The following is a 72,089-nucleotide window of genomic DNA, read 5'->3' on the forward strand; positions in this document are numbered from 1 at the left end:
GCACATAATTTGAGATGCAGAGACAAACCGAGAGTGATCTCTGAATATATACCCCATATTCAGCTGGACAATACAGCTCCAACTTGTTGAGATATGAAAGGATTTGAACGATTTAGTAAAAGAAAGCAAGATTTTAGTGCTATAGTATGTTGAAGTTGCCTGTCATCCATATGTGGTGACTCATTTCTATATTCTTAACAGTTTGGAGGCTAAGACAGGAGTATTCTCAATAATTTGAAGCCTGCCTATGATATATAGTAATTTCCAGGCTAGCATAGATTTGAATAGGAAATCCTACCTCAAAAAAGTATGTTAGTCATGACACATCTGTGTAAATATGGTAAGTAGTTGAGTCTATGCATCTGAAGTTTATAGGAACATAAAGATGAGAAATTTGAATTTGATAGTCATAAACATAAAGATGACACTTAGATACATGAGAGTGAAATATACTACCATACTAGTTTCTAATACCAAAAACATAAGATTCAACTTTGAAAGCTCTTCTATCAAAACTATGAAGAGAAGTGAATGACCTAACGTAGCAGATAGGAAAAAAATATGATGTGAATTCAAGTCAAAATATACTGAAATCAAAGTTAAAATAGTGTGTTAAAGAAGGAGGCAATTATAAATTGAGTCAAGTGATGCTGATGGAAAATGCAAGGTGAAAACAGATGTTTTCCAAAGTGGCTGTACAAGTTTATACTCCCACCAACAGTGTAGGAGTGTTCCCCTTGCTCTATATCCTCTCCAACATAAGCTGTCTTCAGTGTTTTAGATCTTAGCCATTCTGCCAAGTATAAGATGGTGTCTCAGAGTCATTTTGATTTGCATTTCCCTGATGACTAAGGATGTTGAGCAATTCCTTAAACGTCTTTCAGCCATTTGAGATTCTTCTGTTGAGAATTCTCTGTTTAGCTCTGTAGCTCATTTTTTAATCGGACTGTTCAGTATTTTGAAGTCTAAATTCTTGAATTCTTTAGGTATTTTGGAGATCAGCCCTCTGTCCGATGTGGGATTGGTGAAGATTGTAGACAAGTTTCAAAACAGTCTTATTAAATAAGAAACATAGAGCCAAATACAGGGGTGAAAGCCATAGAGATCAATGCAATAGCACCAACTAACCTTACCTCACTACATCGCCTTAGCTTCCCAAGAGAGCCTCTTCCTGTCTAACCTGTGACTTTATTGCCTTGCCATTCTGCCTCCTCATTGGCTCTTAACCCAGTCACCTCACTTCCTCATCACTGCCTGTTTATATAGATCTCCAGGTCTCTATGGTTGGTACTGGGATTAAAGGCATGTATCACCACGCTTGGCTATGTCCTTGAACACACAGAGACTCTGCCTGCCATGTGATCAGATTAAGGGTGTGTACTACCACTGCCTGACTTCAGTTTATAGCTGACTATGACTTCTGATCTCCAGGCAAAATTTATTCATTAACATACAAATCAAATATCACATTTCAGCACAAATAAAATATCACCACAGATCTTTTCCCATTCTGTAGGCTGTTATTTTGTCTTATTTACCATATCCTTTGCCTTACAAAAGCTTCTGTTTCAGGAGGTCCCATTTATTGATTTTTGATCTCAGTGTCTGTGCTACTGGTGCTATATTTAGGAAATGGTCTCCTGTGCCAATGTGTTCAAGACTACTTCCTACTTTCACTTCTATCAGGTTCAGTGTAATTGGATTTATGTTGAAGTCTTTGTACGACAGTTTCTCAGAAAATTGGGAATCCATCTTCCTCAAGACCCAGCTGTACCACTCTTGGGCATGTACCCAAGGAATGTTCAATCATCCCACAAGGACACATGCTCAACTATGTTCATAACAGCATTATTTGTAATAGCCAGAACCTGGAAAAAACTTAGATGTCCCTCAACCAAAGAATGGATAAAAAAAATGTGGTACATATAAACAATGGAGTACTACTTAGCAGGAAAAAAATCAATGACATTATGAAATTTGCAGGCAAATGGATGGAACTAGAAAATACCATCCTTAGTGAGGTAACCCAGACTCAGAAGGACAAACATGCAATGTATTCACTCATAAATGAAGACTAGATATAAAGCAAAGGATAACCAGACTACAGCCACAACTCCAGAGAAGCTAGCTAGCAAGGAGGACCGTAAGAGGGTTGCATGGATTTCCCTGGGAAGATGAAATCACCATGAGTAAACTGGGCATGAGGGTGGGCAATGGAGGGTAAGCGATGGGGAATGAGAATATAAGGGAATGGGATGGTCAAGCTGGAACATGGACAGAGTGGGAGAGCAATGGGGATAGCTAGAAACTAGGTAATAGGAAGTCCCCAGGGATTCTCAAGAATGAGCCCATCTTAGACTACTAGCAATAGTGGAGAGGATGCCTAAACTGGCTTACCCCAGTCATCAGATCAGTGACTACCTTAACTGTTATCACAGAACCTTCATCCAGTACCTGATGGAAGCAGATGCAGAGATCCACAGCCAAGCACGGAGTGAACCCTGGGAGTCAAGTTGAAGAAAGTGAGGAGGGATTATATAAGAAAGGGCTAGGGATAAGATCATGATGGGGAAACCCACAAAGACAGCTGCCCACATTCAGATTCTCATTTAACATATATAAGAATGTTTTCTCACACTGTACATTCTGTTTTTTTTTCTTTCTTCTTTTTCGGAGACAGGGTTTCTCTGTGCAGCATTGCACCTGTCCTGGAACTCACTCTATACCCTAAGCTAGCCTCAAACTCACAGGGATCTGCCTGCCTCTGCCTCCAGATGCTGGGATTAAAGGTGCGTGTCACCACCTCTTGGCTTGTTTTTTCTCATACATATTTAATCTTGAAAACAGGCCTATAAAATATCTGTTAATTTTCCCCCTTTACCAGCTTTCAAAGTTCTATCTAGTAAAATAATTAGGTCTTATCTCCTATTTTTTCAATCTAATTTTTTCTCAATTGGTTCGCAGTCATTTTCTCCTTACTGTAACCATTCAGTGAGCATACTGTACAATGTCACATCTCAGTTTTTATTCATGTTCATTCTGCTTGAAATGTTCAAAGGATGGTTTTAGTTGGGTATGTTAAGACCCACAAATGTGACTGTCATTAAAGGAAAAAAATTTTTACTAACGTTTTCCTAGAAATAGGAAGCATGTTGCATCGTGCAGGGCATGTGAGTAACATGCCAGTGTCAGTCAAAAGGCAGAGGTGACAAGGTTTCTTAGTGATGGGTAATGTCTTTCTGTATACTGTGAATATGTGTTGCTTTCATTGGTTGATAAATAAAGCTGTTTGGCCAATGGTGAGGCAGAATAAGGTTAGGCGAGACATTCTAACTAGAGAGACAGGAAGGAAAAAGACAGAGAGAGGAGATGCTGCTAGCTGCTTCCAGGAGAAGAAAGATGTAAAGTACTGGAAAGCCACAAGCCATGTGGGAAAGTATAGATTTATAGAAATACGTTAATTTAAGATGTAAGAGTTAGCTAGCGAGAAGCCTGAGCCATTAGGGCTTACAGTTTGTAGTTAATATAAGCTTCTGTGTGTTTATTTGGGACCAAGTGGCAGCAAGACATGGGTGAGAAAGATTCCGCAGGACCAGGGAAAACTTCTGGCTCCATCTTAGTTACTGTTCTGTTGCTATGAAGAGACATCATGACCAAGATGAGTTAAAGAAAGTATTTAATTGGGGCTTGCTTAAAGTTATAGAGAGTTAGTCTATGATCATCATGGCATGAAGCATGGTAACAGACAGACATGCAGACATGGTACTGAGAACTTACATCCTGTTCCATATGCAGTCAGTTAGGCAGATCAAGACTGTGCCTGGCATAAGCTTTTGAAACTTCATAGTCCACCCAAACTTTCTCCCTCTGTGACAAACCTCTTCCAACAAGGCCACATCTCCTCCATCAAGGCCACACTTCCTAATCTTCCCCAAACAGTTCTAATAACTAGGGAACATGCATTCAAATATATGAGCCTATGGGGACCATTCTCATTCAAATCACCTTAGAGAAAAAAATGTAGGTAAAAATCTTTTTTATTCCTTATTCAGGAAAGAAGAAAATGGGGTAAGCATGCTTAGAAAGAGTAAGAGGAATAATTTTACTTTGTCTGTGAGGTACAAAGTCTGTTCTAGCTGTCAGGTAACTGACCCTGGCATGAGTAAAGTAGATGATTAATGGAGATGCTAAAAGTACAAAAGATGAGTGACAAAGTATTTGCTGAGTATGATCCCAGATTGCACTATACAGAAGAAACCAATACGAAATTATAATTAATACAATTTCTTCAGACATTCTTTCTTTACTATGAATGAACTGAGTCATGATGTAAAATTCAGTTCAAATGTGTCTTTTGTCAAGTACTCTGTAATTAGTATATCAAGATTAATCACACTTTCCTCTTCACTGACAAAATCTTTTGTTTAATGTCTTCCTTAATTACATACCATGATCATGACCTAATAATTAATGTCTGTGTGAGTTACTAACCACATTATTTAAAAAAAAATAGAAAAGCTATCTTTGGTAACAAATATTTCTGGTTGGGACTTAAGTGACATAATGTGATATCATAAGGACCATAGAAAGTATTATTAAAATAACCTTGGAATAAGAATTTCTGACATTTTCTTATTAATGAAACAGGATACAGGGAATACATACAGAGAAATAATATCAATTTCTTTGTATCTCAGTTTAAATTGAAAATTTTAAGCAAATGCTGATATGGCCAAACAAATATCTTAACAAAAACACAATTATTGGGACTAAGAAGATTGCTCAGTCAGTAAAACACTTGCTGTATATGCATGAAGACCTGAGATTTATCTCAAAAAAACATGTAAAAATCTGAATGTTGTGGGGTACATGTGTGTAGGGGATGTTGAGCCATCATTTTAGTTTAAGTGGTGATCTTTCAGTATAGAAAGAGATGCTGTCTGAAAATAAGTTGGACATCTGGCATTGACATCTTGTCTCTATTTACACACTCTCACACACATACACTCACAACACATGCATGTTCTCACAGACATGAACATGTTTACACTCATGCATACACACAAAAATAGAATTCCTAGTAAGAAACAACACTTTAGCTATACAAGTTTTTTCATAAACTACCTCAAGTTACTACCTAGAATTTTCTACTTGTTTTTTGTTTGTAAGTTACTGCCTAAATAGTTTTGGCAATATTTACATACATTCTTACCTGGTGGTCACATTACACTTTAGATTGAACCAATATTTATAATAATGAATTGAAAATGCCTAGTAAACTTTTGACTTGAATGACAACTATTTGTTAGTTAAGAATTACAGCTATTTTTGTACTCTTAATTAAGGAATATTTGATAGTCTTGTGGCACTGTTGAGCTCTGTGATAGTATAGTTTTGGAAGGGGTGAACACAATGCATTGCTAACAAGTGCTACAAATGGGAACTTACCTCCGTTACCAGGATTTTGCTAATATTGTTTATATGGATTCCATGATGATAATAATAAAAACAACAATAACAAACATCAAGTATAATGTGTCCTATACATCAATCTGGTAATTTTTAAAAATTTCTGTAAATACTGAGAAAGTATTGGCTGTCTCAGAAATACTTATATTTGATCAGAAAATTATTGCTACAAGTATTCACTGGTTTTATAATGCAACATGTAATTCTAGATTCATTTCTGTCTTCTATGCTTGTTACTTTCAGTTGCTTTTGAGCAACAGTTTATAATTTATACCAGTTAGCTGTGGTCTGCATGGGGGTCTTTATGTGTCATGTTTCTGAGCAGATAAGGATCATGTATGACATACCTCCTAGATTACTGCAAAACCTTTAATAATAAATATCTTATGCAAGTGTGATAATGTTATCTTCTTGGTAAAGATATAACTGCTTTTATTTTGGTTTCTTAATAAAATGTAGTACAGAGAATACTGCCAAAAGACAGACAGCATAAAAAGTGTTCTAAAAGAAGATAGAATCTATATGATTTTCCTCTGATTAGGAGAGAAAACACAAGTGAGTCTTGGCCTGAAGGTAAGTTACAGATGGGCAAGCCTTGGCTGGCACATGGGGATACAGAATTGAATAAGATTCCCCAGTGAGAAATCAGTGCATCTTGCCAAAAAAAAAGCAAGAAATTGTCCCCTGTATGTAGGGTCACTACACAAAATCTTTGCCTACTCCTCCATCTGGTTTCTATGTCAAATAATATTAATTCAGCTTTTATTGATCTGATTCTCAACCAGTTTAAACACAGCAAATGTTTCAAACATATATTGACATCTATATATACATGTTTTCATAAGTATATAATAATTCGTGAGTAGTGAGGGCACAATGGCACATCAACAAATGAATAAATATGTTATAGAAAAAGTCATATCTCAATAATGACAATTTACTAAGTACAACATAAAAAGGAACCTAATCCTTTAGGAACATTTTCTTATTTATCTTGAATATTGAAGTCTTGTCATGCAAAGAATCGCCAACCTTAGAGAAAAAAAATGCCTGGATAAAAAGTAAAATTAAGAAGATATTCACTGTTAACTGGAAGTGATTGGCTGATTTATCACTTCTTTAAAAAATATACCTTACTTTTCTCAAAATGAAAAACCATCTATAACTTAATAGTGGGAATATGTTCTGTTATTTAGATTGTCTAACAATTCACAACCATTGGAACCAGTCAATATTATCAGAATCATGTTACCATATTCTTCCAGCATCAATAAAAAAACATTCAAGAAATTAACTAAAATAATATATTTTATTGAATTGCTGTCAGACTCTGCTTATTTTTGTGCTCTATTGATGAATCAATTTTTTTTTTTGGTTTTTCGAGACAGGGTTTCTCTTTGTAGCTTTGCACCTTTCCTGGAACTCACTTTGGAGACCAGGCTGGCCTTGAACTCACAGAGATACACCTGTCTCTGCCACCCGAGTGCTGGGATTAAAGGCATGCACCACCACCGCCCGACTGATGAATTAATTTTAAATGAAGCCCAAATCCACTGAACTTATTTTTCAACAGAGGATACTTTCAAATTAAGATAGTAGGTGCTTTGCAGATGGCTTTGCATATTCATCAACCTAAAGAATAAAATCAGCCAGAAAGTCTTTGCATGCTATAATTTTAATTTTTAAATTCTGAAGACAATCTAATGATTATATAATTATGAACATGTCAATTAGTTCCTACTAGAAAAATTGTTTTTCAATAATATCTCAGTGACCTAAGGAAAATATTCCACAGTACAACTATAGTAGTTGGAGACTACATATATTTTGGGAAAATTGTCTGGTAGGATGCATTATTTTTCAATATACTGTGATTGATCAATTGTACAAGACTGAGAACCAGTATTCACTAAACTACATTGCATATCTTACCTTGCACTATATAGTTTGAAGAGGCATGTGAATGAAATGTGTTTTTTAAATTTTTTTCACTGGAGAGAGAGAGAGAGAGAGAGAGAGAGAGAGAGAGAGAGAGAGAGAGAGAGAGAGAGAGAGAATTAGACTCTAAAGTTAGTATCAAGCAAAATATTCTTTAAAAGTATATTTCACAGTGCAAACAGGACGTTAGAGATAAAAAGTAAGGAGTGATGAAGGGTGGCTCACATTTCATGAGTCTTTGTTAACGTTCTGAATACAAAAAATGCAAAAACAGAAGATAGAATAGTCTCATCAATATTTTTGATCTAAAGGGAAGGAACACCAGAATGCTGTACTGGCAATTCTTCAAATGAAAATATGCTCACTGATGACATGGTCCACCTCATATCTAATGTGAACAGATTGTGGAAGGTCAGACAGGAAAAAATGGCAAATAACATAGGGATGAATCCAGCTAGAGATCTTAATTAATACAATTGCATTTGGTTTTCTGCAAAAAACAAACTGGAAAATAAAACACAAAAGGGGAGGGAAATTTTGTTCTACAATTATTGAATGATTTCTTTAAATATAACAACTTTACCAAGAATGTAACCTAAAATTATGTTAAAGTTCTATGCTATTGCATAGAATTTTGTTATACATCAGTATATCTGTAACAGTAGTTTTATTGAGAGACATGCAAATTTTGTGCTAGCCAAATACAAATATATATAAGCTTAATGTTCTTCTGTAGTGGGTACTGTGTTGAATAAATAGACTTGGTCACTCATTTTTCTTTGTTAGTGTCATTATCTGAATGTAAACAATTGAGAGTGGATGTGATTACAAACTACTTAAACTGATTAGCTCCAAATGATTATTTTAAGCAGTTTTATTTCAAACAATAGTGCAGAAAAAATTATGATAGAAATATTTTATATTCTGACTCATTTACATATTTGTATCAGTTTTCTGATTCCAGCTAATATACTACAGTTATCTATGAAAACCATATGGTGCAAAAATAAAGCACAGAGACCAGTTAAACATTAAAACTATATCATTTGCATGTTTAGAAACACTGTCAGGAAAACTATCATTCAAAGAATAATAGAAAGTGTTATCTTCATATTTTGAATCTATATGTACTGAACAAATGATTGTCTCTGGTATGTGTTAATGCTGTACAAACTTAATGCAAAGAAAATAAAAACTGAGTGATAAAATAGCAGAATTCAGACTATTTTTAAAAGCTTGTGAAAATTGTTTCTTATAGGCAAATCAATGACAGCATGACTTTTTAACATTTTATTAGAATTTCTAATTTAAATATTTTTAGAAGAGCACAACCATCACTAAACACATTTTCTTATAACATTTGTCTTTGTAAAACTTTCTTTACTTGTGAAAACCATGTTTGTAAGATACACATCATCAACAATAAAGTCATCTAGATCTTACAGGCACACAAAGATGTATATACCCCGACACTCAGAACCTATGAACATGGGTATTTTCACAATAAAATAACTTGACTGTTATAATTAAGACTACTGAGTTGAGTAGACTATTCTATTCTTGTAGTTGAAATATAGTAGCAAGGATACTCAGAATAGAGTATGTGTCTCATAGTGAGAATAGAGAAAAGGGTGGTAGAAGTGTGTGTGTGTGTGTGTGTGTGTGTGTGTGTGTGTATTAATTAGTTTTAGTTATTAACTTGACACAATCTAAAATAGTTTGGGAAGACATTTTCAATGAGATATTGCTTCAATTATGTCGGTATAGAGGCATGTTTTTGGGGAATTTTCTTAATTAGGATAACTGAATTGGGAAAACCCTGAGTGAACAAGGCACCATTTTAAGGATGTCCTAATTATTTTTATATTGTTGTGATAAGACACCTGCTGTGGGATGATTTGTATGTCAAATTGCTCTGATTTGTCAATAAATAAAACACTGATTGGCCAGTGGCTAGGCAGGAAGTATAGGCAGGACTAACAGAGAGGAGAAAAGAAAGAACAGGAAGGCAGAAGGAAACACTGCCAGCCACCACCATGACAAGAAGCATGTGAAGATGCTGGTAAGCCATGAGCCACATGGCAAGGTATAGATTTATAGAAATGAATTAATTTAAGCTAGCAGAACAGTTAGCAAGAAGCCTGCCATGGCCATACAATTTGTAAGCAACATAAGTCTCTGTGTTTACTTGGTTGGATCTGAGTGGCTGTGGAACTGGCAGTAGACAGAGATTTGTCCTGACTGTGGGTAAGGCAGGAAAACTCTAGCTACAAATGATGCCCAATGTGTTGGCAAGAGTTTCCACTTAAAACCTGAGTAAAAAGATTCTAAAATGGAGCTAAAAGCAGTTCCTAGTTGTCTCTTTCAAGCTAGCAGCAGCCTGTGTATTTGAGCTACTATGGCGGGTTCCTGGCATGTGGGCTTGATTGTAGTATTGCAGGAATGAGGCCTCTGCAAATGGCACGTTAAGCTGAGCCTCTGCAAGTAGCACATTAAGTTTCCTCATGGATTTAGCCTTTCCTCATACAAAACAAAAAAAAAAGAGAGGTTTCTTTCTGGGCTACATGCTGCTTTGATAAAAGCATAGACCCACATTGGCTCCCAGAGCTGGCGGAAAATGTACCACTGCCATGTTGGGAAGCTAAAGTGGGCGGAGCCAGCAGCCACAGTGCTGTTTCAGTCTTAGAATGCTGCAGTTGAAAGCAATAGGCTCAAGGTAATATAAAAAATAAGCCACATAAAGATGGCTACCACACAGAGAATCTGGATTGTGTTCTCTTTGATATTCATAATTGAAGAAAAACATTTGATTGCAAAAGTTGTTGAGCTATGCCAAAATGTATATTTTAAAGGTACCTTGACTTCAAAATTTGGATGTAAGGATATGTTGCTTTGGAAAGGAGGCTCTGCTTTTGTTTCCACAGAAAGCCAGAGGCTATGGATTTGTTCTAGATTAAGATACATCAGGTTTGACCAGCCAAGACCCCCTGAAAGATCTCCAATGACACCATAGCCCAGATAATCCAACATCCAGACCAGATTTAAGGCAACTGGCTCAGACAATACACCCTCACGGATTACAACATAATCCTAAAATTTTCTTTGTGTCCCCATAAGATACAGCGCCCCCTTGCAGAAGGAAGTAGTAAGAGAAGATAGGCTCAAATTCCCAAATATACCAAGCTGGCTTTGGAGATGTGTAAAAGTTAAAACCTTCCCTTTTAAAAAAGAAAAGGGAGTGAGATTCAAGATTGTGGAGACAAGCAGACGCAGGTAGGCCTGTGGCGGAGGCCCGCGGAGGTAGATGGGCCCTGCGGCAGTGGCCAACAGGGACATTTAGGCCCGGCAGAAGCTGGTGGAGGCATTCAGGCCCAGTGACGGCCCACAGAGGTGGACAGGCCCTGCAGCGGAGATAAGCAAACAGAGGTGGACAGGCCCGGAGGCGGCCGCCGACAGAGATATTCAGGCCCCCCGGCGGTGGCCCACAGAAGTAGACAGGCCACGCTGCGGAGACAGGCGGATGCAGGTCAGCGACCTGCGGAGGTGGACAGGCCCTGTGGTGGCAGCCGACAGGGACATGCAGGCCCAGCGGCAACCGGCAGAGACATACAGGCCTGGTGGCGGCCCGCAGAGGCAGACAGACCCAGAGGCAGCTGACAGGGACATACAGGCCCGGCGGCAGAGACAAGCAGATGCAGGTGGGCATGTGGTGGCGGGCCACAGGGGTGGACAGGCAGGGGGAAGGAGAGAGGCAGACGCAGCTTGGAACGGGGACACCCCTAGCCCCAACACCTGGGGCGAGTCTGGGCACTCTGTCTGGGGACAACCCAGGGCCCAACTGCTGATCCTGTGAAACCCAACAACTTGGAGGTGTTGGTGAGACTACCCTGCTCAGCTGAAACCCATCTGGGAGAGGATTCAGATGCCTACAGTTTGAAGTCTGAAGAAACAAGATCAGCTGAGGAGTTGAAAAATAAACAAAACGTGACCTGGGAACACAGAAGAAGGCGCTACCCAGTCACCAAACCAGATCACCAGAATCATAAGTATATACTTCACCGACTGAAATCAGCTGTCCCTGAAGAAACAGCCCAATAGCACCAATTTAACCAAGAACCCCTACTAAACCAAGACTAAAAATTAGAACAAGAGAGGCACTCTCAGACACAGACACCACCTGCACCGCACAGAGGAAAAGATGAGTAGATGCCAGCGCAAAAATACAGGCAACAACATAAAGACCTATATGGCAACATCAGAACCTAGTGATTCCACACCTGCAAGACCTAAACATACCATGACAGAAGAAACAGAAGAAATCAACCCTAAAAATGACTTTAAGAAGATGATAGAGGCCCTTAAAGAAGAAGTAAAACATTCCCTCAATGAGGAAATAAAAACTTTCCTTAAAGAGGAAATGAAAAACTACCTTAAAGAGGAAATAAAAACTTTCCTTAAAGAGGAAATGAAAAACTCTATTAAAGAGGAAATAAAAACTTCCCTTAAAGAGGAAATGAAAAACTCCATTAAAGAGGAAATAAAAAACTCCCTTAAAGAAATGGAAGAAAAAACCAACAAAAAATGGGAAGAAATAAAATCAAGCCAAGAAAAAGCAATTAAACAGATGAAAGAAACATTCCAAGATCTGAAAAATGAATTTGAGACAATAAAGAAAACACATGCTGAGGGAATGCTGGAAATAGAAATCCTGACAAAACGAACAGGAACTACAGAAACAAGCATAACCAACTGATTGCAAGAGATGGAACAGAGAATCTCTGACACTGAAGACACGACAGAGAAAATAGATTCGTCAGTCAAAGAAAACACTAAAGACAAAAAAGTCGTAGCACAAAATGTCCAGGAAATTTGGGACACCATGAAAAGACCAAACCTAAGAATAATAGGGATAGAAGAAGGAGAAGAATACCAACTCAAAGGCACAGAAAATATATTCAACAAAATCATAGAAGAAAACTTTCCTAACCTAAAGAAAGAAATACCTATGAAGATACAAGAAGCTTACAGAACACCAAATAGACTGGATCAAAAAAAAAAGTCCCCTCACCACATAATAATCAAAACACGAAACACACAGAACAAAGAAAAAATATTAAGAGCCGCAAAGGAAAAAGACCAAGTAACATATAAAGGTAAACCCATCAGAATAACACCAGACTACTCAATAGAGGCTATGAAAGCTAGAAGATCATAGACAAACCTCATGCAGACACTAAGAGACCACGGATGCCAACCCAGACTATTATACCCAGCAAAACTCTTAATCACTATAGGCGGAGTAAACAAAATATTCCAGGATAAAACCAGATTTAATCAATACCTGTCTACAAACCCAGGCCTACAGAAAGCACTAGAAGGGAAAATTCAACCCAAAGAAGCTAAACACATCCATGAAAAATCAAGCAATAGATAATCCCACACCAACATACACCACAGAAGGACAACACAACACAACCACAAAAAATAACAGGAATTAACAATCACTGGTCATTAATATCCATCAATATCAATAGTCTCAACTCACCTATAAAAACACATAGGCTAACAGAATGGATAAGAAAACAGAACCCATCCATCTGCTGCATACAAGAAACACACCTTAACTTCAAAGATAGACACTACCTCCCAGTAAAGGGCTGGGAAAAGGCTTTCCAAGCAAATGGACCTAAGAAACAAGCTGGTGTAGCTATCCTAATATCTAGAGAAAAAGGATGTTTCAAAAGAGAAGAAGTCTTGTGGCAATGCCTCAGTGGTTCAGGTAACTACCAGAACTCGGAAATCCGAGATGGAGACTAAGGCAGCAGAGATCTAGAGTGGAGTGCTGAATTCTGGCAAACAGCTGCATCTTTCTTCCAGTAAGTACCTGAACAGGGCTGATGTGAATTATGTACAGTCCAGATTTTAAGAATCATACTCTCTCAGGGATCTCCACAAACTAGTGGGTGTCCTCCCTCACTGCCCCTGTGAGACAGTCTCTGTACGGGAGAGGCCTCACGTGACTTTGTCTCTGGTGTTCCTCTGGGGACACCTGTGTGAGAAACTGTATGCTCCAGAACCAGCTCTCGTGTCCTTTGGCCAATGCCGGAGTGTGAAATAGTCCAACGTGGGAAACAAAAGATGATCCCAATTGGGAATCGTGACATTTTTTTTTTTTTTGGATGATGGTCATGTTCTGTTTTGAAATAACCTCTGTGTATTTCATTTATTTTCTTTTACCTGGCGATCTCTGAGTAGGCTTCAGATTTTGACAGTTGATGAAAGATACGACAAGCATTAATGTGTGGGTGAAAAGCTTGGTGAAATTCTGAGTGAAGTTTTAGTTAAAGTTGGTTGAACTTGGGATTGACTGGGAGGCCAAAGGTTTAAAAAGCAGAAGATTCTCTCAAGACACAAGTTGTGTGATAATAGTGTGTTTTGTGTGTGTAAATGAGAATTTGTAAATGTTGAATTCTAGGCTTCCACAATCATTGTCAGTGCAGATCAAGCTGCAAGTATTTATGTTTTAAAACTTAAATTATAAAGCTAGTTACGTCTTTCTAACAACTAGTTTTAATGCTTATGAGCACATTTTACCTATATTACCTTTTCAGGATGTTGAGAAAGATGCATCACAAGCACAGGCTGGAGGCTAGGGGCTAGATGGTTTTGAGGAAGAGGTCTTGGTGGACTGTTTCATAGATCCAAGGGAAGCAATGCCTTCTGGGAAATGAGCTAAGTTTTAATCTAGTCTTTAAGATTAGAAGTCAAAAACAAAAATATTACGGAAAGGAAAACCTAATTGATCTTTGAAGTATTGTTATGTGGAATTGAGTGGGACTATTGAGGCCTGTCTTCCAGAAAACAAGGACTTGGTTGTCAGGCCTATATTAGGCCTAAACCTTGGTGCCATGTAGTTGTACTTAAATCATTTCAATGGAAAGTGTCTTAGTGATTGGAACTTCTAGTGCAGTTTGGAGTTCTTCCATTTGAAAAATGTGATATTTGCATGGGATTGTTTGAATCTTGTTTTCTAGTCCCTCCCCATCACCACCCTCTTAGTCTGAAGGTAGATTTTTCTCTTGATAAAGGAACAAAAAAGTGAACACCTTGTTTGTAAATAGGTATCTAGTAACTAGTGGTAAACTTGAAATGGTAGAATTCTTTAAATCCTAATTCTAGGTAGCCTTAAGAAAATGTATCTTAATTATTTTTGAACCTGTATTCACCTTGTTTTTTTCAAATATCTTAAGTTATATTTTCTTTTTCAGAGCTGCTTCTTATTTGGGGCTACTTTTTTTTTTTTAATTGAGGCGTAATTCATAAAAGGGCATATTGTTTTGATGAGACCTTTTACAACTGTGGCTGGATGTCTTTCTTTAGTCTTCCAAGAAGGGCCATTTTACTTTTTTAGAGTTACTTTTTAAAGTCATGGGGTCAACAACTTGGACTACTATGCATGTAAGTGCTAATGCAAATTGAAGCCCAAGTTGACCTCCAGCAGCAGTTCATTCTATGTTGACAGTGAGAGAACACTTTGCCTGTTAGGATACTGTTACTCATGGACTGAAATGCTGAAGAAACTCCTCCCCCTATTTTGTTTTTTGCAAAAATCAAGGTATATTCTAGGGTTTCTTGGTTGACCTCAACAGATAAACTGAGCTGATAGTCTTAGTTCAGAAATGATCTGAATGTAGATTTACAGTCTACGTGTACAGCTGGCTAAGTGATATCGTTTTCACAGTTCTGCATATATCCCATCGGCTCCCCATTAGTTACTGAACTCTTAAAACTGGTATTGTAACATTATCACAATGTTTTGCACCAATTTTATAAACTTTACAGTGCAATATGTGTTCCTTTTCTGAGACAAACCAAAGGTATATTTCTCAAGGTTCTGCTGCTAACAGCAGCGTTGATGGAGGATTTTTTTATACATTTGTAATAGATAGAAATAAACCAGAAAAAAAGAAGAAAAAAGAAAGTGGTGGAGGAAAAGGTGAACACTGCAAAAATACTCAAAAGGGCTGAGAGTTGCAAACACCAAGAATGGCTTTGCATAGTAAATGGAATAGAACAGCTCTGAACTATAGCTTACTTTTCCTGGTTTGGTCTGACAGAATGATTGAATGCTTTTGTACAAAAATCAGAGCCTTAAAAACAAGGATTTGGTGAGATTGTAAAATGGTGTGCCACTTTGGCAAAACAGTTTGGTGGTTGGTCAAAATGCAAAACATTGTTACTCTGTTACTCAACAATTCTACCCTTAGGAATATATCCTCAAACTACTGAAAATGTGCACCTATGAAACATGTACATGAAAGTTTACAGCAGTGTGTTGCTAATAGTAAAAAAGTTAAAACAACTCAAATAGCCATCAAATACTGGAGAGAAATAAAATGGGGCTTAGTCATACAATAGAATATTATTAAAACATAAAAATGAATGAGAAGCTGACAGATTAAATGACTTTGGTGAACCTTCAAAAAAAAAGAAAAAGAAAAAAAGAAAAAGAAAAAAATAATAAAAAAGAAAAGGGGAAGTGCTGTGGGATGGTCTGTATGTCAAATTGCTCTGATTCATCAATAAATAAAACACTGATTGGCCAGTGGCTAGGCAGGAATTATAGGCGCAACTAACAGGAGAAAAGAAAGTACAGGAAGGCAGGAGAAACTGCCAGTCTCCACCATTACAAGCAGTATGTGAAGAAGCTGGTAAGACACAAGCCACGTGGCAAGATATAGATTTATAGAAATGGATTAATTTAAGCTTTAAGAACAGTTAGCAAGAAGCCTGCCATGGCCATACAGTTTGTAAGCATTATGTCTTTGTGTTTACTTGGTTGGGTCTGAGCGGCTGTGGGACTGCTGGTAGACGGAGACTTGTCCTGACTGTGGGCAAGGCAGGAAAACTCTAGCTACAGACACCATGACCAAGTCAACTTGTAGAAGAAAAAGATTATTTGGGGTTTGCATTTATATAGCTAGAGTGTATAACCATCATGTCAGGGAGCATGACAGTAGGCCAGCAGACATCGCAATGGAGCCACAGCTAAAAGCTTATATCTTGATCCAGAAGAACAGGGTAAGAAGCATTAATTGGGAATGGCCTGGGCTTTATAAACCTCAGCTCAAAGTCTGCCCCCAGTGGCTTAACTCCTTAAACATGCCTTCTAATACTTCTAAAACAATTCTACCAACTTGGATGAAGTTTTCAAATATATGAATCTATAGGGGGTATTCTCATTCAAACCACTATAATGGAGTAAGCATGAAGTATCTACGTGTGCAAAAAATGATCTGAGCAAACATGCATGCATCCATTTTTCTCTGTTCTTTTCTGTAGTTGATGTGATGTGACTAGCTACTTGAAGTTCTTAATAATTTTCCCTTATATGAGGAAATTTAATCTGAAATTGTTAGCTAAAAAAAAAATCTCCCCTAAGTTGCTTTCCATCATGAAATTTTATTGCAGCAACAGAAATAAAACTAGAAGTGTATGGGTGTGCAAGATATTAAAAAATAAAGGAGAGAGGAAGCATAATTAAGAGACAGAGTGATTTGAGATATTCATACAGACTTTGAAGAATCCAGACCCAATTTTCTCATAGAGGAAGAATTTGGGAACCAAGGGGCATGATTATGGCCATGTTGCTGCTAGAAAAGCCGAGGAATTAGATTCTCACTTAAAGCCTTTTTTTCTAAAGATTTTCTTTTTTCTTTCTTTCTTTCTTTCTTTCTTTCTTTCTTTCTTTCTTTCTTTCTTTCTTTCTTTCTTTCTTTCTTTCTTTCTTTCTTTCTTTTCTCTCTCTCTCTTTCTTTCTTTCTTTCTTTTTTCTCTTTCTTTCTTTCTTTCTTTCTTTCTTTCTTTCTTTCTTTCTCTTTCTTCTCTCTCTCCTTTTTTCCTTCCTTCTTTCTTTCCTTATTCCCCACTCTCTCTTTCTTCCTTTCTATTTCTCCCTTTTTCTTTCTTTCCTCATCTTAATCCTCCTCCTCTTCTCCTCTAATAAGTTTCCATCATATAAATTAATACAGAGACCCTACCCATAAAGTCTATTAATATTCCACTTATAACTTCTTGCCCCTTTAAATTATGCCCATAGTTTCCCATCATGGAGAAAATTGTTTACTTCAGCAGAACTTTTGTATTGGGGTTTCTAATATATCTGTATGTCATCTTGTGGCAAGAGACCATGGCATGGAAAAAGAGGCATAACAGTTGACATAAAAGAAGCCAATGGAAATAGCCACTACCAACAACAAAATAACCAAAATAAATGTTAAAGCTGTACGGTCCTTTACCTAGATTCATGAAAACAAAACAACTAAATAAATACTACTTATGAATAACTGATGAAATAACCTTAGCCACAAAAACTGCAGGATTTTACAATTGATATATTGCTTCATTAGAAATATCTGGTAATCAAAATGTGGGTAAAATATAAATGGTACACACAATATTCAACACCTGTAATATTAACATTGATCATGATAATTTATTTGCAACAATTTATTTCCTTCTTTCCAAACTTAGGCAAACTTTAAATCCCCAGTATTGTACTATTATAAATCATACTACCTTTCTTGATTGCTTTGGGATTAGGGATTGAATTCTGTTCTTATAAGGATGATTAGGTTATAAGTTATTCCAATATTGTTATGGATATCTGATGCCTTGGGGAGGGGGGAGAAACAAAATTAGTGACTGTCATCCCTAAGAGAACTGAAGAAAATCAATGTGCCAACCACTCTGAAAGAACAACTTCTGAATTAGAATGGTGACTAAATTAGTAATGACCTCTAAGGTTTCATTTTTCTTGAAGAGTCTGTGACTATACATAGACCATAATACAGTGGGCTCAGATGGATTTTTTTTTCTACTCATCATCATGGCAGAACATTTGCTGCTCTGTCTTTTCAGAGTAGTCACATAGGTGACCTTGCAGGAGAAGTATTCTTATCATTTACATTCAATACAGAACAGATTTACTACCATTTGTTCCGCAGCTTTTGTAAGGCAAAATTCCTTATGTGCCAACAACAGAATGAAGAAAATGTGAGATCATTGCTTTATAGTAGGAGCTTACAAAAAGCTACAGAGTATGTACATTGGTCTGTCATTTCCCTCTAACCTTTCTTCTTGCTTTAAAGTATGTTTCTCATTGAACATGTCATTCACAGAAAACATATCATTCTAAAATCATAGAACCAGGAAAGACTGCTGGACTTAATCTTGGGACAAAAATTCAGTATCCTCCTTTTTATTTAGTGATAGGAAATCCCAACATAGAAATGATTCACAAAATGCAGATAATCAGAATTTATAAGAAAGGTTTACAACATATTTAAATTTCTGTTCAATCTAGAAATAGGACATGACTTAAGGTGGTTTGTCTCAATCTAAAAGTTTTGATATGACCTTCATGGTTTACATTCTTTCTATGACAATTTTCTTTAGAATATATCATCTCTCTCTCTCTCTCTCTCTCTCTCTCTCTCTCTCTCTCTCTCTCTCTGTGTGTGTGTGTGTGTGTGTGTGTGTGTGTGTGTGTGTTTGTGTGTGTATTTGTACTGGTTTCCATGAGAAATGTCCATCACAGGTTCATGTGTTTGAATACCAGTTCCTGGTTAGTGGTGCTGTTTGGGGAGGTTATGGAACTTTTAAGACATAAAACCTTCAAGAAAGTAAGTTACTGGAGGCAGATTTTGAGCATTTATAACCACATCCCATTTTCTTGCTTGCAGTTAAGAGGTAATCTCTGAACTTCCTACTCTCGATGATTGCTGTCATGCCCTCCCCACCCCAACCATGATTGACTGCTATCCTCCTGAAACTATAAACCAAATACATGCTTTCATTTTTAAATTGTTTTTGTTCATGGTATGTGTCACAGCATCAGAAAAGTAACATAAAATATCTCTGTGAATACATGTGTTTGACAGCATGAGCAGAAATTCAAGAAACTAAAGCAGAATTCAAGGGGTCTCAAAAACAGGCTGACAAAGAACCTATATTAATAAGATAAGGAACCACAGAAGTTATGGGAAGGAGATGCTCTGGACTCATAGTTTGGTGGTTCAGATACAAAGTGAAAGATGAAGTGAGGTCCCAGAGCAAGAAATGGCAGGTTTGTGTCTAGGATCAGATGGGCAAACAGGCAAAAAGGAAGGTAGTTGTGTAGACCATGTTCACTTTGAGGCAATAAAGCCAAGCTGAAGTTTCAGGGATAGTCAAGGAGTCCTTTGTTTGTTGAACCTGAACACAGCAGTTATCAGATGACAGTTTGGTTTGGAGCTGTGCGATTATAGTGTTAGCTGTCCATAACTTTATAGAGTTCAGGCAAGGGAGCTACACTGTTTCCTCAGTCTGATCTGGCCTGCAAGTTCTTGTGTCTGTTTTCCCTGATAAGATTTTATTGCATCTGTATGTCCCTACATTATAAATTCATACCAATAAATTTATATTCTAGCTCTCATTCTATTTCAAAGAATAAGTTATTTATCCATTTGTCTTAAATATGTGACATCTGGCAGATGAAGCAGTTTCTACATCCAGTCAGTGACTGAAGTCATCTATCTCCAACAAAATGGAGTCAAAATCTTAGTCTCTTAGAGAAATATGTAACCTGAAATCTTGTGGTTTTATGCAGTCTGGACAAACACAGTAGGGTGGAGCCTGATCTCAACAATTACTTAAGTGGACAAACTAAGAGTACAACTATTAAAATCCTGAAATACCCTCTCTTCTAAGTTTTCTAAATTTATTCTCATGAAAAGTTAAGTTTGTGATTTGAATTCAACCAAAACTACATTGAAAATAAGGGGAGAAAAACCTAAAACACTCAGCAGATTATTTGAGCACTGAGAGTGTAGTTAAGTGGGAAATACTTTCTGTCAAAAATGAGGCCATGGATTCAATCCCAAGAACCAGTAAAAAATGAATTTAAACATGTTATTTGAGCATAAGAGTAGGCAAAGTCATTTAGGTAACTTTGTTTTGTGGAGAAATTGACAACAAACACATGATTTATTTTATAGGTATTTATATATGCTACATCATATCAGGCTTAATGTTATATAATTATTATAATTATCAGGGTGTCAAGAAATTTGTTTTGTATTGTTAGCTTAGTATTACTTATCATTTCATTATGAACAGTAGCTAAGATTCTATATGTAAAACTACATGCCAATGTTAAACTTAGGGTTTTCTGTTTTTCATTTTGTTTTAGTTTCTGATTTTTTGAGAACAGGTCTCATTGTGTAGCCCTGGTTACCCTGGACCTGGTTATATAGACCAAGCTGGCCTCAGACTCACAAAGATTTGCCTGCCTCTGCCTCTGTATCCCAAGTACTATAATTGCAAAAGCAAAGGCCTGTGTCACCAAGCATGGCAATTAGGTTTTTGATATAGACTTTTATTTCACAAATTTAGATGAAAAGTCTCTCAGAGAAGTAGGAATTCATTAAATTTTTATTCTACTAGTCATATCCTTCACAGACTGAAGAGTATCTGAAAAAAATATTTTCTTATAATTACTATATAACTGTCAGAGATGGAAGCTACTAGGCTTGGCCAAATACCATCAGGGAAATTTGTGTATCCAAAAAATACTTGCTTCCCAATCTATGCCGGTGAGATATTCTCTCTCTCTCTCTCTCTCTCTCTCTCTCTCTCTCTCTCTCTCTCTCTCCATCTCTCCTTTTCAGATTAAGGTAGGGAAGAAAAAGAGAAAATAGAGGGAAAGAAGAAAAATTATATTCTGAAAAAATATAAGCATTCTTATGCAAATAAGTACAGAATTAGAATGTGAGGTTCCAGATACCAAAGCTGATGAATAGTAGAACTAATGGATTATAAAATTCAGACAAATAGGAGAAAGAGGCATAAGGTAGACATGAAATTTCACTTAAACATTTAAGATAGTGAACTCTGGGTTCTTCCTCTTCTCCAAGACAAAGACTTGGATGGCTTTTTTTTCTACCAGTGGTAACTTTCCAAGGGACTTTCAAATCTCTTAAGCAGGCTCCTTTAGTGGGAAGCAATCAATTTTTGTCCAAATTATCTAGTCCTCAGCAATATTCCAAGACAGCCAATTTGGAGGAAGAAAGAGGATTCATCTCATGTTCTAAACACATCAAAATCTGTGGGAGGCCAGTTCCCACCTTTTTCAGGGTTCCTATGAAGAGGATAGAGGGATAAGAAATTTGTAGGTAGAAAGATAGCAGAGATGAGACAGACAGAAACACAGGATGGCTTTGGGAGTACCTGGATGAATATCCACTGTCCCTTTCTGTTTCCTCAAAACGGCTTTTTATAACAATGCCAAGGAGTGGGGCAAAAGACCTCCCTCTTACTAGATCAAAGCATACCACATAGCTAAGTGCAGACCCTTCCAAACACCTGGTAACCACGCACATGGTCAAGCCATCGGCTCATGCAACCCTGCTGAGTAAGCAAGCTGAGATCTCACTAGGAAACCTCGGCGGGCTTCCACAAAAATCTAAACCCATTCTCGTTCTTCTAAATGACACTATCAGTATGCCATCATAACTAAATTTTTACCTATAATTCAACAACATAAAACCTTATGTCATATTAAAAATAGCATCACATCTAGAGATAATTGCAAATTATTATGATTTATTTTCTAATTCACATATAACAAAATTTACTCTATATGGATAATGAATTTTAACAAATGCATACAACCATGTAAATATAACTAGAACCAATATAGAAAACAGTTTTTGCTACTCTCTAAACTTAACTTCTGATGCTTGAATTATAAATATATATTTTTCTACATATAAATATTGGCAATAAGAAAGAAAGAAAAAGGGATCATTTTCAACTCCCTATCTCTCTGATGGGCTTCTTTCTCTCAGTTCTCAGGCCAAAATAAACAAATGTCTACAGAAGTATGTAGTGGGTAGCCATTCAAGATATATCAGGTTTCACCAGCCAAGACCCCCTAAAAGGTCTCCGATGACACCATGGCCCAGATGATCCAACATCCAGAGCGGTTTCAAGGCAACTGGTTCACACAATACAGCCTCACGGACTACCCCATAGGCCTAAAATTTTCTTTGTGTCCCCATAAGATACAGCGCCCCCCTCCAGCAGGAAGTAGTAAGAGATGCTACGCCCAAATTCCCAAAAATACCAAGCTGGCTTTAGAGGTGTAATTGGCTCACTCTCCCTCTAAACCCAGACATATTGCTTTAAAAAAAAATGGTTAAGAGATTCTTGTGTCCCAAATCAGAAGAGCCCTCTGGTGTGGGACAGAGAAAAACCAATATTTTTATTTAAAATAGGTTGATTATAAATGTGATCTCTTTCTAAAAAAGAAAAGGGGATATGATATAGATATATAGGGGGATATGGAGATGATAAGATAAAAGGGTAGATTAATGAACCTACTTTTAAAGAAAAACTTGTTTAAAATGTTTTACATTGGTATAGATTTTAGTTTATGTTTAAAATGTTTTACATTGGTATAAATTTTAGTTTATTGATACAAACTTGAAGTTAATTTTGGTATACTGTATATATATATATATATATATATATATATATATATATATATATATATATCCATTCCTGTTTGAGGTATTATGTTTAACTCATTTAAAATTGAAATGGATAATTGAAAAATAGATTAATAATTAGTCATCTATGATAATCATATTTGTAGCCATGTTAGGTAAGTCTTCTAGATATACATAGATATATTTCAGTTAGATAGGTAATCTTCAAACACTTCATAGACCTAGAGAATATGGCATTTAAATAACTTAGAATTCTGTTGACATGAGACACAATTGCTCCTGGCTTCACCAATTTGATCCCAAGAGAATGTTGGGCTTCTAAGACATTTCCATTTGGAAGTTTGTCTTCTTGGCACAAAATGGCCTACTGGGCAAAGAACTGCCCTTGCCTTGATGGCTGACAGTACAAATACAATGCTCTCCTTTCTGGACAAGCGGGACACAAGGAAAGCGACCACTGTACTCTGCCAAGACAGGGTAAGATGGTCTTTCAGAAATCCTGCTTCTGAAAATGGTCTGTCAGATACTCTAGGCCTGTAGCCAATTTGAATGCACCAACAATGCTGAGATACATTAGGTGACTGTCCAGGCTGCCAGCTGTCTTGGTCTACTCTTGCAAGATTCCCGAAAGTTGCTTGCATCCATCTACCATTTCTCAGGTACCATTATGTTCCTTCTCAGGTCTTTGATGGGATTGAAGACTAGCAGTTCTAGTTACAACTTAGTATATATAATATCTTAGATAGAACATATTAAGTATTAGATTCAGGTTCTTTAGGATAGACACCTTTGAATGATCTTTATAACATGCTGTTTACCTATGCTCTATACTTCTCTGGATTTTAGTATGTGTTTCTTGCTTGATATTGTTTGCATTGGTTGTAGTTACATCTTATCTAGGTCATTATCTCTCATTATTTCTGGACAATATTTGATAACCATTAATTTGTATATAGTCTTGTATTAGTTTAGAACCTTCTTTTTTAGACAAAAAGGGGGAGATGTAGTGGGTAGCCATTCCAGCTTGGTTCTGGAAGTTCCAACCCCCATTGAGACTCTGGCAACTGTCACGCCTACGAGGCGGGGCGAGGGGAGGTGCCTGGGGACCCGAGAGCTGGATGGGCCAGCGCTCTCTCTGGGCGCTTGCTCGGTGCCAGGACGCTGACTGGTGGAGATTGATTGTGCAGAGCTCCGGAGAACACCACTGGACTGCATTACACCTTCCCCAGACCCTGCGACCTACCCAGTACTTAATTTGTGAGTTACGCCATTAAATAAATATCCTTTTAACTACGTGGAGTGGCCAAAATAATTTCTCCAATAGAAGTATTTGTTTATTGGCGAATTTATTAAGGCCACTCCACGTAGTTAAAAGGAAGATTTATTTAGTGGATTACTTACAAATGAAGGAATAGATAGGTTGTGGAGGTCTGGGGAAGGTGTTTTGCAGTCCAGTGGTGTTCTCTGGAGCTCTGCTCAGTCAACCTCCACCGTCTAGGGTCCAGGAACAGAGAGTGCTTCCCATCCAGGTCTCAGGTCTCCAGACATCTCCCTTGGCCCTGCCTCGTAGGCATGACAGTTGCCAGAGTCTCAATGGGGGTTGGAACTTCGAGAGCCAAGCTGGAATAGCTACCCACTACATTTGTTCTCTGTGTATTTTAGTGATTGAGTGAAAGCTGTAGATAACTATGGTGGTATTTTATTTGTACTGAAATGTGATTTTAATTGTATGTTAATAAATAAAGTGGCCTGGGGGTCAGAGCTATTAGAGCCATAGCAAGAGCATGGTGGTGGTGGCGGCGGCGGCGGCGGCGGCGGCGGCGGCGCATGCCTTTAATCCCAGCACTTGGTAGAAGATCTAGGTAGATCTCTGTGTGTTCAGGTATACAGCCAGCATTGGAGACATATGCTTTTAAGACCTGGGGGACTGTACATACAGACAGTGACGAGGCAGTCACGTGTTTGGGTTTACAAACAATGAAAAGGGAGAACAAAAGACTATGAAAATGCAGACACACAGGAAATAGGTCTCTTTCAGGAAGCTAGGAGCACACAGGAGGAAGAGTAAGATTTTAGCTATGAGCTCTGACCTCTCGGCTTTCTCTTTTATATTGGTTCTGTGTTTCTTATTTAATAAGACAGTTGGTTACATCTACATCTGGCACCCAATGTGACAACAATCCATTAAAAACTGCTTGGCTTGGCGGCAGGTCCAGTTTCCTGGAAGGGTGGCAGGTTGGGCGGTCCCCTAGTCCTAGTGGCGGCTTCCTAGCCCAGGACCAGGTCTGTTTGTCCTCAGGCGGGACTAACCGTGAGCTGCTTGCTTAAAGCCAAGGCTACAAACAATTCAGGCCTGCCCTGCCAAAAAGGGCCCCTGCCTGTAAAGCCAACGCACGTGGTTGGATCTTAAGGAACCCAGAGCCAAGCCTTAACTCGGTTCAAGAGGGAAAACATGGCTAGATTTAAGCTTTAGCTGGCTACACGTTCTTGCGTGCTCTCTCTCTCTCTCTCTCTCTCTCTCTCTCTCTCTCTCTCTCTCTCTCTCCCTCTCTCTCTCTCTCTCTCTGGATTTACAACTCGGACACTAGGTGGCTATTTTGAAATTTCCTCAGATTTCTACTGTTCTACACAGAATTGGTAAGTCATAACATATCAGATATTTTAAAGGAAACTATTTAAAAGAGACATTTTTTCCACATTAAAAAGAAAATGGGTTTTATGTGTACATTGGAAGAAAATTGGGTTTTGTTTGAAATTTTAGGCAGTCTGACAAAGGAACAACTGTAGCTAAAGTTTTCCTGCCTTGCCCACAGTCAGGACAAATCTTTGTCACCCGCCAGTCCCACAGCCGCTCAGACCCAACCAAGTAAACACAGAGACTTATTTTGCTTACAAACTGTATGGCCGTGGCAGGCTTCTTGCTAGCTGTTCTTATAGCTTAAATTAAACCATTTCCATAAATCTATACCTTGCCATGTGGCTGGTGGCTTACCGGCATTTTCACATGCTGCTGATCATGGCAGTGACTGGCAGAGTCTCTCCACCTCAGCCTTCTGCTTCCCAGAATTCTCCTCTCTCCTTGTCCCACCTACTTCCTGCCTGGTCACCTACTTCCTGCCTGGCCACTGGCCAGTGTTTTATTTATTGACCAATCAGAACAATTTGACATACAGACCATCCCACAGCACTTCCCCTTTTCTTTTCTTTTTTTTTAATGGAAGGTTTTAACTTTTACACATCTCCAAAACCAGCTTGGTATATTTGGGAATTTGGGCGTAGCTTCTCTTACTACTTCCTGCTGGAGGGGGGACTGTATCTTATGGGGACACAAAGAAAATTTTAGGATCATGGAGTAGTCCGTGAGACTGTATCGTCTGAGCCAGTTGCCTTGAAATGATTCTGGATGTTGGATCATCTGGGCCATGGTGTCATCAGAGACCTTTCAGGTGGTCGTCGCTGGTCAAACCTGATGTATCTTAATCTGGAACAAATCCATAGCCTCTGGCTTTCTGTAGAAACAAAAGCAGAGCCTCTTTTCCAAAGCAACATATCCTTATAGCCACATTTTGAATTCAAAGTACCTTTAAAATATACATTTTGGTATAACTCAACAGCTTTTACAATCAAATGTTTTTCTTCAGTTACAAATACCAAAGAGAACACAATCCAGATTCTCTGTGTGGTAGCCATCTTTGTGGGGCTTATGTTTTATATTACCTTGAGCCTATTGCTTTAAACTGAAGCCTTTTAAGCCTGAAATGGCGCTGTGGCTCCTGGCTTCGCCCACTTCAGCTTCCCAACATGGCGGTGGTACGTTTTCCGCCAGCATTGGGAGCCATCAATTCTCGGAAATAGTGGGTCTATGCTTCTTATCAAAGCAGCGTGTAGCCCAGAAACCTCTTTTTGTTTTGTACTAGCAAAGGCTAAATCCACCACGCAGCTTAATGTGCCACTTGCAGAGGCCTCATTCCCGCCATACTGCAGGACAAGCCCACATGCCAGGAACCCGCCAGTAACTCCAACCGGCAGCTGCTGTTCATTTGAGAGAGACAATTAGGAAGCTGTTTTTAGTTCTGTTTTAGAATCTTTTCTCAGGTTTTATGTGGAAACTCTCGCGAACTCATTGGGTGCCATTTGTAGCTAGAGTTTTCCTGCTTTGCCCACAGTCAGGACAAATCTTTTTAACCTGCCAGTCCCACAACCGCTCAGACCAAACCAAGTAAACACAGAAACTATTTTGCTTACAAACTGTATGGCCGTGGCAGGCTTCTTGCTAACTGTTCTTATAGCTTAAATTAATCCATTTCCATAAATCTATACCTTGCCACGTGGCTGGTGGCTTACGGGCATTTTCATATGGTGCTGGTCATGGTGATAGCTGCAGTGTCTCTCTCCTCAGCCTTCCACTTCCCAGCATTGTCCTCTCTCCTTGTCCCACCTACTTCCTGCCTGGTCACCTACTTCCTGCCTGGCCACTGGCCAATCAGTGTTTTATTTATTGACCAATCAGAACAATTTGACATACAGACAATCCCACAGCAAACAACTATATGAGAAGATTAGTATTGTTGGAATTATGCAGTTTATCACTATGCTTATCCTCATTTTACAATTTAAAAAGATAGTCAATTTAAGTACCGGGATGACAGCTTTAGAAAAACTTGTTAAACCTGTAAAAATTCAGACAGAAGAAATTAACAGTAAAGTTGTTTCATGTTTGGATCATAAGGTTACAGAAAGAAAGCCTGTTTTCACACAGTCACACTTAATTTATCCTGTAACCATACAGCAGATGCCTGATCAAATGGCTACACAAAATATTTGGGCTCCAATTGAAATGTTGGATTTACAAAAGTTTAAGGAGGCAATAGTATCTTATGGCATGCATTCTCCATATGTAAAGCAAATGTTAAACTCTTGGTCAACATATAATAAGATTGTACTACAGGACTGGCGGGACCTGGCACAAGATGTTCTTGAACCCAGCCAGAGGCTTCGATTTCTAACTTGTTTCAAAGATGAAGCTAAAAGCATAGAAAAACAATGGAGGAATAAAGGAATACAAGTTTGCCAGGATCAGCTTATTGGAGAAGGCCAATATGCTTCAGTATAAACACAATGTTTATATGATGTCCAAACCCTAATTTCATGTCTAACAGCAGCCTTGAATGCATGGGACAGAGTTGAGGAACCAGGAAAAAAACCTGAGTCATTTACAAAGGTTATGCAAGGCCCAAAAGAATCTTTCACAGATTTTTTACAAAGACTGGCTTCAGTAGTAAAGAGAATGGTCTTGGATTCAGAAGCTAGTAAGGTAATAATTGAATCTTTGGCCTTTGAGAATGCGAATGCAGCATGCAAAAGAATAATCAGGCCATTAAAGCAAGATCTGCACCTTTGGAAGTTTGGATTAGAGACATGGTTAATGTTAAGGCTCATGAGCATGATGATATATGGATAGCAGAAGCAATTTCAAAAGGTTTGAGGAATGTTAGATGTTTTGGATGTGGAAAGCAAGGACATTTGAAAAGGGACTGTAAACAGGTCATTCCTAGAAACAATGTTTCTTCAAGGAACAATGGCAACAGAATGCCCCTTCCTTCTGGAGTATGCAGAAGGTATGGTAAGGGAAAATACTGGACCAACGAATGTAGATTAACAAAGGAAAGACAGGGTAATCCTTTGCCTCAGTCTTTGGGACACTCCCAAAGGGGCCTCATGCAGGCCCCCATAGCAAAACCAGTTCAAACCTTTCCTGCAGCCATAGAGGAAACCACTGTGCAGAATGATTAAATAACCAAATGCCTACTGGAATAAATCATGCTAGTCAGGATGATGAAACAGAGAGAATAGAAAATTCAGAAGAAAATATAAAGAAAATTTTTTTGGCAAAATATCAATGAACAGAGACCAAGATTAACGATAAAAATAAATGGTGTTTTGTTGTCTGGTCTGGTAGACATGGGTATGACTGTTAACAAAATTGCACCAGAATTTTGGCATCCAACTTGGCCTTTTCAGGAGGGAAACATTCAACTGTTAGGAATTGGGACATCATCTCAGGTGAAACAGAGTGCAAGATGGCTGGAATGTATAGGTCCAGAAGGACAGAGAGGAAAATTAAAACCATATGTGGCTAACATAGCTATGAAGCTGTGGGGTTGAGACTTTTTGCAACAATGGAATACTGAGATTAACATCCCTCCAATCTCAGAAACAAATCATAAACTAGCACATGTTTCTTAGAGAAATATTAGAAGATATTGCTCTAATTAGTGGTCACCAGCCATCCATATTATACAAGAAAAGGACACAACTGATGATCTTCCAAAGACACCAACAGCTCTACCTTTAAAATGGTTAACAGACAAGCCGGTATGGGTTCAGCAATGGCCTTTAACAACAGAGAAACTCCAGGCTTTAGAAGAGCTGGTAGAAGAACAGTTAAATGCTCAGCGTACTGAAGAATCAACCAGCCCTTGGAATTCTCCTTTATTTGTTAGAAAATAATTCTCCTGTATTAAAAAGAAATATGGTAAATGGAGAATGGTAGCAGACCTTAGAGCAATTAACAAAGTCATTCAGACAATGGGCTCTCTTCAAACCCTTCAGAGATCTACATAATATGGCATTTAAAATGTTCTAATAACTTAGAAATTTTTCTTTTTTGAGACATGTTGCCTCCTGGCAGTACCAATCTATTTCAGAGAAAATATGGGCATTGATGAAACTGCATATGGAGTTTTTATCTGAATCTGTCAAATGTTAATGAACTAGACATCATTAATGTAATTTTTGGCTATATATATTGTATATACTTATTAGATAGTTTTTCTTGTATTAGTTATAAACTTTCTTTAATTTAAGCAAAAAGAGAGGAAATGTGGTGGTATTGTGTTCTCCAAAATATTGTATACCTTAATAAACTTATTAAACATTCGCTAGAGTGAGATACCTTGCTTAGCCTTGACACAAGGGGGAGGGGCTTGGTGCTGCTTCAACTTAGTATGCCTGACTTTGCTGACTCCCCAAGACAGGCCTTACCATCTCTTAGGAGTGGATGGGGTATGGGATAGGGGAAGGTGGAGGTGCAGGAAAATTGGGGGAGGCAGAACAGAGAGTGATATGTAGAATAAAAAACTTAAAAAAAAGTGTTTAAATCTTTGTTAGTTTTGTAGTTTTATACATTATTAATACATAACACATATTCCAAATAATTTTTACTTCTTCATTTTACATATTTGAAAACATACTGTATTCTAATCAGCTGAATTATAAAGCAATAATGAAAAGATTATTTAATATCATTTTGATTTGTATTGTAAGAACACTTAAATTGGAACCTATTCTCTTAACTACTTTTAAATGTGTGATGCTATATTATTAGCTATAAACAATGTCACATAGCATATCTCCAGAACTTATTCATCTAGAACAACTGAAACTTTATATCAATTTAACAATCCACAATTTCTATCTCAATTTGCATCCTCATAATAACTATTGTCTACTTGTATAAATTGACTAATTTTTGATAGATGAATTAACTAGAATATGTACAATATCTGTCCCACAGAGACAAGTTGTCTTAATTTAATTAATGAAAAATTAATTATTAATAATTAAAATAAAATTTCCATTTTGTATGTATGGCGATATGTTCTTTTCAGAGTAGTAGTTGTATATATATTTTTTATTTATTTACTCAATGTATTACTCACTTTTCTGTTGTGAAAAAGCACTATAATCAGAGAAATTCATGTAACAAAGAATATGTTCAAGTTCATCACAGCAACAGCCTGCTTTCTAGTACTATTTTTTACTGGTTACTTTTTGTAGATGTCATAAAACATCATAACCAATGTTAATTTAAAGAAAAGATTGTTTGCTTTGGCTTATACTTTCAGGCAAATAAGAAACTATGGCCGGGCGGTGGTGGTGCATGCCTTTAATCCCAGCACTCGGGAGGCAGAGGCAGGCAGATCCCTGTGAGTTTGAGGCCAGTCTGGGCTACAGAGTGAGTCCAGGAAAGGCACAAAGCTACACAGAGAAAGCCTGACTTGGAAAACCAAAAAAAGAAAAAAGAAAAAAAAAAGAAAGAAACTATGATGACATAAAAGTCTGGCAATAAGGGGCAGGCATGAAGCAAGGAACAGAAAGTTGAGAGCTCACATCTTAAACTATAAGCACATAGAAGAGAGAGAAAACAATAAATGGCACAAGGATTTAATTTTAAAGCCTACCTCCAGTAACATACTCTTTGGAAAGAGGCCACAACTTGTAAATCTTCCCAAGCAGTCCCACCTACTAGGAACCAAATATTCAAATGCTGGAGAATATAGGGGGAAATATTTCATATAAATCACCATACTCACTCATCAGTGGACAACTAGATTATTCTGAGAGATGGGGCATTTCTTGAGAAAAGCTCTTGTAGTGGAGGTCAATGTGAGCTGAAGCTCTTTAGAGTCAGGGATGACATCAAACTCATGTCAATCCTTCTGCCTCAGCCTTCTGAGTTTTAGGATCACAAGCATGAGCCACCATACCCATATATACTTATGTTACTGCAAATAATGTCTCTGTGAACATGGCAATTCAGGTAACTTATCTTAATCTCAGTCCTTTTGCATAATTATCATCATATAGTGTATTTGGAGTATATATTAGTTATACTTTGTTTTTTATGACTCTACATATGTGTTTATCATCATTGTATGTCTTATATTTCAATCAACCATAACAAAAAATATAATTCTTCCATATCATCATAAACACTTTTATTTTGCTTTTTGATAATAGCCCTTTGTAATTCTAGTGAAGTAATATCTCATAATATGAATTTATCTTATATAAACATATGCTAGGAAGCAAATAGGGAAATAATTTCAAGTAATTAACAGAAATAATAACAATATATACATATAACAATATATCAATTTGGGACTTGTTATATGTAAATATAAAAGGGAATTTCTTAAAAAATCAAGAAAATATTTTCTTTTTTTAATTATTTTACAACACCATTCAGTTCAACATAATAGCCACAGATTCCCCTGTTCTCCCCCTCTCACCCCCCCTCCCCCCAGCCCACCCCCCATTCCCACCTCCTCCAGATCAAGGTCTCCCCCGAGGACCGGGGTCGACCTGGTAGACTCAGTCCAGGCAGGTCCATCCCCCCCCTCCCAGACCGAGCCAAGTGTCCCTGCATAAGTCCCAGGATTCAAACAGCCAACTCATGCAACGAGCCCAGGACCTGGCACCAATGCACAGCTGCCTCCCAAACAGATCAAGCCAAATGGCTGTCTCACGCATTCAGGGGGCCTGATCCAGTTGGGGGCCCCTCAGCCTTTGGTTCATAGATCCTGTGCTTCCATTCATTTGGTTATTTGTCCCGGTGCTTTATCCAACCTTGGCTTCAACAATCCTCGCTCATATAAACCCTCTTCTTTCTCACTAATTAGACTCCCAGTGCTCCACCAGGGGCCCAGCCGTGGATGTCTGCATTCAGATTCCTCAGTCCTTGGATGGGGTTTATGGCACAACTATCAGGGTGTCTGGCCATCCCATCACCAGAGTAGGTCAGTTCCTGCCGTCTCGCGACCATTGCCAGCAGTCTTTTGCAGGGGGTATCTTTGTGGATCTCCGTGGGCCTCCCTAGCTCTCTGCTTCCTCCCCTTCTCACCTTCTCATGTGGTCTTCATTTACCATGGTCTCCTATTCCTTGTTCTCCCTCTCTTTTCTTGATCCAGCTAGGCTTTCCCACTCTCTTTCCCTCGACCGTCACCCTTCATTGTTCCCACTCATGTCCAGGCTGTTCATGTAGTTCTCGTCCATTTCTCCGTGTCTTTTTTGGGGGTCCCGTTTTCCAGGTAGCCTCACTGGTGATGTGAGTAGCAGTCCAGTCATCCTTGTTCCACATCTAGCATCTTCCTATGAGTGAGTACATACCATATTTGTCTTTCTGAGTCTGGGTTACCTCACTCAGGATGATTTTTTCTAGATACATCCATTTGCCTGCAATCCTCATGATGTCATTGTTTTTCTCTGCTGAGTAGTATTCCATTGTGTATATGTGCCAAAATTTATTTATCCATTCTTCAGTTGAAGGGCATCTAGGTTGTTTCCAGGTTTTGGCTATTACAAACAATGCTGATATGAACATAGCTGAGCAAGTGCTCTTGTGGTATGATTAAGCATTTCTTGGGTATATGCCCACGAGTGGTATAGCTGGATCTTGGGGGAGATTGATTCCCAATTTTCTACGAAAGCACCATATTGATTTCCAAAGTGGTTGTACAAGCTTGCATTCCCACCAGCAGTGGAGGAGAGTTCCCCTAGTTCCACATCCTTTCCAGCATAAAGTGTCTTCAGTGTTTTTGATCTTAGCCACTCTGACCGGCATAAGGTGGTATCTCAGAGTTGTTTTGATTTGCATTTCCCTGATGATTAGGGATGTTGAGCAATTCTTAAAATGTCTTTCAGCCATTTGGGTTTCTTCTGTTGAGAATTCTCTGTTTAATTCTAAAGCCCATTTCTCATTTGGACTGTTGGTCGTTTTGATGTCTAATTTCTTGAGTTCCTTATATATTCTGGATATCAGTCCTCTGTCACATGTGGGGTTGTTGAAGATCTTTTCCCATTCTGTAGGCTGTCGCTTTGCCTTGTTGACCATATCCTTTGCTCTACAAAAGCTTCTCAGTTTCAAGAGGTCCCATTGATTGATTGTTTGTCTCAGTGTCTGTGCTACTGGTGTTATATTTAGGAAGTGATCTCCTATGCCAATGTGTTCAAGACTATTTCCTACTTTCTCTTCTAGCAGGTTCAGAGTAGCTGGATTTATGTTGAGGTCTTTGATCCACTTGGACTTAAGTTTTGTGCACGGTGACAGATATAGATCTATTTGCAGCCTTCTACACTTGGATATCCAGTTATGCCAGCACCATTTGTTGAAGATGCTTTCTTTTTTCCATTGTACACTTTTGCCTTCTTTGTCAAAAATTTAAGTCCCTGAAAAAAGAAATTGAAGAAGATGTCAGAAAATGGAAAGATCTCCCATGCTCATGGATAGGCAGGGTTAACATAGTAAAAATGGCAATCTTAGCAAAAGCAATCTACAGATTCAATGCAATCCCCATCAAAATACCAACACAATTCTTCACAGACCTGGAAAGAATAATACTCAACTTCATATGGAAAAACAAAAAAACATAGGATAGCTAAAAGAAACCTGTACAATAAAACAACTTCTGGAGGTATCACAATCCCTGACTTCAAGCTCTACTATAGAGCTACAGTAATAAAAACAGCTTGGTATTGGCATAAAAACTGACATGTGGACCAATGGAATCGAATTGAAGACCCTGACATTAACCCATACACCTATGGACATATAATTTTTGACAAAGAAAATATTTTCTTAAACCTGGGATAAAGTATTATGTCAGATAGTGTTTTAAAAAATACAAAATAAAATAAACTTTATCAAAACTAAAATATATTCAGTAGGAACCAGTAAAGATAATAATTTATAAATCAGTTTTGGAAAAAATTGCCAATCATAACTGATAGAGAGCACATAAGTAGATTGTATAATTCCATAGTAAAACATCAAAAATATTCTAACTTTGGGAAAATTACATGGTGAATAATTTAGAAAAGAAAACCCACAACTGAACAACAACCATACAAAATATATATAAAAAATGCAAATCACAAGAGAATTGTTAGTTAAATTATAAAGAAATACCATTGTGCACATTTGATTACTAAACCTTAAAATCTTAAAATCAATGACAGCAAAAAACTTTATGGACTCTCTGAAGAAACTAGAGTTCTAATAAACATGGTAGGAATATATAAAAGAGCAATCACGTTGTAAAACAGCTTATAATGAGAAGGATATATTTGACCTCCATTAGTCTTAAATAAATGAAAATTACATACTAGTAGTAAGATTTATATGCCAGTTTTAATAATACTTTTTTTCATTGTAGCCCAAACCAGAAACAGCTCAAATATCTATCAACTTGAAAGTAGAAATGGACAAAAGTTTTAGCATACCTCCCTTTAAGTTATTTATAAGTCTCAGAGACCCCTCTACAATGCACCAGAGAGTATTACCATTGCTCTTGGTTGACCACTATAAATAGATGGTAAGACCCTGTTGTTGGCAGACTCCACACAAATCATTCGATGAGGTAAATGAATCAAGCTGATATTTATCTGGAACATCCCTTCTACTATTTAGCTTTCATTGCACGAGAAGATGCTATGAAGTCTGCTGGAGAAAAGAATCATCAACACTCTCATCAAACTATGAGTCCTGCAAGCTACAATAAGAACAGTCCTGTTGCATTGTGTCCTTGGTGGTAACAGTATGAATGTTATAGAGGTAACCCATAGCTTTATGATTGAATTAAGGTCCAAACCACAGGAAAGAACTCATGACTTGTAAGTCTTGCCATGAACAAATGCCTGGCTAAATGGGAGTCATTTGCCCTAGGAGGTAACTACTACTATTATTTTACTAAAGGAGTATAGTATAAACCTGCCTTCTCAATATGATTTTCTATAAATGTAGATTATTGCAGCTTTCATTATTCATAAGAACAGCTTATTTGGTCAGTGGAATCTAGTTAATACAGCGTCAGGAGTGGTCAAAGTTCATACAATAAGTGTGTGTGGAGTGCTCAGTCATATATGGGACATATATATCACACCCTATCCTACTAATATTTCTATTGCTGTTATAAAACACCATGACCAAGGCAATTAATAAGAAAAGCATTAATTGGGCTTATTATTTCAGATAGTTAGAGTCTATGATGGTGGAGCAAAGGCATTGCGGAACATGTGAGAGTTCACATCTTGATCAGCAAGCAGGAGGAAGAGAGAGAGAACTGTCAAAGAGTCCTTTGAGACCTAATACATGTCCCACAGTGACACAATTCCTCCCTCAAGGCCACACACTCATCCTTCCCAAACAATCCCCTGAACTGGGGACCAAGTATTCAAATATACGAACCTATGAGATATATTCTCATTAAACCCACTACACCACAAACCCCACTCTCTGAGATTAATAAAACATCTCAGAAGAGGAGCTAGAAAGTTTGAAATAACTAGATGTCAGGGATGACTGAGACGAAATGATGTTTTCTGGACAAAGCATTAATGAACTCACAGCAGCTGTGGTTGCTTGCAAAAGAACTACACAAGATCAAGCTAGCCCACATTACAGTACTGAGGGTAGAGGAACGCATAAGCTCCTAATCCTAGTTGAGGAGTGATTCAGGATTGATGCCTTGTGGAGAAGGGACAATTAGTTTTCTTTAAAGATATGGCCCCCTACTATGTTGACATGGCCCAGGAATGGCCACACCTCCATGCATATATGGATAGTACTAATTGAAGCAATTGGATTGCAAAAAAATAAAAATGGACATGAAGTTGGGAGATGGACATAGGAGTATCTGGAAGGAGGCAGAAAGAAAACTGTGGATTAATATGAAAGAAATACATTGTATGAAATTGTCAAAAAATAATTTTAAAAGTTTTAAAATTTTGACATAGTCACATAATATAAATTTACATAGCAACAAACTTCAAACAATTTAAAATTTGAACCCACAATAATATGGCTGAACTGAACAATTATAAAAATGCAAATATGCAGAGAATACCACCATTACATTTATAAATGTTCTAAAACATAAGTTAATTTATGGTTAAAACAGTTAACAGCAACATCCAACTGAAAGGTGACATAGGAGCACTTTTTAGGGTATTGGTAATAGTGCATATTTAGATAGGCATGTTTGATACATGCATTTCAAATGTGCATTTCTCGTGAGCAAATAACAAACTCTAGTTTGAAGATTTGTAGTTTTAATTTTCAAAATAGAATGTCAGAAATTTTAAACTACTTTGTGGTTTTTCAGGTTTTAGAAAAATATATAAACATGTTATAGACAATAAAAGTCAAGTCTCTTAGTTCTGTGGAAGACAGTTACAAAGATAGAAGTGTATAATGAAAATTGTGATATTTTTAGTAAAATTTTTTATTATGGACTATGTTGTTTAAGATAAGCTAAACATAATCAGCAAAACTGCCACTTATATTTCAATTTCTAAAAGAAATGAATCTACATAGACATTTGTTTTATAACAATATTGAGCCAAGGGAAAGAGTTGATCTTGTCTGTCTACAATTAATGAAATTTTCAAGGTTTAAAGGGACATATCATAGGAGACAAGTAATTTGAACATAAAAGTAACTAATAATTTTAAAAAATTAGAAACCTTGCAGAAAATAAGATTCAACCATTCTTGCCAACTTATATGAAATTTATGTAGACAAATGCATATAAAGCAAGGTCTTTTTCACAATAGAATGATAATTATTACATGTATTTGATATGGAGTCAATAGCTGCAAAATTGATTGATGACAAAGAAAGATAAGCAATATGAATATCTAGCATGTTTCAAAGTCACTCTTCAAAATTATGCATGAATTACAAATTTTAATGACATTACAATGGAGACCAAAATTAGCTGGTATGTACCTCCTAATTGGATGCACTGTGAAGAACAACACTTTACTTTCAAAATGTGCTTACAAAAAAGAGTATCAAAATTTAATTAGAAAATCAAAATAGAGGAATATTTCTAAAACTGACAAGTTTAACAGGTTAAAATGAAACCATTGAAAGAGCTTGAGAATTTAGTTTAGATTTAAGAAACATGGCAACTAAATTCAATGTCTTGTTTGCTTGTTTAGACAGTCTCTTGGTGTCCAAACTGTGGGCTAGGAATTCACAAAAATGCTACTTGCCTGTGGCCTTGCAGTCCCCAGCTCAGCTGAGCAAATGGCCAGAGCTACACTTGGCTGGTGTTGACATAGCTACAGGTGGACAGACTGCTTGTGGGCTTACAGAATCCCTGGCTCAAGCCCATTTCCATGGCTCACACCAGAACACATGGCCAGAATCTCTTTGGCTTTCTCTCTCCTGGTGGGTGGTGGGCTTCTCTCTCTCTCTCTCTCTCTCTCTCTCTCTCTCTCTCTCTCTCTCTCTCTCTCTCTCTCTACCCCCCCCGCCCCGCCCCGGATTCCCATTTTCCCATTTTAGACTGCCACAACACTAGATAAGTGCTTTGAAATTCCCTCAGACTTCTACTGTTCTACATTGTGTACAGTTTGGTAAGACAATCAAGATATCTTAAAGGGTGAAATTAGTTAAATGATAATATTTTCCCACGTTAAAAAAAAAGGGAAACACTTTTACCATGGAAGAAACTCAGTCTCTGTTTGATAACACATTAGGCAGTCTGAAAATGGAACAATTAAATGAGAAGATAATTAATATTGATGGGTTGTACATAACATCAATTATGAATATTATTTGATTAATCATTTTTATTTTAGCATTAAAAAGGTTGGTTAATTTAAGTGCTAAGATAAAAGCTTTAGGAAAACTTGTTGAGATGAATCATAGAGAAATTCAGACTGAGACAGGAGAATTTAAAGGTGAAACTAAGGATTGACTTTAGAAAAACCTGTTAAAACAACTTATACAGAAAGTCAGACTCAGACAGAAGAATTTAAAGGTAAACTTACCTCAGGAATTAATTATATGGTTACAGAGGAACAGCCTCAGCTTATCAGACAACAGACTTTAATCTAACTGGTAACCTTACAGGTACTGCCACATGCTCATGTTCAAGCTAAGTGAACTCCAGTAGAAATGTTAGATTTAAGGAGATTTAAGTAAGCTATAGTATCATATGGCATACATTCTCCATTTGTAAAGTAGATGTTAAACTTGTGGTCAATTTGTAATAGAATTATCCCTCAGTACTGGAAAGAATTAGTTGCAGTGGTGCTAGAAACCAGTCCATATTTGCAGTGCAAAACTTGGTATAAAGAGGAAGCTAAAACTATATAACAGCAAAGTAGGATTAGAGGTGTGGAAATTTCCCAGGATCAGCTTATTGGAGCAGGCAAATATGCTGATATACAAAGACAATGTTTATATTATTACCAAAACTTAATTCTATGCCACATGGAAGCCATGAAGGCATGAAACACACTTAAGGAAGCAGGAAAGAAAATTAAATCATTTACAAAAGTTATACAGGGCCCCAAAGAATCCTTCATGGATTTCTTACAAAGGTTATCTTCAGTAGTAAATAGAATGATACCAAATTTAGAAGCTATACAGACAATAATTCAATCTTTGGCTTTTGAAAATGAGAATGCAGCATGCAAAAGAATAACCAGATTGTTAAAGGCATCATCAGCACCCTTGGGGGATTGGATCAAGGACACATTTAATATTGAATCTAATGACCATGATGATATATTGATAGGAGAGGTTATATCAAAAATTTTGAGGAAAAAATGTCAGATGTATTAGTTGCAATAAACAAGGTCATTTGAAAAGGGAGTGTAAACAAGATGTTCCTAGAAAGAATGATTATTCAAGGAACAATGGTAGCAGAATGTCCCTCCATTCTGGATTATGCAGAAGGTATGGTAATGGTAAACACTGGACCAACAAAGGGAAAGACAAGGTAATCCTTTTCCTCTGCCATTGGGGAACTCCCAGAGGGGCCTCATGCAGGCACCCACAATAAATTCATTTCAGACCTCTCCTGCTATCATTGAAGAAACCCCTTCTCAGAGCAAGCAATTAAATAACCAAATGCCTATTGGAATAAACCAGGGTATATGGGCTGATAGAATAGCTGTAGCAGAGAGAAGAGGGAATTCAGGAGAAACCATAAAGCAATTTTTTTGGCAAACTTCTATAAATGAACAAAGACCAAAATTAAAAATACAAATAAATGTTCTCTTGGAAGGTTCAGTTGATACAGGTGCAGGTGTTACAATAATTGCACTGGAATTTTAGCATCCAAACTGGCCTCTTCAGGAGGTAAATGTTCAATTATTAGGGATTGGAACAGAGCATAAGATGGTTCAAATGTATAGGTCCAGAAGGACAGAGAGTAAAAAATATACTTATGAATTTATGGGGTTGTGACCTATTAAAACAATGGAATACAAACACTAACATTTCTCCAAACTCAGAAACAAACCATAAACTAACATGTTTCTGAGAGAAATATTAGGAGGTACTATTATAAAGAGCAGTCACTGGACATCCAGATTGTACAAGGACAGGACACAACAACTGATAATCTTTCAAAGACACCATCAGCTCTACCTTTAAAATGGTTAACAGACAAGCCTGTAATGGGTTCAGCAATGGCCTTTAACAACAGAGAAACTGCAGGCTTTAGAAGAGCTGGCACAAGAGCACTTAAATGCTCAGCATATTGAAGAATCAACCAGCTTGTGGAATCCTCCTGTATTTGTTATTAAAAAGAAATTTGCTAAGTGGAGTATGGTAACAGACCTAAGAGCAATTAACAAAGTAATTCAGCCAATGGGATCTCCATAATCTGGAATTCCTTTGTCTACTCTGTTATCTAAAGGATGGCCTCTTAATAGTTATTGATTTAAGACTGTTTCTTTTCAATACCCCTAAAAGAAATGGGCAGAAGCCAGGGGTGGTGGCACATGCCTTTAATCCCAGCACTCAGGAGGCAGAGCCAGGTGGATCTTTGTGAGTTCGAGGCCAGCTTGCCTACAGAGTGAGTTCCAGGAAAGGCACAATGCTGCACAGAGAAACCCTGTCTTGAAAAACCAAAAAAGATTATTGAATCTTCTTTAAAAAAAAACTACTTATTTTAAATATTTTACATTGGATAGGATTTTTTATATTGTATACAATTTTGGAATGGACTTACCGTAAGAAAAATTTTTGTCTGAATTTGTCAAATGCTAATGGACTGAACATTGTTAATGTATGTAATGGAGTTTTTTGTCTGAATCTGTCAAATATTAATGGGCTAGATATTGTTAATGTAATTCTTGACTGTATATATTGTGTATACTTATTGCATATACTTTTTCTTATATTAGTTATAACTACTTTTTAATTTTAAACCAAAAAGGTAAAATGTGGTTGATATATTGTGCACCCCAATAAACATATCTGGGTGTCAGAGGACAGAACAGCCACTATGTTAAACATAGAGTTTAGGCAGTGGTAGCACACACCTTTAATCCTAGCATTTAGGAGGCAGAGATTCATCTGGATCACTGTGAGTTTAAGGCCTCACTGGAAACAGAGCCAGGCATGGCGGCACATATCTTTAATCCCAGCACTTGAGATATCATGTCTTGCTTTAGAAAGACACATGCCTTTAATCCCAGAAAGTGATGGCAGGAAGCAAAAAGGCATGAGGACCAGGAACTTTAGCTTTTTATGCTTTGAGGCTTTTAGCAACAGTTCAGCTGAGATCAATTTGGATGAGGACTCAGAGGCTTCCAGTTTGAGGAAACAAGATCAGGTGAGAAGTTAGCAAGGTGTGGATGGATGTGGCTTGTTCTGTTTCTCTGATCTTTCAGTGTTCACCCCAATAACTGGCTCTGTTTTCTATTTTTATTAGTAAGATCTTTTAAGATTCATGCTATAGTTTATCATCTTAATATGTAGCTAGGCTGTCTACATACTCAAAATTCTTCCTCCTTAGTGCTCCAAATGCTGAGATTGCAAAATTGGGTGTCGGTGTGGTTGGCACAATGCCTGATTCTTCATTGGCTTTTGTACTATGATGAAAAAACAGCTAGAAATGAAGTTAAGACATTTTACAACTGTCAGGAGTTTACTGTTCAGCCTACTGCCCCCTTGTAGTATACTCAATAAAATAGTTTTTTCCATTATAGCCTTAAAGAAACAAAGACATTTCACAACACTTTAATTTACACTATGAATTGTATATTAATATTGTATGTGTGATAAACAGCTGGACTTTAATAGCACTGCTGGGATTGTGGTGATTATGTAAGTGGTATCTTAAGGAAGAGGTAGTTAAATATTTAGAGACAAATCAACAAATGACAATTATCTCACATGATGAGGATATACAGAGAAAATGGAAGGAAGGAAGGGGGAAAGATGAGAGTTTGTTTAAATATCATTAGATAAGTGGAGAATTGAGGTAAAGCATATTCAATTTTTTTGTGTACTACTCAAGCAACTACTTTTATAAAATTGAAATATCAAAATAAAATGTTATGAAATATATGTTGCTATGATTACATATAATAGGAGGAGACCTAATAGCCTAACCTAGTTGAGGCAGCAAGAACAGTTTTCCTAAGTAATTATTCATAATCTTGTCTTTTCAGACCTGGATGTATATGATCCTCATTTTATGCTTCTAAAATATTTCTGAATTATTCTTCCATTTAGTATGTTGCCAACATTTGTGGTATCAATATGGAATGACTGTTTCTAGCAGGAAGAAATGTAAGTTATTAATGAATCTAAAAAGAGATGTTTTCTATGAAAATAAACATTTATTCAGAGAACACTACTTAACCACAACATAATCAATAAAAAGTAGCATTTTGGACCTGAAATATTACTAAAGGCTATTCTCTGATTCACCACTTATAGCTGATGTTTTTTCTCAGCAAAGAATGGCTGATGGCAAAGCCTCAACCATAGATGTTGAGATGACAAGACTCCAATTTGGGTATAGTGGGGCGTTTACCCACCAGCCCCAGAGCTTCCCAGAGTTTTCTTGAGTGCAAGCAGCAGGAAATATTAGATAGAAAGATTTACTGTGGAGAATCTTGTGGAGATAAACAGATAGAAAATAAAGGATAGCCTCGAGAGGGCCTGGAACCTATTCCAATGGGCCCCAACTGTCTCTGCCCCAGGGTTTTTATAGAGATGCCAAGGGGTGGAGCAAAAGACCTCCTCCCCCAGCACAGCCAAGTGCAGACCATCTCAGACACCTGCACTCAGTTCTGGCCCATGGTCCTGGTCATCCTCTATTCGGACCTGCTGGGTAAAGCCACGAAAAACCCAGGAATGGGCTTCCACAGGTCACCCCTTCTTAATATATATATATATATATATATATATATATATATATATATATATACTATTAATGGCTTACAGCAATCTCCATAGCTGTTACACCTCCCAGTATGGGAGTAGAGGATGATATAGATGGCATTTCTCTTTTGAATTATGTCCAAGGTGACTACAGCAGTCTTAGCTGCCTCAAGCCCTTTCTAAACAAAAACTCTTAAGGCGACTACAAACTTAAAGAATCCCTTAGTTTCATCATTACCATTAACAGGTTAACATAATTATTGCTATACATAGTCACAATTCTCTCAATCTTACAACTCAAAGCAAACTCTTAACAGAACCATTTGAATTAACATATATGGTACTATATATAGTTAACAATTTTCTCTGTCTTACAACTTTAACTCAATCATTTGAATTTTCTTGTTAACAGAACATAGGAAAAACTTCGATGTATTCACATCAAACTTAAACATTTCCTCAACTCCACAAAACCAGGATGCATTAATATCAATAGGTTTAACATAATTTCTGCAAACATAATTCAACCTTATAACTCCTCCTTTTCTTTATAATTTTTTGAACAAAATCTCAAACCTAGTTAGAGGAACCCAAACTTATACAATTCCTACAAACCCATATTGAAAAGCAATATTTTCAATATAACCATTAACACTTTGAAAACTTTTAGCAAAACATCCAAAAGAGTTTTATAAAACTTTTTACACTTTAATTTTTAGTATACACATTTGCATTTCTTACTAACATAATATGACATTAATCCACTCAAACAATAATTTAAATTAAATAGACTGAGGAATATTAACTCTCCCTTTTCTTTATAATTTTCAGCAAAATCTCAAGCCTAGTTAGAAAACCCAAACTTTTCTGTTTAAACAGTTCCATTTGTAACACAAAACCAGTTCCATAAGTAATTCCATTTTTACATAAACAGTTCCACAAAACAATTCATGAATCACCAGTTAATAAAGCATAGGTGCATACATAAAACAGCATCTTGATTCTAGGTAGAAGTAAATTTCTTCATTTAACCCAATTCCAGAAAACCGTTTCTAGGTCATTACTCAAAATCATCCCATTGCAATGAAATCTCTATTGTTTATTTCATTTCTTAATTCTTAAAATTTAAATGATAAATTCTGGTACTAGTCTTCCAAATATGAGAAATCCATAACCAAAATCTTTTTGTAATTTGATCTCATTTTAAGTTCAAAAAGTTCAAACAAGAAATAAATTCTGGTATCAGGCTTTCACTTCCAAATATGAAGAGACATTTTTCAACCAAAACTTTTTGCAGTTAATAATTTTAGTTCAAACAAGTGTCTCTGAACTTTTATTCTCAAGCCAGAGACCTTTTTAGGTACAGGAGTATTCTAAACCACACCGTTTTTGATGTTAGCTCAGGTTTTTCTGTGTTGCGTCGATTTTTCCATGGATCTCAGCTGCGGATGCCTTGTTCTACTGGTTCTGGTGTCCACCATTCTTAGCGGCTTCTGGAGTTTTTGAAACCATTCAGACTGCCTACTTTCAGTCTACTGGGACATTAACCTTCTGTGTCTCGGGTTCTTTCACCATATACATATACATTAAGAATAGACTCACACTTAACATTTACACTTTGCAAACTCACATATAACATTTTTTGCCTTGCAAAGCATTTAGACTCATATTCAACATTTATATTTTACAAACTCACATATAACGTATTAACATCTACTTATTTATACTCCTTAAGGAAACTATAGAACTACTTTAGCAAATATATTTCTTATTATTTATATACTTATATTCATTCCATCTTATTCTTATTTAAAGTTACATTTACAACTAGCATCTTTACTTCTTACAAGCTTATTACTACATGTCTTAAGACTACCTTAGATACTTCTTACAAGCTTATATATTTAAAGGAACTCTATAGATCTATTTTACAAACTTATATAGGACTACTATTAGCATATTTTTAACTTTGCAAACACCTAATGATTTCTTAACACAGATCTAACAAGACAGAATAATTCCTACAAACTCACATATCTTATTTTCGTCTTCCTACTTCTTACTCTTAATTATTATCACTATCTCTATTAGAAAGATTCTCTATTAGAAAGATGTACTAGACAGGAAGTACGTACATCATTTCTAAAGTTTAGAGTTTATAGTCAGCTTTATTATAAAGCACTGGGATTTAGTGAGTGTTATCATTATAGAGTTATGATATTGGTTGCTAGGGGATTGTAACATTCTTGGACTAAGTCACCCCAAAGTTGCTGAGTTCTCTCAGCCTTTCTGGAACCGGCAGAGATGCACTGTCAGCGGTAGACAGTCTTCAACTAGAGGCTGTCCCTTCACCCAGATTCATAGTAGCTCCCCTAAGTGCTTCAATTCAAACAAACATTTCTATTAAAGCAGTATTTTTGGTTTGTTCTACAGAAAAACTTCACTCTGAGGGTGAATTACCATGTTTAGCTGCTATAAAGCTCTTCGCCAAATACTGCACAGCTATTAGGTGATATCAAGTATTTTTTTAAAGGAGCTTGTAAAGCCAAAAGTGGCACAGCTCTGAACTCCTCACTGTTTGCATTAAACCAGTGACAAAACTCAAATACTAATCGAGCCACTTTCATTCTGGTTCCTTTATAGGAAATGTCATTGGAGCTGACTCTTCCTTAGTTTCACGCTCCTTACCAGACGCTCTGGTAACCACCGAGCTTCATTCTCCTCTTGTAATAAAATACAAACATGTCCTCGACATAATCCCCATAATCCTGAGCAGGGATCTTTCCCTTTTGCATTACCCTCAGCTAAAACACTAGGAAGATTGGACTGAGCTCTATTGTGGCCCACAAAGCATGGCAGGTTTCTTTTGTGGAATAGCGTCTTGGATTTGTTGAAACATTTTGACTTGATTGTCGTTAGTTCCAATATTTTCACCAAAACTGTTGCTATTAAAAGGAGTCAAGAACATAGATGTTCTTTCATGAAACGTATCCTTCATTAGCTTACTTTGAAAAAAAGCATTTTCAGGATTTAGTATTTTCACTTTATTAGCTTTAACTCCTGATGTTATCAGCAGCTGTAATATTTAGCATTGATTTTTTATAAGGAACTTTCAGGTGAAGCAACTCTTTTGTAAGACAGCTAGATTTTCTGAAGTTTGTTTTCCATCTATAAAGAAGTCATTTCTTTTTGAATGCCTGTTTCCTTGTATCCTTATTAGATTTGCAAAGGAATTACTCATTGGCAGGCAATTTGTTCAAAAGGCAAAGAACTTTTTAATTTCAACATAAGTTTCTCCATATCTAAGACAACATTCAGTGTATAAACTGCTTTCCCTTGTTTTAAGGATTTTAAAGCGGCTTGTTTGCTCTTGAAGGTAGCGTTTTGTCTTCCAACTAACATAAAAACTTTGCACAGCTATTAGGGTAAATAAGGCATTTTACCAATCCCCCCCCCCCCAAACCGCGAAGCGCCTAGTTCCGTATTCTTTCAATTTTCATTGGAACTGACACTTAAACTCTTAGATGATTTTCCTCCTGATTCTTTTAAAAGTTGTATTTTAAGTTTACCATGAACGTATTTTTGAGCTGACAAAAGTGTTTCAGGGCAATTCCGCCATCTTTAGCGGAAAAACTACCTTTCCCAGGATGCATTTCCCTCATATCAGTCCCTAATAATATCAGTCCCTTATATCAGTCCTTTATATCATTTCCCATAGATCTTTTTGGGTCTTAGAGTCAACTTCTAAGGTGTTTTTTTTTTTTTTTGTTTTGTTTTGTTTTTTTGTTTTTTTGTTTTACCAGACTTGCTTACAAATTCTTGCCTGGGAAGTTTAAACAAAGTTTTTTGCTTTCGCAATGGGAAATTTGAAAAAGCACTTTACATTTTCAGCTATGGCATATTGGGAGATTTCTATTCTCTCAACTGGCTTTAACAGGTGTTTCTCCTTCATCAGACACTGGCCCCCAAATCAGAACTGCACCTGCCTCGTTAGCCGGCATTGAGGCTGGCAATTCTGATAGCAACTTTCCTCGGGGCTTGTGCTTGCCTTAGCCAGTCAGTGAAAAACAAAAACATTTACAACAGCTTTTCCATCCATAGCTTCTTTAGAGATTTTCTCCCACTGATTTTTTCATTGCTTGTCGCCCCCCCCCCCACCCGCCAGATGCAGAGTTTCAGCTATCTGTCTGCAGCTCCATACCTCTGCTAGCTGCCCTTGGAGGTAAGGGCTTTTTTTCTCCCCCTGAATCTGCCTCAAACTCTAGCAGCTTTGTCAGGTCATGCATTTTCTGGGGAGGAATCTGTTCCCTCTGTTTCTTCAGAGTCTTTCTCCCTGACAGTATCCAGTTTGGTCTCAGTTTATCCCCTCTACCCCAGAAACAGTTTCCAACACTACAGTGGTGGCTTTCCCTGCTACTGAAGGTAGGGGTTTTTTGTCCGTTTCTCTTTTTGGGGTCTGAGGTTTGTGTTCATAAATCAAGTTTAGCAAGGGAGGTTTTCGCCATTTCTAAACTCCCATTAGGACAGGTGTTTTGCCTCATCAGGCCTTCACCTGGCCCAGTCCCCCAGTGGGTTGCATTTGCTTGTCTGGGTGCTCAAGGACAGAGCTTATGCTAAAGGCAATCACCCCTCAGGGCTACACTCCCTTATCTCATCAGGAGTCAGTTGAAACAAAGCTTTTCTTAAAGAGGTGCTTTCTCTGACAGAAAAGAAAGCTTTACTCCTGGATAGTTCTGTTCTGCCCTGGCTGGGCTCTTTTCCCAGACAGTGTTCTGACTCAGCAGCACAACTGCTTCAGACACAGTTCAGCTTTACTGTTTTCCCAGAAAGGTCCTTTCTCTGATAGGAAAGCTTTTTCTCAGATTTCTTTGTGCAGCTGTGGACCTATCAACCCGGGACTTGTAGGAAAGTGGACAACTGTGCCATTCCCACCAGCTTTAGTTTTGTTTGTTCATTAGCAATCTTCCCTGGGTCTGCACCTTCCTGCCTCAGCTCTGTGCTCCAGGAAGTTTACCATTGCAGGAACCCTAGTATCCCCCAAATGCACTCTAACTCAGAGACATTTGCCAGGAACCTCTGGGTTTTTGGTCAGAAGCAAGGATACAATGCTAACAGTTTGCATTGCTTCAGGGGATCTTTGCATTAGGATGATTAGGAGCACCTTTTCATTCTGAAATGCTCACTCAGAAACAAAGCACTTGATGCCTCAGCTCCACTGTAACTGAAAAGCTTGGCTTTTTTGCTTTTCTCAGGTAAAGTTTCCTGCCCTTTTGGGCTCTCTGTAGCTCTTCACCTACACTCTCCCAAGCGTTTCCCTCAGGGTACTCTGACCCACTCACTGTCTTTTACTAACTTGAAGAGACAGAGCTTAGAAGGTTTTTAGGAACTTGTCTTTGCCTCCTGCATTGAAGGGGTAATTTTTAAAGCTTGAAAGAGAACTTGGAGAGGTTTTGCCATCTTAAGGGGTTTGTTGTTTTCCCTTAGAGCTAATCACAGGTGGTCCCCATACTAATCTCTTCAGGTGATTCTAATTTTTGTCCTGAGAGAGAAAGAGGCATTAGTTTTTAAGTATTTTAAGAGAGCTTTTGAGAAAGATTAAAGATTTTTAGAGAGATTTTTCCCCCCAAGTTTTCCAAGAAAAGCTTTAGAGTTTAAGAGAAAGTTTTTTTTTTTCCCCAGGAGAAGGACCAACTTTTCCCAAAACTTCTGAACTTTAAACTGTTTGGCTTTTTACACCCCTATTTTTGCCTCAGGGAGAAAACACTTTCTCCTGCTGCTTGGACTTAGCATTTCAGCTGTCCCCAGGTCAAAAGCTTCCATAGGAAACTTTTTCTTTAAGCTCAAAGAAGAGCTTTTTTACTACCCATAAAGCCCAAAGAAAGTTTTTTCCCCCAGTTTGCATTCATAGCCCCCAAAGTTAGAAAATTGAAGAGATTTTCTGTCTAGTTGCCTTACTTTTTTCTACACGATCTTACACTTCTAAGTTTTTCCTACACTATATTACTACCCTATACCTTATACTTATTTTTCAGATAGAAATTGAGAAAGGGATAGAAGATAGAAAATTTTGACAGAAGAGAATTTCACTGCAGCATCAGACATCCTTTCAGTCTGCTTTCCTTTTCTCTCAAGGATAAAACCCCTGCCTCTCAATAATATATATAAAAAATATATATTTTCCATAACACTGGCATGCCTTTCCACTGGCAGGGCTGACTCAGCACTTTCACCAAAAACTCTGTAATAAAACTATTATTTTCCTTTATCTTTAGTCCCTATTACTTTGTCTTTAGTTCCTGTTCATTTGTCTTTAGTCTCCCCCTTTTTTTAGTCCCCCCTTTTTTCTTTAGTCCCTGTTCAGGCGCCATTCTGTGGGGCGTTTACCCACCAACCTCACAGGTCCCCAGAGTTTTCTTGAGTGCGAGCAGCAGGAAATATTAGATAGAAGGATTTATAGCTGAGAATCCTGCAGAGATAAACAGATAGAAAATAAAGGATAGCCTCGAGAGGGCCTGGATCCTATTCCAATGGGCCCTCATTGTCTCTGCCCCAAGGTTTTTATAGAGATGCCACGGGGGGGGGGGGGAGCAAAAGACCTCCTTCCCCAGCTCAGCCAAGTGCCGACAATCTCAGACACCTGCACTCAGTTCTGGCCCGTGGTCCTGATCATCCTCTGTTCGGACCTGCTGGGTAAAGCCACGAGGAACCCGAGAATGGGCTCCCACAGGGTATGTGGCAGAACATAAAAAGTGGCCCTTCCAATGGTACAATAACATTTCACCTTGATATTCATTGATTCTTTGATCTTTATTGCTATATCTCAAATACTGTCTTATATGTTGTAAGGGATAAAAGAAATATGCAAGTATATTTGATTAAAGAATATGGAAAAACAGACAATAAGCAGTAGAAAGTCTAATTAGAGCAGTGTGTGTGTGTGTGTGTGTGTGTGTGTGTGTGTGTGTGTGTTTCAAATAATGAGCATTCCAGTGGAGGCAAATTAGTATTCCTACTATGAGTTAAAACATGTATAAAGTCTGCTCTGCCCATTTGTTCCACAGAAGGCAATGCTGGCTTGCCTATGACCCTGGCAATAGACACAATTTAATGGAATGTGGGAACAATTCAGAAGTGTACCTTTAAGAGAATTCTGTTCTACTTACCCCAAAATAGTTACCATTATAAACTATGACAAATTTTCATCTGAGATAATCTGGAAAAGGAAGCACATTTGGGGAGTGGGAGGAATTTTGTCAGCATTTGAAAAGAAACTAAAAATTACTTCTAGGCTAGTTCAAACAATATTTTAATGTTGTAAATGTATAAATCTGTATTGTTTTTCAAATCTTCGTTACAAATATCAGCAATGGAATTAGAACAAATATTTCTGAAATCAATTCTGCCAAATTATATACAAAACCATAATGTATCTTTGAAAAATGTTATGACTGATGAATATGATATGTTCTAAGAAAAATTTCTAATCAGATATGCTAAACAATGAAGTGCTAAAATATTTCATTATACTTAAAAATTGGAAAAATGAAATCAAGAAATAAATAATTTGAGATTTTTAATATTTATGTTTAAATCACATTTAGATAATTGTGCCAGTGGCTTTAATAAATTATCAGGCTTATTTGCTATAGGAACTCCATAAATATATATTACTGTCATCATTGTACAGAAAAATGCCTTGACACAGAAGTTTTATAAATATATTTTCAATATGCATGAGAGTTCTACCTACCTATTTGTCATTCTATATATATCATCTACCTACTTATCTATACATCCACCTACCTATCTACCCACCTAACCTTGTATTTATGTGTGTACATATAGTCTATCTTTTCTGAAAATTGCCTTAAATTTAATGAAAGACATGATTCTTTAAGGATTTTTATCAGAGGACATTTGTTTCACTTTTAGCTTAAATATTTCTTAAAATAGAGTAGAATACTAAGACACATAACTGCTAATTATTTCCCCAGCATTAATTTATTTTGTGATTATTTTGCTTTATTCTCAATGAATATTCTCAAAAATACATTGTTTCATTTTTTTTAATTTCCTGAAATGATAAATTGTATTTTGTCTTATTGAAAGAACTTGAAGAGTTTCAAGCTATCCTCAACAATCTTGAGGAATCATAAGAGATAAGAAATTTGATGGGAGAATTATTCGTCATGATTTTCAAACAGAACTATGAAAAATATATTTTTGCAGAATATTATTGCCTTTCATATTTAAAATAATACTTTTTATATGTTTAATGGATTGTTAGAGATATGTCTTGACTGTAATTGGAAAGGTATGCAATAACCACTAGATGATACTCCTAACAAACTGTAACAGACAAACTCATTTCTTTTTTTAGGAAGATGATGACGTTGATTGACAGGGTTTAGTTTAAGACTTCTACTATAGAGCATAGTCAAACTCTTGTTATCAAAATCTAATATGTTTTATGTATTGCTATAAAATTTATGGTTTAGGTAAAGTTAGAGTTCAACTCACTATCAGGAGGCATGTTAATAATATCAGCAATCCAAAGGCTGAGGCAGGAGAATCTAAGTAAGCTTCAGGTCAGCCAGGGATTATGGAAGGTCTTGTCACAAGGCAAATAAATTTTAAAAGGAGGATAACATGTATAATTACACTAATAAAACAATTCAGGAAAGACATATAATATTAACCATATTCCAAAGGAGAATTCTTTTATGTACAATTAGTCAATAGTTACCTAAAAGGAGTTCATTAAGTATAACAAGTAATTTAGTGATCCATTGCTCTGTGTATAAAAGGACTAATCAGCACTAATTTAACATGTAATTTTAAATTCAACATACTTTGGGAATATTGACTGAGTTTTGAATCTGTGATAAATCAGGAAAACCCAAAATCTCCATGATCTAAAATTGCTTTTACTACTGCCATAACATTTTAAAATGATGGTTTGACTGTTGACTCACATATGGGAACCAGAACATTGTTCTCTGTGTATCCAAATTATTTTTGATGTAGTCAGTACTGCAATTCTACTTGAGAAAGGATTTAAAACATTCATGAATGTCTTTAAGGCTTGCAAGCAACTGGTTATTTTCATACTGTAGAAAATGGAAATGTAAAAATGCTAAATCTGTAACTTAATTTTAGGACCTTTTCAACTTCCCCCAAGATATTATAGAATTCCTGACAAATCCCTATGAAAGCAATTTCTATTATTGCAGCATTAAAATATTCTACTGGCAGAGAACCACATTATAAAGCTAGCAGTGAACTGGGGGAAAAGGATCAACATATTTTTATTATCTCTAACATGTCAGGTTTTCATTATACAATTGTTACTCTAAAATAATTAAAATATTAACTCCCAGCTATAAAATTAATATTAAAAACTTAGGTATATAAAAACAAAGAAAATGGCTATAGTTCAATTATCTAAAGATGAAATTGACATAATAGTGAGTTTTTGTACCATTCTTTCCCCTTTATGAAAAAAATTAGTCAGTAATTGATTGTAACTTAACAATGATATGATTAACATGATGAATTAATATTCTAAAGTAGTGTCATAGTTTTATATATAGTATATATTTAAAGTCATAGCTCAGATTTATGGTCTAGCTGAATACATAATGTATTATTTTGTTTGCTTAGTTTACATGTTGTGATTTAAACACTTGATTTGTGCATTTAATTATTTAAGTTGAATACTTTTCCCCAAATATTATTTTCTAGTTAATATATAATATATGCATGCATATTTCCTGTCACTGATTTTAATACTAAGCACACATAACTTTGATGTATAAATATTATATTTGCAGTTTTAAAAAGTAATTATAAAATTTCCCTCAAAATTGAGTAGAAAGCATATTTCAAGTATTTCTGATTGCTCTGTAAAGCTTTGTCAGGGGAAGCAGCATAGTTTAATATCGTTATCGTCATTTAATGAGTACCAAGAATTTTCTTATCCATGTTATTCATATGTATTTTAACAATATTCAAGACTGCATTATGAAAACCACAGATGTATTCATAACTGATGAAAAAGCTTTATTTCTGGCATTCACTATAATTGAAATATATTCATATATTTCCTTGTATGTAATTATTATTATTGAGATTTTCTATTAATTTTACATACCAACCACAGATTACCATATCCTCAGTCCTCCCTTGCCCCAGAATTCCCCCCACAACCCACCCTTCATTTCTACCTCCTCCAAGGCAAGGTCTCCCCTGGGGAGTCAGCAGAGCCTGGTACATTAAGTCGAGGCAGGTCCAAGCCCTTCCTCCCAGCACCAAAGCTGAGCAAAGTGTCCCACCATAGGCACAAGGTCCAAAAAGCTGCTCATGCACCAGGGTCAGGCACGTTCCCACTGCCTGGGGACTCCTAAACAGTTCAAGCTAAATAATTGTCTAAACTATCCAGAGGGTCAAGTCCAGTAGCATGGGGACTCCTCGGCTATTGGTCCACAGTCCATGTGTTTCCACTAGTTTGGCTGGTTGTCTCTGTACATTTTCCCATCATAATCTCAATGTCGCTTGCTCATAGAATCCCTCATCTGTCATCAATTGGATGCATAGAGCTCAGCCTGGAGCCCAGTCATGGATCTCTGCATCTGCTTCCATCAGTTACTGGATGAGGGCTCTATGATGACAGTTAGGGTATTCAGCCATCTGCTCACCAAAGTAGGCCAGTTCAGGCACCCTCTGACAATTGCCAGAAGTCTAAGGTGGGGTCACCATTGTGGATCCCTGGGAACTTCCCTAGCACTCAGTTTCTCCCTATTCTCATGATGTCCTCATTTATCATGGTATTTATTTCCTTGCTCTTCCACTCTGTCCCTGTTCCAGCTTGAACCTCCCATTCCCAATGTTCTCATCCCCCATCCCTTATCCTCCACTAACCCCCCTGACCCCCAGTTTTCTCCTGTAGTCTCATCTATTTCTCCTTTGCTGGGCAATCCATGTATCCTTTCTAGGGTCTCCAGCTAGCTAGCCTCCCTGGAGCTGTGGGTTGCAGTCTCGTTATCCTTTACTTTACATCTACTATCCACTTATAAGTGAGTACATTACATGTTTGTCGTTCTGAGTCTGGGTTACCTCACTGAGGATATCTTCCAGTTCCATCTATTTGCCTGCAAACCTCATGATGTCATTGTTTTTCTCTTCTTAGTAGTACTCCATTATGTATATGTAACACATTTTCTTAATCCATTCTTCAGTTGAGGGGCATCTAGGTTGTTTCCAGGTTGTGGCTACTACAAATAATGCTGCTATGAACATAATTGAGCTTGTGTCCCTGTGGTATGATTGAGCATTCCTTGGGGTATGCCCAAGAGTTCTATAGCTGGGTCTTGAGGAAGATTGATTTCCAATTTTCTGAGAAACCACCATACTGATTTCCAAAGTATCTATACAATTGTGTTAACCTGTGTCTTTTTATAGGTGAATTGAGATCATTGATATTGATGGATATTAATGACCAGTTATTGTTAATTCCTGTTATTTTTTGGTGGTAGTATTGTATGCTTCCCTTCTTTGTTATTTGTTATTTCGGGACTATCTATTGCCTGTGTTTTCATGGGTGTATCTAACTTCCTTAGGTTAGATTTTTCCTTCAAGTGCTTTCTGTAGAGCTGGATTTGTGGAGAGATATTGTTTAAATCTGGTTTTATCATGGAATATTTTGTTTACTTTGTCTATGTTGATTGAGAGTTTTGCTGGGTATAATAGTCTGGGTTGGCATGCATGGTCTCTTAGTATCTGCATAACATCTGTCCAGGACCTTCTGGCTTTTAGAGTCGCCATTGAGAAGTCAGGTTTTATTCTTATCGGTCTGCCTTTATGTGTTACTTGGCCTTTTTCCATTGCAGCTACTAATGTTTTTTCTTTAATCTGTATATTTAGTGGTTTGATTATTATGTGGTGAGGGGACTTTTTTGAGAAGTCTTGTCTGTTTGACGTTCTATAGGCTTCTTGTATCTTCATAGGCATTTCCTTCTTTAAGTTGGGAAAGTTTTATTCTATGGTTCTGTTGAATATATTTTCTGTGCCTTTGAGTTGGTATTCTTCTCCTTTCTCTATCCTTATTATTCTTAGGTTTGGTCTTTTCATGGTGTTCCAAATTTCCTGGACATTTTGGGTCATGACTTTTTGGGTTTTAGTGTTTTCTTTGACTGATGAATCTAACTCTTCTACCATATCTTCAATGCCAGAGATCCGCTGTTTGATCTCTTGCATTCTGTTGGTTATACTTGCATCTGTAGTTACTGTTCATTTACTCAGATTTTCAAATTCCAGCATTACATCAGTTTGTGTCTTCTTTATTGACTCCATTTCAGTTTTGAAATCTTGAACTGTTTTCCTCATTTGTTTAATTGCTTTCTCTTGGCTTTCAAGGAATTTACTGATTTCTTCCCATTTTTTGTTTGACTTTTCCTCAATTTCTTTAAGGGAATTTTTCATTTCCTCTTTTAAGATTTCTAATATCTTCTTTTTTTTTTTTTTTTTTTTTTGGTTTTTCGAGACAGGGTTTCTCTGTGTAGCTTTGCGCCTTTCCTGGAACTCACTTGGTAGTTCAGGCTGGCCTCGAACTCACAGAGATCCGCCTGGCTCTGCCTCCCGAGTGCTGGGATTAAAGGCGTGCGCCACCACCGCCCGGCACTCTAATATCTTCTTAAAGTCATTTTTATGGTAGATGCCTTCCATTTCTTCTGTGTTGGGATTTTCAGGTCTTGCTGATGTAGGTTCTGATGGAGCCATATTGGTTTTTATGTTGTTGACTGAGAGTGACAATTAATAAATAGGACCTCCTGAAACTGAGAAGCTTTTGTAGAGCAAAGGACATGGTCAAAAAGACCAAATGACAGCCTACAGAATGGGAAAAAGATCTTTCTTAACCCCACACCTGACAGAGGTCTGATCTCCAAAATACATAAAGAATTCAAAAAGTGAGACATCAAAATACTGAACAATCGAATTTAAAAATGGGCTGACAGAGCTTAACAGAAAATTCTCAACAGAAGAATCTCAAAAGGCTGAAAGACATTTAAGGAATCACTCAACATCCTTAGTCATCAGGGAAATGCAAATCAAAACAACTCTGAGATACAATCTTACAACTGTCAGAATGGCTAAGAACAAAAACACTGAAGACAGCTTATGTTGGAAAGGATGTGAAGCAAGGGGAACACTCCTACACTGTTGGTGGGAATGCAAACTTGTAAAGCCACTCTGGAAATCAGTATGGCAGTTTCTCAGAAAGTTGGGAATAATTCTTTCTCCAGACCCAGTTATACCACTCTTGGGCATACACCCAAGGAATGTTCAATCTTTCCACAAGGACACATGCTCAACTATGTTCATATCAGAATTATTTGTAATAGCAAGAACCTGGAAACAACCTTGATGCCCCTAAACTGAAGAACTGATAAAGAAAATGTGGCACATATACACAATGGAGTACTGCTCGGTAAAAAACAATGATATCACGAAATTTTCAGGCAAATGGATGGATCTAGAAAATGTCATCTTGAGTGAGGTAACCCAGATTCAGAAGGACAAACATAGTATGTACTCGCTCATAAGTGGATACTAAATGGGAGGGAAGGGATAGCCAGACTGTAACCCACAACTCCAGAGAGACTAGCTAACAGGAAAAGACCCTAGGAGGGACACATGGATGACCCCATGAAGGAGAAGTAGATGAAATCTACATGATTGGACTGTGTGTGAGTGGGGGTGGGTGGAAGAGGGTGAGCAATGGAGGATGAGAACATACAGAAATGGGAGGGGCAAGCTGGAACAGGGACAGAGTGGGAAGGCAAGGAGGAAGATACCATGATAGATGAGAACATCATGGGAATAGGAAGAGGCAGGGTGCTAGGGAGGCTCTTTGGAATCCATAAGGCTGACCCCACCTTGGTCTGCTAGCAGTGGTCCAGGGGGTGCCTGGACTGGTCTACTCTGGTGACCAGCCTAGCAAATAACCTGGCTGTAATCATAGAGCCTTTGTCCAGTGACAGATGGAGGCAGATACAGAGATCCACGGCCAGGTACCAGGCTGAGTTATGGGAATCCAATTGATGAGAGAGAGGAGAGATACTGGAGGTGAGGGACATTGAGATCATGATGGGAGGATATTCAGAGATGACGGACCACACTAGTGGAAATCCATGAACTGTGGACTGGTGGCTGTGGAGCCCCCATGGGTCTGGACTAGGCCCTCTGGACACGGAAGGCAGTTGTTTGGCTTGAACTGTTTGGGGGGCACCCAGGCAGGGGGATCAGGATGTATCCCTGGTGCATGGGCAGGCTTCTGGGAATCCATTGCCTGTGGTGTGACACCTTGCACAACGTTGGTGCAGGGGGAAGGGGCTTGGACCTGCCTAGGCTCAGTGAGCTGGGCTCTGGTGACTCCCCACGGGAGACCTCAGTTTAGGGTATGTGGGGATGCAGAGTGGCTTGGGAAAGAGGGCTGGGGTGTGGGAGGAGGGAGGAGAGGGGGTCTGTGGACATCATGAGGAGTGAGTAAAAAATTTCTTAATAAAGAAAAATAAAAAGTTTGCACTTCCACCAATGGTAGAGGAGTGTTCCCCTTGCTTCCACATCATCTCCAACATAAGCTGTCTTCGGTGTTTTTGACCTAGCCATTCTGACAGGTATAAGATGGTATCTCAGAGTTGTTTTGATTTGCATTTCCCAAATGACTAAAGATGTTGAGCAATTCCTTTAATGTCTTTTGGCCATTTGAGAGTCTTCTGTTGAGAATTCTTTGTTTAGCTCTGTAGCCCATTTTTTAATTGGATTGTTAGGTATTTTGATGTCTATTTTCTTGAGTTCTTTATATATTTTGGAGATCAGTCATTTGTATGATGTGTGGATGGTAAAGATCTTTTCCCATTCTGTAGGCTGTCATTTTGTCTTATGTACAGTATCTTTTGCTTTACAAAAGCTTCTCAGCTTCAAGAGGTCCCATTTATTGATTGTTGCTCTCAGTGTCTGTGCTACTGGTATTATATTTAGGAAGTGGTCTCCTGTGCCAATGTGTTCAAGACTACTTCCTACTTTCTCTTCTGTCAGGTTCAGAGTTTAGATTTATTTTGAGGTCTTTGACCCACTTGGACTTGAGTTTTGTGCATGGTGACAGATGTGGATATATTTGCAATCTTCTACATGTTGACATTTATGTCACAACCATTTGTTGAAGATGCTTTTTTTTTCATTGTACAGTTTTGGCTTCTTTGTCTAAAATCAGGTGTTCAGACTTGTGCGGATTAATATCAGGGTCTTCAGTTCAATTCCAATGTTCCACATGTCCATTTTTATGCCAGTACCAAGCTACTTTCATTAATCTAGCACTATAGTAGAGCTTTTAGTCAGGGATCATGATGCCTCCAGAGGATGATTGATTGTACAGGATTCTTTTGGTTATCCTGAGTTTTTTATTTTTCCATAGGCTGCTTTATTGTACAGGATTTTTTTCTTTTTTGTACAGGATTCTTTAGCTATCCTGGATTTTTTGTTTTTGTTTTTTTGTTTTCCATATGAAGTTGAGAATTGTTCTTTCCATCTCTGTGAAGAATTGTGTTAGGATTTTGATGGGGATTGCATTGAATCTATACATTGCTTTTGGTAAGATTGCCATTTTTACTGTTATCCTACCTATCCATGAGTATGGGGGAAAATGGCAGCATTTTTTGATATCTTCTTAGATTTCTTTCTTCAAAGACTTCAAGTTCTTTATCATAAAGATTTTTCACTTGCCTAGTTAGAGTTACCCCAAGATATTTTATATTATTTGTGGCTATTGTAAAGGGTGATGTTTCTCTGATTTCATTCTCAGTCCATTTATTATTTGTATATACGAGGGCTACTGACCTTTTTGAGTTAATCTTATACCCTATCACATTAGTGAAGGAGTTTATCAGCTGTAGGAGTTTCCTAGTAGAATTTGGGGCCACTTATGTATACTAACATATCATCTGCAAATAGTGAAAGTTTAATTTCTACTATTTCAATTTCTATGCCTTTGATCTACTTTTGTTGTCTTATTGATCTAGCTAGAACTTCAAGTACTATACTGAATAAATATGGGAAGAGTGGTCAGCCTTGTCTTGTTCCTAATTTTAATGGAATCATTTGAGTTTCTCTCCATTTAATTTGATGTTGGCTGTCAGCTTGCTGTAAATTGCCTTTATTATGTTTAGGTAAGTTCCTTATATTTCTGATCTCTTTAGGACCTTTGTCAAGAAGGGGTGTGGGTTTTTGTCAAAGGATTTTTCAGCATCTAATGAGATGATCATGTAGTTTCTTTTTTCTTTCAGTTTGTTTATGTGGTGTATTATGTTGACAGATTTTTGTATGTTGAGCCATCCTTACATCCCTGGGATGAAACCTACTTAGTCTTGTTGGATAATTTTCTTGATATGTTTTTGGTTTTAGTCTGCCAATATTTTATTAATAATTTTTGCATAAATGTTCATGAGGGAGATTAGTCTGTAGTGCTTTCTTTGTCGCATCTTGGTGTGTTTTGTGTATCAGGGTAACTGTAGCCTCATAAAAAGAGTTTGGTAATGTTCCTTCTTTTTCTATTGTGAGGAACAATTTGAATGGTATTTGAATTAGCTCTTCTTTGAAAATAGTTCAGAATTCTGCACTTTAACCATCTGGCCCTGGGCTTTTTTGTTTGGGTGACTATTAATGCTAGTTTCAATATCCTTAGTGGTTATTGGTCTTTTTAAATAGGTTATCTGGTCTTGATTTAACTATGGTATGTGGTATATATCCAGAAAATTGTCCATATTTTTGGATTTTCCAATTTTGTGGAGTACAGACTTTTGAAGTATGACCTTATGATTCTCTAGATTTCCTCATTGTCTGTTGTTATGTCTCCCTTTTCATTTCTGATTTTGTTATTTTGAATGGTCTCACTCTGCCTCTTGGTTAATTTGGATCAGTGCTTGTCAATCTTGTTGATTTTTTAAAGCACAAATTCTTTGTTTCATTGCTTCTTTGTATTGTTCTATTTGCTTCTATTTCATTGATTTCAGCCCATAATTTGATTATTTTCTGGTGTCTATTCCCCCTGTGTGAGTTTTCTTCTTTTTGTTGTAGAGCTTTCAGGTGTAATGTTAAGTAGCTAGTGTAAGATTTCTCCATCTTCCTCATGTGGGCATTTAGTGCTATGCATGTTCCTCTTAGCTCTGCTTTCATAATGTCCCATTGTAGCATGAATCTTAAAGAGTCTTATTAATAAAATCAAACCTGGAGCCAGGTATTGGGGTGAACACTGGATGATCAGAGAAATAGAACAAGCCACAGCTAACCTCACCTGGCCAACTTCTCAGCTGGTCTTTTTTCCTCAGACTGGAAGCCTCTGTGTCCTCATATCTGAATGGCTCTCAGCTAAAATGTGCTGCTCAAAAGCCTGAATGCTTAACCATCCAAATGCCTCTAGTTTCTGGTCCTCATGCCTTTCTGCCTTCTACCACCACTCCCTGGGATTAAAGTCTAGCTTTCTGGGATTAAAAGCGTGAGTCACCATGCTTAGCTGTATCCTTGAACAGATGGATTTCTGCCTCTGGAATGCTAGGATTAAAGGTGTGAGTGCCACCATTTTCTAGCCTCTGTATCTAGTGGCTTTTCTGTTCTCTGACCCCAGATAAGTTTATTAGGATACACAATATTTTGGGGAACATAATACCATCACATTTCATCTCTTTTCTTCTAAAATTAAAAAAAGCTTATAACTAATACAGGAAGATCTATCCAATAAATATATACAATATATACAGTCAAAAAATACATTAACAATGTCTAGTTCAATAAAATTTGACAAATCCAGACAAAAACTCCATTATATATATATACATATATATATTAGCAATGTCAAGTCCAGTAACATTTGATAAACTCAAAAATTTTCATTAATTACCCTATTTAAAACAAGTAGTTCCTTTTTAAAAGTAGATTCAAAATTGACCTTTTTATCTTACCATTTTCATAAAAGTTTCAATAATCTACCTTTTGTCATTTTTATATCTTCCCCTTTTTCTTTTCAGTGTAGATACAGTGATCTACCCATTTATCCTATTATTTCTTTATCTTCTTCCTCAGAGTAGATTCGATGATCTATCTCATATCTATATTCTCTTTTTATTTTTGCTTTCTAGCGGTGAACATATCTCTAGGGAATCTTGAAAAGAAAATTTTTGTGTTAACTGTCAAGTCCTGTACCATTTGTCCAGTTGCTGCATAATGAGAAAGTGCAGGTCTTGTTTCAAGTCCTTGTTCAAGTAGTCTGTCAGACTGAATCATGTCAGCTAGCCATCTCAAAATTGTCCTGAGTAGTTTGTAGTCCAAAGTCAATCTTTCCATCGTGTTAATCAGCTTAATGGCTTTATCATACGTAGTCCATGTGGATTCATCGTATCGTTGTGGGATCCTATCATCTTTTTGAAGATTTCAAAGTTGCTGTTAGGTGTGGTCATGGTTCCCTGCAGATTTATTTTGTGCTTCCTCTGTGGTTTGGCGCAATCACAGTCTGATAAATTTTTGTCTCTTGGAACCATGGACATTCTTCCCTAGAAGAGAAAATCTTCATAGCAATTTCTCCCCACCATTTGTCTCACCAATCTTTTCCAAACTGACCTTTGCCAATGCTTTCTTGTAACACCATGGTCCTGGCAATTATTCTCTGAACAAGCAGTAGTAAACCCTTTGTCCCAGTTAGCAGCATCACCCCAGTTACCAACATGATGAGAAGGAATCAGCAATTCAGAGGAGGAGCTGCTGCCTCCATGGTCCCACTGCCCCTTGTGGCTGGGTCCTGGCCAAAGTTTTTCCTTAGCAAGCCTCCTAGGACAGCCTCAAACTCGGGATCCTCCTGCCTCTTCCTCCTTCAGCAAATCCAACCTACATGTGACACCGCAACTGGCTGAGCGTAGCTCAGGTCTGGGCTGGGGCCTACAAGGCCACAGGGAAGCAGCTTTTTCATGAATTCGTACCATAAAAGTTGGGCACCAGATGTAGCATGAATCTTAGAGAGTCTTATTAATAAAATCAAACCTCAGGCCAGTTATTGGGGTGAATGCTGGATCATAGAATCAGAACAAGCCACAGCTACCTCACCTTGCCAGTTCCTCAGCTGATCTTGTTTAGTCAGACTGGCTCTCAGCTGAAATGTGCTGCTCAAAAGCCTGAATGCTTGCTTAACCAACCAAATGCCCCTAGTTTCTGGTCCTCACGCCTTATATACCTTTCTGCCTTCTACAACCATTTCCTGGGATTAAAGCCTAGCTTTCTGGGATTAAAGTCATGAGTCACCATGCTTAGCTGTATCCTTGAACAGATGGATTTCTGCCTCTGGAATGCTAGGATTAAAGGAATGAGTGCCACCATTTTCTAGCCTTTGTATCTAGTGGCTTTTCTGTTCTCTGACCCCAGATAAGTTTATTAGGGTACACAATATTTTGGGAGACACAATACCACAACATCCCATAAGTTTGGGTATGTTGTACTTTCATTTTCATTGAATTCTAGGAAATCTTTAATAACTTACTTTACTTCTTCTTTGTTTCATTGCTGATTCATTTCAACATTATTCAGTTTACATTAGATTGTAGGCTTTCTGTAATTTTTGATGATATTGAAATGTAGTTTTAAGACATGGTGGTCCAATAAAATACAGAAGACTACTCCAATTTTTTTTAATCTGTTGAAATTTGCTTTGTGACCAAGCATGGGGTCAGTTTTAGAGAAGGTTCAATGGGATGCTGAGAATGTATATTCTTTTGTGTTAGGGTGGGAATGCTCTGTAAATATCTATTGAGTCCATTTGAGTCATAATGACTGTTAGTTCCCTTATTTCTCTGTTAAGTTTCTGTCCATTGATGAGAGAGGGGTGTTGAAATCTCACACTACTAATATGTAGGGTTTGCTATGTGATTTAAGTTTAGTAATGTTTCTTTTACATATGTGGGTACCCTTGTATTTGAGACATAGATGTTCAGAATTGAAATGTCATCTTGGTGGATTTTCCTTGTGATAAATATGTAATGTCTTTCCTGATCTCTTTCAATTGATTTTAACTTGAACTCTATTTTATTTGATATTAGGGTAGCTACACAGGCTTGCTTATTAAGTCCATTTGGTTGGAAAGACTTTTCTGAGCCTTTTATTCTGAGGTAGTGCCTGTCTTTGAAGTAGAGGAATATTTCTTGTATGCAGCAGAAGGATGGATCCTGTTTTCATATCTAGTCTTTCAGTCTGTGTATATTAATAGATGAACTGAGACAATTGATATTAATGGATATTAATGATCAGCAAATGTTAATTACTATTATTTTAGGTGGTAGTATTGTGTGTTTCTCTTCTTTGGTATTTGTTGGTGTGGAATTATTTATAGGTTGTATTTTCATGGGTGTATCTGACTTCCTTAGGTTGGATTTTTCCTTCTAGTGCTTTCTGTAGGGCTGGATTTGTGGAAAGATATTGTTTAAATCTGGTTTTGTCATGGAATATTTGGTTCACTCCGTCCATGGTAATTGAGTACTTTGCTAGATATAATAGTCTCTATGGGCATCCATGGTTTCTTAGTGTCTGCATAACATCTGTCCAGGACCATGTGGCTTTCAGAGTCTCCATTGAGAAGTCAGGTGTCATTCTGATGTGTCTGCCTTTATATGTTACTTGGCCTTTTTACTTTGTAGTGCTTAATGTTTTTTTTCTTATTCTGTATATTCAGTGGTTTGATTATTTTGTGTCGAAGGGGACTTTTTTTTTTGGATCAAGTCTATTTGGTGTTCTTTAAGCTTCTTGTTTCTTCATAGGAATTTCCCTCTTTAGGTTGGGATAGTTTCCTTCTATGATTTTGCTGAGTATATTTTCTGTGCTTTAAGTTGGTATTTTTCTCCGTTTTCTATTCCTATTATTCGTAGGTTTGGTCTTTTCATGGTATCCTAATTTTCCTGGACATTTTGTGTTATCACTTTTTTTGGCTTTAGTGTTTTCTTTGACTGATGAATCTATTTCCTCTATTGTATCTTCAATGCCAGAGATTTCCTCTTCCATCTTTTGCATACTGTTTGTTATGCTTGCATCAGTAGTTCATGTTTGTTTACTCAGATTTTCCTTTTCCAGCATCCCCTCAGTTTGTATCTTTTTTATTGCCTCTAGTTCAGCTTTCCAATCTTGGACTGTTTCCTTCAACTGTTTAATTGCTTTTGCTTGTCTTTCTTTAAGGTATTTATTGATTTCTTCCACCTTTTGTTTGTCTTTGCCTCAAATTCTTTATTCATTTCTTCCAATTTTTTGTTTGTCTTTTATTTGATCTCTTTAGAGGAATTTTTCATTTCTTTAAAAACCTCTATTATCTTCTTAAAGTCATTTTAAGGTCAATTTTTTCTGCTTCTTCTCCATTGGGATGTTCAGGTTTTGCTGATGTAGAACCACTAGGTTCTGATGGTGCCATGTTGGTCTTTATGCTGTTGACTCTATTTTTGCACTGGCATCTACCCATCTCTTCCTCCACTTCATGTAAGTGGTATCTGTGTCTCAGGGATCTTCTATTGTTCTGATTGATGCTCTTGGTCAAATGGGAGCTCTTAGTCTAATCCAAGTTCTTTGTCCAATAGGTGCTGATGGATTCTTAGTCTCACGAAACAGCTCTTAGTCCAATGGGCACTAATGGGCTCTGTCTCAGGCAGCATCTATTCCCAATCAGTGCAGAGTGGGCTTATTCCTCTGGTGGTCAATGTTCCCAATTGCTGCAGGGTGGGATTATGATTCTGCTGGTCACTGGTGTCATAGTTGGCTGTTTTCTTGGTGAGGGGACAGCCTTTATTTTTTCTTTTCTGAGTAGATCCAAAAATCTACCTTTTATTTAATCATTCCTATATCTTCCTTTTTTTTCAGAGTAGATTCAATGATCTACCCTTTTCCTCTATCTTCTTTTTTCTTTTTCTTTTTTTTTTAAATCAAGAAGCCTGTATCTAATATCCTTTGTTTAGCTTTTTTTAAATCATTAACAATTAACAACTTTTAACCATCCATCATAAACAATAACAGTTATCCGTAAGCCATTGAGTAACGAAAAATCACCCATCCCCCATGTTGGGAATGTGGACAGTGTTTTCTTAAAATTGCTTCCTGCTTTCTGTGCTTGAAGATGTCTTTAGGAAATTGTGAAAAGAAATTTTTTGGGTTAATTGTCAAGTCCTGTATCATTTGTCCAGTCTCTGCATAATGGGAAAGTGCAGGACTTGTCATAAGTCCTTGTTCAAGTCGTCTGTCAGGCTGGATCATCTCAGCTAGCCATCTTGAAATTGTCCTGAGTAATTTGTATTTCAAAGCTGTGTGGAATCATAACTGTGGGATGCTGCCATCTTTTTAACAATTTCAAAGGTGCTGTTAGGTGTGGTCATGGTTCCCTGCAGAATTGTGTGTGTGTGTGTGTGTGTGTGTGTGTGTGTGTGTGTGTGCCTCCTTTGTGGTTTGGAGTAATCACAATCTGATAAATGTCTGTCTTTTGGAACCACAAGTGTTCTTCCATAGAAGAGAATGTCTTCACAGCAATTTCTCCCCACCATTTGCCTTGCCAAACTTTTCCAAACTGACCTTTGTGGATATTTTCTTGTAACACAATAGTCCTTGCAATTCTTCTCTGAACAAGCAGCTGCAAACACTTCATCCCCAGTAACAGCATAGCTGCTGCCATCAACACAGGGAGAAGCAGTTGGCAATTCAGAGAAGCAGCCACCACCTCTATGGTCCGACCGCCACTGTTTGTAGATCAGCTCAGCTACAGCTTCTCCTCAGCAAGCCTCCTGGGCTGGTCTGAAATTCGGGATCCCCCTGTGTAGATGTAACCAACCATCTTATTAAATAAGAAACAGAACCAATGTAAAAGAGAAAGCCGAGAGGTCAGAGCTCAGAGCTAAAATCTCACCCTTCCTCCTGCGGTGGTCCTGGCTTCCCAAAAGAGAGCTATTTCCCTGTGTGTAAGTCCTTTCATAGTCATTCTGCCTTCTCATTGGTTGTAAACCCAAACACGTGACTGCCTTGTCACTGTCTCTATGTACAACCCCCCCAGGTCTTAAAGGCATTAATGGCGGGTTCCTGGCATGTGCACTTGACCTGCAGTATGGCAGAAATGAGGCCTCTGCAAGTGGCACATTAAGCTGCATGGTGGATTTAGCCTTTGCTAGTACAAAACAAAAAGAGGTTTCTGGGCTACACACTGCTTTGATAAGAAGCATAGACCCACTATTTCTGAGAATTGATGGCTCCCAAAGCTGGCGGAAAATGTACCACCACCATGTTGGGAAGCTGAAGTGGGAGGAGACAGCAGCCACAATACCTTTTCAGTCTTAGAATGGTGCAGTTTAAAGAAATAGGCTCAAGGTAATATAAAACATAAGCCACATAAAGATGGCTACCACACAGAGAATCTGGATTATGTTCTCTTTGATATTCGTAACTGAAGAAAAACATTTGATTGCAAAAGCTGTTGAGTTATGCCAAAATGTATATTTTAAAGGTACCTTGACTTCAATATTTGGCTATAAGGATATGTTGCTTTGGAAAAGAGGCTCTGCTTTTGTTTCTACAGAAAGCCAGAGGCTATGGATTTGTTCCAGATTAAGATACATCAGGTTTGACCAGCCAAGACCACCTGAAAAGTCTCTGATGACACCATGGCCCAGATGATCCAACATCCAGAATGTTTCAAGGCAACTGGCTCAGATGATACAGTCTCACGGACTACTCCATGATCCTAAAATTTTCTTTGGGTCCCCATAAGATACAATGCCCCCTCTCCAGCAGGAAGTAGTAAGAGAAGCTACGCCCCAATTCCCAATTATACCAAGCTGGCTTTGGAGATGTGTAAAAGTTAAAATCTTTTTTTTAAAAAAGAAAAAGGGGTGCCGGGCGGTGGTGGCGCACGCCTTTAATCCCAGCACTCGGGAGGCAGAGCCAGGCGGATCTCTGTGAGTTCGAGGCCAGCCTGGGCTACCAAGTGAGCTCCAGGAAAGGCACAAAGCTACGCAGAGAAACCCTGTCTCGAAAAACCAAAAAAAAAAAAAAAAAAAAAAAAAAGAAAAAGGGAAGTGCTGTGGGCTGTGGGATGATCTGTATGTCAAATTGCTCTGATTGGTCAATAAATAAAACACTGATTGGCCAGTGGCCAGGCAGGAAGTAGGTGGGACAAGGAGAGAGGAGAATTCTGAAAAGCGGAAGGCTGAGGCAGAGAGACACTGCAGCCACCACCATGACCAGCAACATATGAAGACGCCAGTAAGCCACCAGCCATGTGGCAAGGTATAGATTTATGGAAATGGATTAATTTAAGCTATAAGAACAGTTAGCAAGAAGCCTGCCACGCCCATACATTTTGTAAGCAATATAAATCTCTGTGTTTACTTGGTTGGATCTGAGCAGCTGTGGGACTGGCGGGTGACAAAGATTTGTCCTGACTGTGGGCAAGGCAGGAAAACTCTAGCTACACCCCTGCCTCAACCTCCTTCAGCAAATCCTACTATTGCCACCAAAACCAAACCAGTGTTGCAGGAGCCTGAGCTGGTGCCCAAAAGGCCACAGGCAAGTAGCTTTTTCATGAATTCATACCTGACAAGTTGGGCGCCAAATATAGCACAAATCTTAAAAGGCCTTATTAATAAAATCAAATCTGAAGCCAGGTATTAGGGTGAGTGCTGGAAGATCAGAGAAGAACAAGCCACAGCTTCCTCGCCTCACCAGTTCCTCAGCTGATCCTGTTTCCTCAGACTGAAGGCCTCTGAGTCCTCATCCTAATGGATTTCAGCTGAACTGCTGCTCAAAAGCCTAAAAGCTTAACAGGGATCTAGTTCCTGGTTTGCATGCCTTATATACATTTCTGCTTCCTGCCATCACTTCCTGGGAATACAGGCATGTGTCACCATGCCTTGCTGTTTTCAGTGTGGCTTTGAACTCACAACAATCCAGATGGATCTCTGCCTCTGGAATGCTAGGATTAAAGGCATGTGTGCTACCATTGCCTAACCTCTATATTCAATATCATGGCTGTTCTGCTCTCTGACCCCACATAATGTTATTAGGGTGCACAATATTTTGGGGAACACAATGTCACTATGCCACTCCCAAAAGAAGAGCTAATATAAAAAAAAAATTAAAAACAAAGAGCTGGAGAGGATTGGAGAAATGGTGACACAAACTCTTGGGAGAAAAGTAAATAAATACAAATAAAAAGAATTGCATGTTTCTAAAAAATTTTAAATGAGAACTCTCATAAGATTTTTCAATCACATTTCTGGCTTTGTATGTACAGAAAACTACATTAGTGCACTCAAGAAATTTCTGCAGTCCAACATTTATTGCTGCACTATATAAGATAGCCAAGAAATAGAAACAATGTAAAAGCCTATGTACTGATTGGTGGATAAATAACAATGGTTTGTATATATAGTGTAATACAATTCAGAGACAGAAGTCTTCAAGTCCAGTCCTGTCATTTGTTGCAACACAGTTAAAACTGAAGTTCAATATGCTAAGTATAATAACCCAGGCAAGGAAAGAAAAATACTAAGAGATCTTTCTCATGTATGCTGTCAATAAATTGATTACATAAAAGATGATAGTGATTACAGGAGGCCAGGGAGACCAAGAAGGAAAGGAGTTATAGGAAAAGGTTAATAAATGGATATATACTTGTAACTACATGTGCATAGGATTACCTAGAGTACTGTTTCACAGTAAGAAACCCATAATAACAGTATTGTACTATGCATTTGAAAAAAGCTACAAGAAATTATTGTGGAGTTTCATTACAAATAAATAATAGATACAAATATGATTAAGTTTATCTGAATATAAAATTTTGAATTCAAGTATTTGGCATTAAATTCAGGCTACTAATACATCCATTATCAATATAACCAGAAAAGGAATACTAGGCTACTGATGATATGATCACTAGTTACTGATTCTACATATCTCCCACACCTCAGTTTTCTTTACTTTTAGCCATCTCTGTCCTTTAGAGAATATGCATTGGTTTAAAATTTTCATTACAATACTGTGTGATTTTTGTGATTCCATTGTTTCTCACAAAGCTGGAATGTAGATGTAATTCTAAATGTTCTTTTTAAATAAGAAACACAGAGACAAATAAAGAGTTAAAAGCCCAGAGATCAAGCAGTAGCCAAGTGCTAAAACCACCTTATCTTACCACTCACTACTGTCCTTCCCCTGAGAGAGCAACCTTTTTCCTGTGTCCTGTCTTTTTATTGCCTTTCTGTTCTTCCTTCTTAGTGGTTCTAAACCCAATCACATGACTCCCTCATCACTGCCTGTCTATACAGACCTCCAGGTACTTATGGTTCATGCTGAGATTAAAGGTTCAGGTCACCGCTTGGCTGTGTCCTTGAACACAGAGATTCTACCTGCCATGTGATCAGATTAAGGGCATGTGCCACTACCACTGGACTTCTGGTAAATGGCTTACTCTTAGCTGTGATCTCAAGGCAACTTTATTAACATACAAATAAAGTTACATTTCAGCACAAGTAAAATATCATCATATTTTCCCCCTATATTCTAATAAAAGAAAAAAGGAAAAAAGTTATAACTAATATAAGAAAAATATATACAATAAGTTAAATAACTATATACAATATATATAAGCAATAAATACCCAAACAATGTCTAGTCCATTTGCATTTGACAAATTCAGAGAAAATATTCCATTATCTATCCTATTTTGGTAAGTCCAAAATGTACCTGATTCACTTTCTATCCTAACTTATATTACTAACATAACTATTTTATAATGTCTTTCAAATTTATACACTTACACCTCTTTAGTGAGTTTCTTTTCTGAAATTCTTAACAAAACTATAACTATCTAATCTTTAACTATAACTGTAACTGTCTAATTTTCAACTCCCTCAGAGACCTAAGAAGGAAATAATATTACTTAAAAAAATAAAAACAGGAAGTGCATGCAAGTGGCTTCCAAAAAAGTTGTGAGTTGACAGAAACAGCCAGCTGCCTAGACAGTCACCCAAGGTTTCTCCGCAGTGTTGGGACATCATCTACAGCCTATAGGCTTAGTGTATCTGACAGACTCATTTCTGAAGTAGGATGTACACAAGGCCAACACTTTGACCTCACATTTGGTGAGAGCAGTCCATGTACCAGATACACCTGAATAACACTAGTGTCCTGTCATGTTTCAGAATTTTAAATTCTATAAATTGGTGATTTTTTTTAATTCAGCCATCCATTCTTCTTGACTTATGTGTGGTTTCATCTCTTTTATTAAATTCCAGGCTACCATTGAGAGGTTAGACTCTGTCAGCTTATTTACTCTTCCAAGGATAACTGTTTCAGCTACTGTTCCACTGCACAACAGAAGCCATCGGTCCATTGCCAGTTCAGCTGCCTTTGAAGAAAGGGGCTCTGTACCTTTTCCAGATTGCAAAGGCCACTTCAGTGATGGTGCCATAGTGTCCTGGCCTCAGAAGATGCCTTTTGTTGAAGCTACAACCATGCTTCTCTTGGCAAGAATCAGTATTCCTTTGTTTCGTGTCCTGTCTGTCCATTTTGTCCTGTCTGTCAGAAGTCAATTTGAGGATACTTTGTTGTCCAGTGGCTAACTTTTGCCACAATGAAAGATAACTCCATATGCAGTTTTTTTCAATGCCCATATTTTCTCTGAAGTAGATGGGTGCTGCCAGAAGCTGACATGTCTCATAGTCATAAAAAAGAAAACATTTCTAAATTATTAAAACATTTTAAATGCCATATTCTGTAGATCTCTAAAGAGTTTGAAGATATAATTTATATCTAAAAAATATCTGCTCAATCTTGAAAACATACCTAATATGACTACAACTTCTATTATAATGTCTAACTACTAACTTTCATTTCTTTATATCCTAATAGTTGGTAAAAATAACATTCAAGGATTAGCAAATTGCATTACAATGTAAAATGAACAGTATAAATACAGTATCTTGAACAAGATTAGAAATATACGTATAACATTTTCTACCATATCAATCTCAATATATATAATTTGTATACAATATACGAAAATCCAACCAATGTAAAGTTTTTAAAACTAGTAATTGTCTTTGAAAAGTAGATTCAATAATCTATCTTTTTATCTATATTGTATCTATATATTTTCTTTATTTTTCTGAGTAGATTCAATAATCTACCCTCTATTCTATCATTTCTATATATCTTTTTTTAAACACAAAATTTAAATCTAATCTCCTTTGCTTAGCTCTTTTTCACACCCTTAACAACAACTTGTAACCAACCCTCCTAAATAATGAAAAATTTACCAGACCCAAAACCCATTAAAATACCAAAAAAATCACATGCCCCACACAACCTCTTTAAGAATGTGGGTGTCGTATTCTTAAATTGCTTCCTGCTGGATATGGGCAAAGGCATCATTATTCTGAAAAGAAAAATTTTGCATTATTAACTGTCAAATTCTAGGAAAGGTAGCTATATTCTTTCTTGTCTAGTCTGTGCATAATGCCAAACTTCAGGGCTTATCTCAACTCCTTATTCAAGTAGTCTGTGAAACTGGATCATTTCAGATAGCAAACTCAAAATTGCTCTGAGCAGTATGCAGTCTAAAGCTGCTACTTAGATGATGTTTGTCAGCTTTTTGGTATTATTATTGTCCATGTGGAATTGTAGTTGTTGTGGGGCTCCATCTTATTCTTTTAGAATTCAGATTTGATGTTAGGCCTAGCTATGATTTCCTGCAAAATACTGATAGAGACTTAAACACAAAGACATGTATAGGCAGCTAATTGAAGCCTTTTTTCTAGAAGTAGTTAGTACTCTATATGACCATTAATATCTTTACAAGGTTTAAGATACAAACACACACATATAATATATATAATATATAATATAATATAATGTATATATTAATCTTATAAATTTTGAAATAAAATTCATACTTTAAGAAAAGTTTAAAGAATCAGAATAGAATAAAAAATTGAGATTAGTAGCAGTAGAATAATCACTTACAATTTTTCTTCTTGTTGTTGTTTATTTTCTCCTGTCCCATATTAGAAGATGGCTCTTTCTTCTAGCATGATATAGGG

The sequence above is a fragment of the Peromyscus maniculatus genome, chromosome X (assembly GCF_049852395.1).
Source record: "Peromyscus maniculatus bairdii isolate BWxNUB_F1_BW_parent chromosome X, HU_Pman_BW_mat_3.1, whole genome shotgun sequence".
NCBI classification, from domain to species: domain Eukaryota; kingdom Metazoa; phylum Chordata; class Mammalia; order Rodentia; family Cricetidae; genus Peromyscus; species Peromyscus maniculatus.